Here is a 72089-nt window from a genome sequence, read left to right on the forward strand (position 1 = left end):
TTTTCTACACCAGTATTACATCTTTTGGACCACTACTATTCCTAACTTTTTAACATTTAAATAATACTGTATATGGATCAATAATTCCTTATTCAAATTTTGTGATCTTGTACAGTATCTGCATTGAAGTTTATCTGCTACACTCAAACTGTTTCTCTTTAAAAGTTTATCTTCCTGTCTAACTACCTACTGTGCCCATAATCTCTGGTAAACTTGGATGAATTGTTTTCTTGGTGAGACAGTAAGTGGGGAAGTGAATAAACAGTTGACATTTCAGGCCGAGACAATCTCAGTCTGAAACATCGACTGTTTATTCATTTACATAGATGCTGCCTGACCTGTTGAGTTCCTCTAATATTTGGGTTTGTTGCTTTGGATTTCCAGCACCTGCAGAGTCTCATGTATTTATATATTGCTCTCTATAGTGTAGTCCAAGTATTTAATAAATGCAATGAATACTTGTCTATGCACTATACATGAAAAAAATATGCTTATGGGAGGACACATTTAGCATCTTCCTTCCAATTTAAGTATATAACCATTATCCAACTTCTTTGTCTTTCTTCATGTGGATCAATAATTTGCTTTGAATTCTATGTGCTATCCTTAGTGAATGATCTTATATATGGAATCTTTTCAAATGACTTCTTTATGCTCATATAAACTACATCCATTTATATTTCCATGGACATCTCTCTACTTTAATGCTTCCTCAAAGAAAAAGCAATTAGGTAACATCAATCCTTAATAAATTTATATTGTCCTAGTCTGTAATTCTTACATCAGCTGTTCCTTTGCCTGATATTGTAGATTTCAATAATTATCCACCATACATTAGATATCAGCCAGTTTATTATTTTCTGCTTCTCTCTCACAGATTTCAATAGACAACTGTAATAGTATAATAATCTATTTTAACTTTTACACTCTGAGAGGACAATTCCTAAAGCTAAGGATTTTAAAAGTAGTGGTGCAGGTATTTATAATTTATTACCCATTGACAAAGGTCCATTAATATGCTGGGAAATGAATGGTGCTACCTAAATGCATGTCACTGTGAAGCCCAAATCCTTGTAGGTCTGGTGCAGCAGTACTGTAAAATGTATGAATTTCTTACAGTAATCACCTACAAGTCTGATGCTTTATGCATAATGAGCAGGGCTGTGTTGTCATTATTAACACATGTGTGTTGCTGCAGTCCATTCAGAACCAATCCATACAGATCAGCTTTTGGTGCATTGAAAATTGATTAATGAATATTTGCTGCTGCAGGTCAATCATTGGTAATAAATGCATATCAGCAGTTCTTTCATGGTTATTACACACACTCGGTGGCCACTTTATTAGGTGTCTTCCTGTACTTAATAAGGTGAGTGTATATTCATGGTCTTCTGCTGCCGTAGAAGGTTCAACGTGTTGTGTGTTCAGAGATGCTCTTGTGCACACCACTGTTGTAATGCATGGTTATTTGAGGTACTGTCACCTTCCTATCAAATTGAACCAGTCTCACCATTCTCCTCTGATATCTCTTATTATTAAGATGTTTTCACCCACAGAACTACTGTTCAATAGATGCTTTCATGTTTTTCTCCCCATCCTCTGTAAACGCTAAAGACTGGTGCAAATCCCAGGAGCTCAGCAGTTTCTGAGAAACTCAAACCACCCCATTTGGTGCGAACAATTATTCCACAGTCAAAGTCACTTAGATCACAATTTTCCCCATTCCGATGTTTGGTCTGGACAACAACTGAACCTCCAGCCAGGTCTACATTCTTTTATGCATTGGGTTGCTGCCACGTGATTGGCTGATTAGATATTTGCATTAATGAGCAGGTGTACAGGTGTAGCTAATAAGGCAGCCGCTGAGTGTACAGCTGTTGTTACAATTTACTCAATGGCAGTAAATGCAGCCCTCTTACCAAATTAATTCAGTGCTATCACAGACAGTTGTAAATGACATTTATACAACACCACCACTGCAAGATCTTGTCAATCAATTGGCCATTTGGAGAAACCAGTGTCACGTTATCCTCCCCAAGCCAACATCAACAATAATGAGGCTTCAGACATTCACTTAACAGGCAAGTAGAGGGGAGGGAGCTGGTAGGGGAATCCATATCCCTGACACCAGATTCCCAAAATAACAACTCATTCTTAACTTGGTTGCAGCAAGAGGTTTTCAGAAGGACAACAAAAAAGTCTAAGGACCTCGCCAAAGTCCCCTTGCAAAAAGATCTAATTTCACCACCTTCTTGTCCTAACCCACTCAAGATGCAAAGAGTATCTGGGAGGACACTGAGCATCTCCAAGTCTTTATCAACACACAGGAGACATTCCAAACAGCAGAAGGAACACACAACGTTCCAAATAAATCACCATTCAGCTCCACCAAGGAGCCTGCACATCCCATTTCAAATACAAAAGAACCCACGGAGCAAAATGGAAGAAAGTCATCCTCGAGTGCTTATGAGAAGTCATTCAAAACCATCAAGTACTGTACAGCTCTGCAGCTGTTGATTTAATGTTGATGTGCGCATCTCCATGGCTGCAAAACTAATAAGTGCAATTGTAGCTGCAGTTAATTCAATGCAAACATGGCAGCTTCATTGCTGCAATTCACTCAATGCCATGCAGTTCCATTAAGAACATAAGTAATGCAAGATGGAGTAATTCTTTAATCCTTTGTAATTAAATAGTATCACAGCTGAACCTTAACCTCAGCATCACCTTCCTATATTAACCTTTAAGCTCTTGATTTCCCTCATGCCAAACTCTTTCAGTCTACATCTTGAGCATATTTATTGAGTGAGCCTCCACAGCCCTCTTAGGTAGAGAATTTTTAAAAAGATTCATCAGAAGAATTTTTTGTTTCATGCCATTCCTGAATTGCAGTCTGGTAAGTGTGCAAACGAGAGAAAATCTGCAGATGCTGGAAATCCAAGCAACACACACACAACACTGGAGGAACTCAGCAAGCTAGACAGCATTTATGAAGGGTCTCGGCCTGAAACGTCGACTGTATTCTTCTCAGTAGATGCTGCCTGGCCTGCTGAGTTCCTTCAGCATTTTGTGTGTGCTGCCTGTTAGAAATGCAGTCCTGTTGCCACAGCTCATCAAGCTCAGTTAATAGATGTTATTCATTGCCGATGTAGCGTCACATTAGCTGCACTTTATATGTTGTTATAAAACCAGAAGGTATAGCTCTGATTCTGCAATACATTAAATTCCATTACTTGCAAGTATAGTTCTAGTTTATCCCTTGTCGATATGTGTAAGCATAGTGGCAATATATTCTAAGCAATTTAAGCTGCTGTTTATTTAACACCAACATCTCTGTCTATGAGGCTACAATTTATTCTAGGCCATTAGGTGCAGTAGGTGCTGCAGTACATTCAGCTCCATAACACGCCAGCATATCTGTATTTCAATCAATGCCAAGGCATGCAGTGTAGTTGTGAATTACACTCAAGCTAATACACATAGGCATTGCTGGAGTGGATTCAGCGCTGGTATACAATTCTGCATTGGCAATTGATTCAAAACCAGGTTGTTCATTTCTCTTTCTGCAGTTTGTTTGCTGCATTTTAGCTGCTATAATGTTGCATTTCACTACTTGCAAACATTGCAACCCTATTTTCAAAGCCCAAAGCAAGAAGAGTTGTGACTGTTTAATCAACGGCAACAGAAGCAGCTTTATTGTTTCAGTTTATTTAGCCACAATTTATGAGTTCCTGCTGTTCTGGTTCAATCAGTTCCATTCACTGCAGCTTTGGTGCTGCAGTACAATCCGTGCCAGAAAATGCAGGTGTACCTTTGGTTTATTCAATCCAGTACATGCAGCCGTAACTGTAGTTTATTCAATACAAAAAAAATGCTGCACATTATTTAAAATAAATTCATGCAGTTTCGTTACTGTATTTCAGTCCCTCAATTTTCATAAGACAAAAGAACTGGGAACAGGAGTAAGCTATTCCATTCCCTCAAGCTTGTTCTGCAATACAATAGGTCATAACTGAACTGACATTGCTCAAATCCATTTTCCTGTCCTTTTCCCAAAGCCCATCATTCCCCATACTAATTAGAAAATGTATCATTATCAGTCTTAAAATACATCCCAGGACTCTGCCCAAATGGCCCTCTGTGGCAATGAGTTCCAAAGATTCTTAGTCTACTGGGTCAGGAAGTTCCTCCACATCTCAGTTTTAAATAGGTGCCTTCTTATTCTGAGACCATATCCTTTGGTTCTGGACTTCCCTGTAAGAAGAAATATCCTCTCAGCATTTATCCTGCATAGCTTCTGAGAAGCTTTTATGCTTCATTGAAAATCACGTTGCACTTTTCAAAACTCCAAAGAACAATGTACCATCCTATTTAACCTGTCCTTATGGGACAACCCTCCATACCTAGAAATATCCTGGTGAAACTTCTCAGAACTGTCTCCAATGCAGGAATACCTCTATAATATATTATAGTAAATAGATGGACCAAAATTGTTCACAGTAGTCTAAAAGAGATTAAGCAGTGCTTTGTACAGTTGTAGTAAGTCTCCTCTACTTTTATACTCCAGTCCCCTTAAAACGAGGACCAACATTTCATTAGGCTTCTCAATTGCCTGTTAATTTTCTCTGTTTCATTCACAGGAACCCCAAATCCCTTTGTGCTACATCTTTCTGCATTTTTTTTGCTACTTAAGTAATACTCTGTTCTTTGTTTTTTGCCCTTCTGCTACTATACATCCAGCGCCAGTACTTGCAATTGTAGCTCCAGTTTATTCACTGCTCACATGCGGGGTTACAGTCACAGTTTTTCAAAAGAAAATACATATTTCAGTTCATTCAACTCCAGCATATGTGATTCCACTGCATTAGATTGTTCAATCCCAATAAAGGCAGTTCCTTTCAGGCAGTTTATTCAATGTCAGCTTATGGAGTTGCCAGGGTTAATTCAATATCAGTATACAAAACCATTGGAATTCATTCATTGCCAATGCAAGTAGTTCTGCTGCAACAGTTCATTCAGAGTCATTATGGTTAGTGCAATGTCAGTCTATTCAGGTATTGCTGCAGTTTATCCATTGTCAGTAATGCAGCTCTGTCACTGCTATTCATTCATTGCAATTACATGCAACATTGGTGCTGCAGTTTAGTCAATTTCAGTGGGAGCAACAATTCAGTGCCAGTGCTTACAGCTCCATTGCCACAGTTCATTGAATCTTTGAAGCAACAATGCCACTCAGCAGGTAACTTTAACATAGGGCATAACCATTCTAGGCAGACCCTGCCTCTGACTTTTCCAATCATGGCCAAATTCCGAGGTGTTGAAAGTAGGAGCTAACTTTGTTGACCTCTTCTGCAACTCTGCCACAAGTGGCATGTAGGCCTGCAGCTGATCTCTCCAAAAATTATTTGCTAATTAATTCCATGATCAGTAATCAACAGGTCTAACTTTTTTTTTGATAATTGCTTCTTGGTGTACCAAAATGAAGAATGTCAGGACATTTTAAAAAGACACTCAGAGGAAATCTTCATTCTCCGGTAGTCTACATCAGAAAATGGAGACTTCAATCTAACACTGAAGAGATTGTCATTTCAGCATTCAATCTGAACAGCCTGAAAATAATTTATGAACTTAATGAGCAGTTCTGTAGCTGGGCATTCCCACAATTCAGTACCTAACTACCTCAGCAATATCCTTGATCATATATTGCCCCACAAGCAACATCTCAAGAACATCAGAAATGAGGTTAAGAGAAGAGTGCACTTTCTACAGGAACTGATGGATTCTACTTTGGGCAGTAGATCAAACAAGATCTGCACCGTTTCACTTATCCCGATCAACCCAGCAGCAAAGGACAGCTGAACAATCCGGCACAGGGACCACCACACAAATGAAGTAGCGATCCATCTCCAGGACGGTGTGAAGATCATCATTATCACTTCCTTGAGTCTCATGTACCTTATTAAGCCTCCTGGAATTCATACAGAAAAGAAGGACCCTAAAAAAGGCACCTGCTTCTGTTCATCCAATATCAATAAGTGCAGCTCCCTTAGCTGCAACACAGTCCATAACAATACATTCACTTCTGATGCCACAGTTTATTACATTTCATTACCTGGATCTCTGCTGGACAATTCGTACAATGTAATCACAATCAGGCATTGCATTAGTTCAGTTAATGCACAGCTATATTGTGTTCATTTGATGTTTGCACATTCAAGCATTGCTGCAGTTCATGCAATATCAGTGCAGGACAGGCACATGTTATTCAGTGCTAATACAGCCAAGTAGTGCTTAAGGTCAAAGTTCAAAGCAAAGTTATCATCAAAGTACATATATGTCACATGTACAACTCTGAGATTCATTTTCTAGTGGGCATACTCAATAATGCAACAGAATGTGATCAATGTCTGTTCATCTAGTTCTGCCGCTACAGCTCAAGGGTCATTCAATGCCAGACCAGGAAGACATTACCGCTGTTCACAATGATATCAACACATATAGCTTTGTTACTGCTATTCACTCTACTGCCCAGTTTTGTGCTGCAGCTCCTTCAATGTCAGGAGATGGAAGCATACTCAATCACTCTTCTTATAGGTGTTACTGTAGTTCATACCATACCAATGCAAGATGAGCAAACATTGACTTGATTCAGTTAAAGGAAGTATAGGCAGGCCATTCAATATCAGTGCAGTACAAGCAAGCATACACTTCATTCAATGCCACATATGCAGTTCTGCAATCACAATTCATTTCATGCTAGCGCATGTAGTAAAGCTGCTGTTGTTCATTAACTGCCAATAGTGCAGCTCTCTTGCTAAACTAAAGAAAACTTGAGGCAATCAGGAGATTTCACAGGGTAGATGTTGGGATAATGCTCCTCTCGACTGGTGTATCTGGAAACAGAGGTCCAAGTCTCAAAATAGGGTGCCTTCTATATGGGAGATATGAAAGGAAAATGAAGTGAATCTTTGGAGACCTGGTCACTGAATATATTCAAGGCAAAGAACAATAGATTTCTAGATATTAGGTGTATTAAGACATATGGAAGAAATGGTGTGGAGATAAAAAATTATTGAATGATGGAGCTAATTTGAAGAGTCAACTGGTCATCTATTTTTATTTCTCATGTTCTAGTGTCTAGTTTCATTGCTGCAATTCACTGAATGCCATCATGTGCCTTGCTCTTGTTGAAATTCAATTGCGTCTAATATGTACAGCTCTCACTGCAGTTCATCAATGTCGTATGATACTAGTTTTCTCAAGTGTTGCTGCAATTTGTGTAATGTCAGTGCAGGGTGAGCAGGCAGTTAATTCTATGTGAGTGCACATGTACTAGTGCTGTTGATTAGCTGCAATTTATTCAATGGCAAGAAATGCAATGTAGTTGCAGTTTATCAAATGCTAATAATTTCAATTGTGCTTGCAGATTATTCAATGTCCCTCAGAAATGAAGCAAACAGAAATTTCTTCATTCAAATGCTACATCATAGGACAATATAGCACAGGAACAGCCTTTCAGTCCTACACTAATGATTATACTGAATCATCAGACCTGATTGTGTGTCTCACCCCAAAACATTGACTGTTTAAAGGTTAATTTATTATCTAAGTATGATGCAGTATACAACTCTGAGATTCATCTTCTTCAGATAGCCACGAAACAAAGAAAACCATGGAAGTCAGTTCAAGGAGAAACAGCAAGCCACTCCCCACACAAAAAAAGAACAGCAACATGATTATCAAACCTCCAAACCCCCCGCCCCTGCACAAAATTGCAATATTGGCCCAAAATCCACCTCCCCCCACACAAATGCAACGAGAACATCCACCCCCAAACACCCACTCCCTCGCACAAAAAAACTAACAAAAACATCACAAGAACATCAACCCCCCCCCCCGCCACTCCCAACCCAACTGCCCCCCCAAACAAAAAGGCATGTAGAAAGAACAGGGAACCCACATGGAATATAAAAACCATACAACTGAAAAAGTCCATAGTCCTTCATCCAAATCCGTAAACACAGAACCTCAGAAACATCCTCTGACATTATTGAAAGAGAGAGACACCACTCAAACACAGAAGCCTACCCATTTCTCTCCATAGATGCTGCCTGGCATTTTGTGTGTGTTGTCCTGATATAAACTGAATCTCTTCTGCGTGCATGACCCATATCCCTCCATTCATCATACAGTCATGTGTCTAACAACCTCTTAAACTCGCCCTCATATCATATTGGTGATCTTTCAAATTCTTAACCCCAAAGGGGCACTCGTTACTCAAAACAGAAATTGATAGATTTTCTGGTTTATCAGGGATATGGGGACAGGACAAGAAAATGGGGTTGAAGTGGAAGATCTGCCATGGTCTTGTAATGGTAGGGCAAAAGCATGCTGCAATTTATTCTACGTCATTGTGTGCAGCTCTGTTGTTTGGGTTAATCTGAAGCACACAGATGCTGCTGCAGTTTCTTCAGTTCCAGGAGAGAGAGGGTCATTCAGTTTCAGTTCATCTAGCCATTGTTGTAGCCATCCAGGACTGAAGCCTAATCTCTTCATCTTTAATAAACCAAATCCATTTCCAATTAAAAATTTACTGGAGCAAATATCAGATTTTAATCAAACAGTTATTGGAGGAACTCAATGGGTCAGGCAGCATCTATGGAAGGAAATGAATAGCTGATATTTTGGCTTGATCCAAAATTCAATGGTCCACTTGCCTCCCCAGGTACTGCGTGACCTTCTCAGTTCCTCCAATGCTTTGTGTTTCTCCACATTTGAGCATCTGCAGCCTCTTGTGTCTCCATTTTGAAGCAAATCATACTGAAGTTCTATCCCTGATTTAGTTGCATGATAATAAATCAGAATTCTAAAAATAATAGATCTTGGCATCTAATAGTAGACATTGGAGAGGATCCAGAGGAGGATCATGAGAATAATTCCAGGAATGAAAATATTGATGGCTCGGGGCCTATACTCAGTGGAGTTTAGAAGAATGAGAGGGATCTCATTGAAGCCTATCAACAATTGAAAGACCAAGATAGCATGGATGTGGATAGAATGTTTCCTCTAGTCTAGGACCAGAGGGCACAGCCTCAGAATAGAGGGATGTCCATTTAGAGCAGACAAAAGGTGGAATTTCTTCAGCCAGAGGCCAGTGAATCTGTGGAATTCATTGCCGCAGACAGCTGTGGAGGCCTAGTCATTGAGTATATTTAAAGAGAAGGTTGATAGGTTCTTGATTAGTAAGAGGTTATGCGGAGAAGCAGGAGAGGGATAACAAATTAGCCATGATGGAATGGCAGAGCAGTCTCAGTGGGCCAAATGGCCAAATTCTGCTCCTGTAGAGAGCAGGCAAACAGGAACACAATCTTTAATGCAGTTTATTCAATATCTCTACTGTCTTTCACTCTTTACTAGGCATACAGTAATGTTGCTGCAATTCATTCCAAGTAGTTATCTGCACCTCTGTTACCGCAGTTCATGCAGTGCCAGCGTATCTATTGAGTATGTACCCTCTAGAGTTCAAAGGGTGACCTCACTGAAGCTTATAAATTCCTTCTGGGACTTCTCAGAGTAGGTGTGGGGAAAAGGCTTCATTTGGCTGGGGTGTGGTGGATCGAGGCTCAGTATCAAAATAACATATCAACCACTCAGGACTGAAATGAGAAGAAATTTCTATGCAGAAAGGGCAGTGCAGTTTTGAAATTATCTACCCAAGATTGGAGCAGAGGCTCTGTCGTTAAATATATTCAATACAGAAATCAACAAATAACTATATAACTAAGGCATCAAGGTATATGGAATTAGTGCAGGACAGCACTGCTGAAGTAAAAGATTACTGACCACTCTAAGCTCCTCTTCGGATGATATAGGGGTAGTTGATGACAATGTGGAGAAGTTACCGGAGAAAATTAGTGGGGGGAACGGGATTGCCCTGTGAATTGGCAATGGGAGGTATGGGACAAGCAGCCTCCTTCTGTGCTGTAAATCATTTAGAAATATTGATCTTGGCAGAGCAGATGCAAGAGGCAAATGCTCTTCTACTTTGTAGATAGTGTAGAAATTTTCCAAAGAATACAGCAGGATATTGATCAGTTGCAGAAAAATGTCAGGTGGAGTTCAATATTCCAATTGTGAGATGTTGCAGTTGGGAGATCAAATGTAAAGGAAGAGTACAAAGTTAATGGCAGGACCCTTAACAGTGTTGTTGTATAGAGAGATCTTCAGGTCTAAGTCCCCAGCTCTCTGAAAGTAGCTGCAGAGTTTGATGGGGTGGTAAAGAAGCTATTCGGCATGCTTGCATTTATTAATTGAGACACTGAGTTCAAGAGTCAGGACGTTATGTCACAGCTTTACAAAACTCTAATTAGGGCATATCTGGAATATCTGGTTGCCCTGTTATAGGAAGGGTGCTCAAAGTTCGAAGTAAATTTATTAACAAAGTATGCATTGAGGCCCTTTGTTGGTTGCGATCAACCATGGATATTGCATCTTAGTTGTCTACCTGATATGCAAGCCAGGCAGTACAATATGGAGAGCAGCCTAAACCTCTCCACACAGCTAATGAGTCCAAAGGAGATGGTAGAGGTCAATACAATTTGGCACCAGTGGCATTGCAGGAGTTGCCAGTCAGCATTGGACTGCCTTAGGTAGTCCAGCTATAGATTTTTTCTCTGTGTTTATTCCCGAAGCCTTCCCCATGAGCAGGTATAGCCACAGTGCAGCAGAGGTTTGAGATCAGAGTTTCTACATTACAAGGTATGTGTATGTCACAATATACTGTACTACCCTGAGATTCATTTTCTTGCAGGCCTTCACAGTAGAACAAAGAAATACAACAGAATCAATGAAATATCACACAAAATGATGGACAATCAATATGCAAAAGACAAATTATGCAAATACAAAAAATATATAAATAAGAAAATAAATAATACTGAGAACCTGAGTTGTAGAGTCCTTGAGTTTGAGTCCATAGGTTGTGGAATCAGTTCGGTGTCGAGGTGAGTGAAGTTATCAATGCTGGTTCAGAAGACTGATGGTTGAAGAATAATAACGGTCCCTGAACCTGATGGTGTGGGAACTAAGGCTCCTGTAACCTCCTTCTTGATGGCAGTAGCGAGAAGAGAGCATGCCCTCGATGATGGATGCTGCTTTCTTGTGGTAGTGCTCCTTGTAGATGTGTTTGTTTTTGGAGAGGGCTTTTCCTGTGATGGACGGGATTCTATCCTTTACCTTCTGTAGACTGTTCCATTCTTGGGCATTGGTGTTTCCAACCATAACAGGCCATGATGCAACCAGTCAGGATACTATCTACTGTGTAACTATAGAAGTTTGTCAACATTTGTGATGACAGGCCGAATCAGTACAAATTTGTAAGAAAGCAGAGGTGCTGCCATGCCTTCTCTGTAATGGCACTAACACACTGACCCTCTGAAATGGTAATGCCAAGGAATTTAAAATTATTGACCTCTGAACACCCCAATGAACCCCCAATTTCTTCTTCCTGTAGTCGATAATCGGCGTTTTGGTTTTGTTGGCATTGAGTAAGAAGTTGTTGTTGTGGCACCATTTGACCAGACTTTCATTCTCCCTCCTCTGTGATGATTTCTCACCAACTTTGAATCTGCCAGCAGCAGCGGTGTCATCAGCAAACCTGAGTGTGTTGGAACTATACAACCTCACAGTGATAAGCAGAGCAGGGGCTGAGCACACAACCTTGTGCTGCACTTGTGTTGATGGTGATTGTGGGGGAAGTGTTGTCGGCAATCCAAGCTGACTGGGGTCAGCAAGTGAGCAAATCCAGGATCCTGTTGCACAAGCAAAATATGGTGGCCTAGGTCTTGGAGCTTAGTAATCAGTTTTGAGGGGATGATAGTTTTCATGCTGAGCTATAGGCAATGAAGAGCATCCTGATATAAGTGGAGACTTTGGAGTGGGTGCAGAACAGGTTTACCTGGATTATAGAGCAGGTGCTATAAGAAGAGAAAGGACAAAATTGGGTTGTCGTCTCAGAGAAGTGAGGAGGAGACATGATAGATGTTTTTAAGGTTATGTGAAGCAAAGACAGCCAGTCACTTTTCCCCAAGATCGAAATGTCCAATACTAGAAGACGTGCATTAAAGGTGAGAGGGGGAAAGTTCCAAGGAGATGTGCGGCACAGAAAGTGGTGAGTGTCAAGAATCCACTGCCACGGGTGATAGTGAAGGCAAATATGTTTAAATTTTTTAATGTTTGAAATGTTCTTAGATTCTTAGGAGCGAAGTGATGATGGTGCTAAGTGTGACTCTGTTGCTTGCATCTTCAGAAACGCTCAATTTCTATCTTTGATATCTGCTTTTTCCCTTTTCAAGTTTCTTTTGCAGATCCTGACCTGGAGTTACACTCTGCAGGAATGAGACCCATTCTCAGGGCCTCATGACCGGCCACTTTTCAATACCCCGAGGATGCGGCCTGGAAGACTAGTGCACCTTCAGGGTGCCGGATTTTCGTAGCTCTGGAGACGGACTGATTCAAGGCCAGTGCCCCGGAGGCGTCGTGGGACAACACGGAACATTGGGAGCGCCGGGTTAGCTGCCGTGGGCTGTGTGTCCAGGGACCTGAGCCCTGGGGCTGACTCTCTGGGTGCAGAGCTCGGATAAAACTTTTAACATCATATATCAGCACGTTGTTTGTTATGTCTCCCCTCTCGCTGTGAAATGGGGACATCTCTTTTTCCCTTATTAGGGAGAGAGAGAATCTGTGGTATGTTGAATTACCAGGTGAACGAGTAGTCTTTGGGATGTCTGTGTCTTTTGCTGCACACTTGAGCACTCAGTGGGGGACTCCTATACTTTTTTGCTGGTGGGGGTGGGGGATCGTTGCTTGCTGCTGCTTGTGCATGGGAAGGGGGGGAACTTTGGGGTTCTAACTTTAACTATCACTCATTCTTTGGGACACTCTTGTTTTCATGGATGTTTGCGAAGAGAACAAATTTCAGGATTGTTCTCTGTTCTGTTTCTTTAGTCCAAATCCGTTTGCTGTCGTTCGTTCAATGTAGAACAGGCAAACATTGTCGCAGTCGATTTAACGCCGCAGGTGCTGTTCTGTTGTTGCTTTGTTGCTGCGATTCATTCAATGCCAAGACAGCAACCAGGCATTGTAGCAGTTCATTTAGTGCTCGTGTCAGAGCGTGTGGGTGACTCGGTGGCTGCAGCACATTCAATGTCAGCGCGGGCGGATGATTGACAGGTGAGGCACCGCCCCAGTCCCGCGAGACGCGCCGGCTGGAAGATGGCGGTGTAGCTTTGCACCCGGGGACCAAACCCCGAGCCCGGCCGCCGATCGCAAACATGCCGGCTCACTCTCCGAAGTCCAGGAGTCGTGAGCGGGAGACGCGCGGAGGCGGGAGGCTGGAGTTCTTAGTGCAGAGTCGGCCGCCGGGCTTTCTGCAGAGACCGGGCTTGGAGCCGCCATCACCACGGCACCGGGCGATGCAGCTGGAAGGCCACGGCCTGCGCCGGGACTCGGGTTCCTCCTCCTCCTCCTGCCTCGCCACCACCGCACAGTCACAGCTGCCCGAAGAAGACTGCATGAAGTTAAACCCGTCGCTGCTCGGTATCGCCCTGCGGTCGTTGCTGGCCGTTGACCTGTGGCTGTCCAAGCGCCTGGGTGTGTGCGCCACCGAGGACTCACCTTGGGGCAGCGCCCGGCCCATCATGAAGCTTATCGAGGTGACGGGCCACGGCATCCCTTGGATAGCAGGCACCTTGTATTGTCTGTGGAAGAGCGACAGTGCCGCCGGGCAGGAAGTGCTGCTCAACCTGCTGTTGGGTAAGAGCCATGATTAAATCAGCACAGACCACCGAGTCCTCATTTATTCACCAATCCTATTTGTTGATATTTGGTCCATTTGGAGATCCTTTTCAAATGCTGTGAGTCTCTTGTTACACCACCCTCTTATGCAATGCATTTGAAATTCCAGCTAGTCTCTAGATATGGAAAAATTTCACCTTCAGATTCCCTGAAAGAAGTTTAGGTTCTTATCCTGAACTTCTGTCTGGTTTTATACAGTTCCACTGAGGGGAAAAGTTCCTCACTGTCCACCTTACATATGCCCCTCATAATTTATTGCACCTCTATCAAATTTGCCCTCAGCATCTACATTTCACCAAGGAAAACAAGCCTGAAATGTTCAGTTTCTCATCATGGGTGAAAGGTTCCATCCCCAACAGTATCCTTTGCAATGTTTGTACCACAGTCACATCCTGCCAACAGTGGGGTAACCAGAACAATGCGCAAGAGTGGCCTAACTAATGTTTTATAACATTGTTCCATATCTCCCTTTTTTTATATTCTATGCCCTGGCTAATTAAAGCAAGAATCTGTTATGCTTTCTTGGTTTATCTACCTGTGATGTCAATTTCAGGAATCCTTGGATGTATATCAGAGTCTCTCTGTACCCTAGGGCTCTACTAGCTTTATTAGTCATGACAAAATATCACTCCTCACATATATCAGGATTAAATTCCATCTGCAGTGTTTCTGTCTACCTTACCATCTCATTAACAGCATCCTGTAGCTGGAGATTACTGTCCTCACTATCAACAATGTCAGCAATCTTTCTCGGTGGGCTGCAATCATTGAGAGCAGTTGCATGATTGTTTGAGGTGGCACGAGGTTTCAATAGAACTCAGGGCCTTTTGGAGCTTTTTGATGGGCTGCAATTTTAATGATCTAGGCACTTTGGCAAAGGCCAATGAAAAGAGTCAAGGTGTGAGTGAGCAGTGGTCAGGCTTTGGCTCAACAGGTTTATGCATGCACAGACAGACTCTAAATAAGTTTCTAGTGAGTTTTTTTCCTCTTTGTCTGTTAGCTGAGAATGGGTTCACAGTCGGTCTTATGTTCTTTTTATGGGATTTGGGTACTCAGAGAGATCTTTAATCTCCCTGATAACTACATCTGCACAAAGTGCATGGAGCTGCGGCCGGATGACCTTTGGTTCATCTAGGAGAATGAGGAAGTGATAGATAGGAACTGCAGGGAGGTAGTCACTCCTAACTTGCAGGAGGCTGATACCTGGGTGAGTGTCAGGAGAGGAAAAGGGAATAAATAGCCACTGCAGTGTACCCCTAGGGCCATTCCCCTTAATAATAAGTATGCTACTTTGGAAACTGGGGGAAGAGAAACTACCTACCGGGGGAAGCTGCAGTGACTGGATTTCAGGCACTGAGTCTGGCTCTGTGGCTCAGCAGGAAAAGGGAGTGAAGGGTGCAGTAGTGGTTGGAGATTCCATAGGTAGAATAGACAGGAGATTCTGTGGATGTAAACGAGACGCTCGGATGGTATGTTGCCTCCCGGGTGCCAGGGTCAGAGATATCCTGGATCGGGTCCACAGCATTCTCAAGGGGGAAGGTGAGCATCCAGAAATCGTACCAACGACAGAGGGAGGAGGTCTTGAAGAGAGAATACTGGGTGTTGGGTAGGAAGCTAAAAAGAGGGTAGTCATTTCTGGATTGCTGCCCGTGCTATGTGCCAGTGAGGATAAGAATAAGATGATTTAGCAGATGAATGTGTGGTTGAGGATATGGGGCAGGGTTTCAGATTTCTGGATCATTGTGATCTCTTCTGGGGAAGGTGTGACCTGTGTTATACCTGAACCTGAAGGGGCCAATATCCTTGGGAGCAGGATTGTTAGAGTTATTGGAGAAGATTTAAACTAATTTGTCAGGGGTTTGGGAGCTGGATTGATGGAGCTGAAAATGGGGCACCTGGTATACAAGTAGATGTAGCGTGTAATGAGACTGAGGAAGAAAAAGCAAAATTACAGTCAGTGGGATGATTTGAAGTGCAACATGGCAGATGGAACATAGTGTAGGGAAAGTATGGTCATGCACTTTGGTAGAAGGAATAAAGCTGTAGATCATTTTCTAAATGGGAAGAAAATTTAAAAATCAGAGGCATAAATGGACTTGGACTCCTCATGCAGGCTTTGCTAAAGGTTAACATGCATGTTGAGTCAGTGGTAAGGAAGGCAAATGCAATGCTAACATTCATTTCGAGAGGACTAGAATATAAAAGCAAGGTTGTAATGCTGAGGCATAATAAAGGCCCTGGACAGACCACAGTTAGAATATTGTGAGCAGTTTTGGACCACTTACCTTAGAAAAGGTGTGCAGCCATTGGAAAGGATTCAAAGAGGGTTCACAAGAATGATTCTGGGAATGAAAGGGTTAACATATGAGGAGAGTTTGTTTGCTCTGGGCGTGTACCAGCTGGAGTTTAGAAGAATGAGGGTGATCTTATTGAAACGTATCAAATATTGAAAGATCTAGAGTGGATGTGGAGGGGATATTTCCTATAGTGGGGGAGTCTAGAACCAGAGGGCACAGCCTCTATTTAGAACAGAGGTGAGGATGACTTTCTTTAGCCAGAGGGTAATGAATCTGTGGAATTCATTGCCACTGATGGCTGTGGAGGCCAAGTCATTGGGTATATTTAAAGCAGGGGTTGATTGAAATCCATACTAATCAAGAAGCAAAGGTTATAGGGAGAAGGCAAGAGAATGAAGTTGAGCAGGATAATAAATCAGCCCTGATGGAATGGCGGAGTAGACACAATGAGCCAATTGGCCTAATTCTGCTCCTATGTCTTGCATCTCTGTGTAAGCCATGCAAGAGGTAGAGTTTAAACAGTTTCTTTCACATCCACCCTCATACCAGTCATTAGAAATGGCAATGCAGGGAATGGGATCATAACCAAGAGGTTTTGTTGATTGGAATTTGCAGTGATATGGAATGTATTGCCTGAAAGAGTGTTGAGTTTAATGATATCAATCATAATAGCATTCAATGTATAGTCAAAATGTAGTAACTGCAGAAGGAAGTGATTAATTGGGTAACTCTTTCAGAGCCACAAGTGGAATGAATTGGAAAATGTTCAAAGTTATGGCATAATTTTTGGAAGGCGTAGATTAATAAAAGATAAATCTTCAGGGATACTTCTCTCTCCTAATTGATCAAACTCGTTGAGGAACTGACGGTCAAAAGGATGTTTACATGGGTTTTATTGGGCACTTGATGGAGTTTCCTCGTGGAATAATCAGAGTAAAAAGAGGATGTGGAAGAGGATCTAAAAATGGAACAGTGGCTGAGAGCAAATGATAATGGTCTGCAACTGCTTTAGTGTCTGGAAGAAAAGAATAGTTGAAAAGAGCGTAGCGGTTAGCATGATGCTGTTACAGCTCGGGGAATCAGAGCTCAGAGTTCAATTTTGGCATCCGCTGTAAGGAGATTGTATGTCCTCCCTGTGGAATGCATGGGATTCATCTGGGAGCACCAGTTCCCTCCCATGGTCCGAAGGTGTACTGTTTGGTAGGTGAATTGGTTTCATTGTAAATTGTCCTGTGATTAGGCTGGGGTTGCTGGGGCAGTGCGGCTGGAAGGGCCAGGGGGCCTATTCTGCACTACACTTCAAAGAAAATGAAAAAAATCAATGCCTGTGCTGCATGTGTTTTTGGATATTATTGATTATTTAGAAATGGAGGAGCCTTCTGTGTAAATGATTCAAAGCCTGGCAGTAAGCAAGAGCAAGAAGATAGTTAGAAATGCGATAATTGGAATTCAGTTTTGGTGTTTTTGGGGAAGTCAAGCGAGGTAAAGGCATATATGATTGAACTGATTCCTTTTTCTCCACAAAATTCAGAATATTTTAAAGTGTACATTCACTCAGCCAATGACAGCAGGAATAGCAGTTTATGTGAATGTGAAGGAGTGCAGGATATTTCCCTTCATTGGCAGAGCACAGAATGTAAATGGTCATGCTCAAGATGTTTAGTACTGCAGTAAGGCTACAGTTCGAATGCTGCATTAAGAAGAAAGACGTGGTAATGTTGAAGAGGTTACAGATGTTTTACAAGGATGTTGTCAGAGCTGGTGTACCTCGGTTATGAAAAGGGCTTAGCTAGACCTGGAGGGAAATTTAATCATCTGGTTGAATAGAATGAACAGCAAGGATTTATTTCCTTTAATAAAAATGTCTGTAACTCCAAGCATAGATTTACAGAAAAAAGTAGGTTTAGCTTAATGCTGATGGTACTGGAAAAATATAGAGTTGGTTATCTATAAACTATTCAAATTTAAAATATATACAGTAGAAATATAGTGATTCGATGTTCCACCATTCAGTAAGATCATTACTGACCTCTTGCCTCTGCCATTTTCCTAACTCTCTAATGCCGAAAAACTCCACTAATGTCAATCCTCAGATATTCAGGACTGAGTTTGCACTGCTGTCTAGAATGGTAAATGGTAAATTGGGTTATTATTGTGTTGTTTTATACAGTGAAAAACTTGCCTTGCATACTGTTCATGCAGTATTCATTACAACAGTGCATAACGTTGCAGAATAAAATGTTTCAGTTGTCGAGAAAATGCAGTACTGGTAGACAGTGAAGCACAAGGTCATAACGAGTTAGATTGTGAGGTCAAGGCTCCATTTTATTGTATTAGGGAACCATTCATTTCTCTTCTAGCAGCAGGACGGAAGCTGTCCTTGAATCTGGTGGTATGTGCTTTCAGACTCTTGTATCTCCTGCCTGGTGGCACCGTGAGAAAAAGAGAAAATGTCTGGGTTGGGTAGGGTCTTTATTAAGGCAGTGAGAACTATATACAGAATCCATGGAGGATAGGCTGGTTTAATGCTGTTTGAGCTGTATCCTGCACTCTGTATATCTCCTTGTGGTCACAGACAGAGCACTTGCCATACCAAGCTATGAAGCATCAGGATAGAATGCTTTCTATGGTAAAATGGTAAGAATCAATGGGGACATGACAGATTTCTAACCACTCCCCCCCCCCCCCCCCCCCCCCAGGAAGTAGAGGTGCCAGGGAGTTTTCTTTGCCATGGTGTCAATGTGGTTGGATCAGGACAGGACTAGGAACTTGAAGCTGTCAAAACCCCTGTTGACCTCAGTACCATTGATTCAAACAGGAACACGTGCATCAGCCCATCTTCTGACGTCAATGGCCATCTCTTTCATTTTACTGACGTTGACGGAAAGGGTGTTGCCATGACACCATGTCACTAAGCTCCCTATCTCCCTCCCGTACTCTAATTCATTGTTATTTGAGATATGACCCACTAGGGTGGTATCATCTGCAAACTTTGTAGCTAGAGTTAAAGAAGAATTTGGCCACTCAGTCGTGAGTGTATAGAGAGTAGAGGGCTGAGGATGCAACCTTATGAGACAGCAATGTTGAGACTTATCTTGGTGGAGGTGTTGTAGCCAAACCTTACTGATTGCAGTCTGTTGTCAAGGATTCGGTCGCAAAAGGAGGTGAGTCATAGGTCATGAAGTTTGGAGATGTGCTTATTTGGAATTATAGTATTGAAGGTTGAGCTGTAGTCAATATACAATAGATTGTTGTTGGTATCTTTGTCTTGATACTCAAGGAGGTGGTGTTTGTATTAGCCTTGTTTTGGCAGGACGCAAATTGCAGTAGGTCAAGGTTATTTTGGAGGCTAGGTATGTGTGCCATGACCCGCATTTCATGATGAATCCAACAGGTGAACTGAAAAGCCCTCAGATTGTGTGGTGTAGTTGGGTGAAGAGGGTGTAAACCATGTTTTGGTGAGATGTAGCACACAGCAGCCTCTCAGTTCCCTTTCAAAGGCCAGTCTCCCTCTTAGTTCATCAACTTTGTACTCAACGGTCTGGATGTTAGCTGGTAGGATGTTTGGGAAGGGAGATTTGAACCCATGTTGCTTCAGTGCACCTGCGGTCCAGCCTGCTTACCTTGCTTCTGGGGTAAGTGGTTGGGTCAAGTTAGTCCTGGGGGTGGAGCCATGTGGACGGGAAGGTAATTAATTTATTCTGGCCAGACCTGGAAGACCTGGAGTGGTTTCTTCTGACCATTTCTTGTTCCTGTGTAAGTCTGAAAGTTCTGAGGGGGAATGGGCTGTCCAACAGGTAAGTGGGGCATCTGGGTTAGCTTTGTCATTGGGACAACCTTGGGTTCTTTGTAGGTTTGGGCTTCTGATCTGGACAGGCCTTAGCATCGGGGGTTCAGTTGAGTCAGGCATCACGATAGCTCCCTTTCACTCTATGGTTCACGCCTGGGCCTCGTCCCCTGCTGCTTCTGTTGTGTTGGTTTTTGCCTTGTGGTCAGCATTGTCAGGTCTCCTTCACTCTGGTAGGTTCTTGGCATTGGGTTTCTGTGTCAGGTGCTCTCGTGGAGTCCAGGAGTTGGGTCTTGATAGTGTGGGCTCAGTGAAATCAGCTCTTCACCCTGTGCGCGCTTCCAAATGGACTGGCTCGTCGAAGGTCTGCTGGTCTGGGTGCAGAGATTGGGTTGGTAGATCCTGGAAGCTGGAACATCATCAACCTGTGTGCAGATTTTTTAAGGAAGTATTATTAATCATTCTTAGACGCAGAATTTAGATTTAAAAGAGTAAAACAATTGTAATAGAAGTAATGACTGGATCTGTATGTGTTCTGTAAGTATTATAACACGCACAGGTCAATGGAAGGCAAATAGAACCAGCCTCGTGCTGCACTCACTGACTGGCCTCACTGCAGACTGCCACTCGCCATCTGCAGTTTGTGATTTGGGGTTGGATGTGGAGCGTGGCAGGCTGGTTTGTGATTTTGGGTTGGATGTGGAGCGTGGCAGGCTGGTTTGTGATTTGGGGTTGGATGTGGAGCGTGGCAGGCTGGTTTGTGATTTGGGGTTGGATGTGGAGCGTGGCAGGCTGGTTTGTGATTTGGGGTTGGATGTGGAGCGTGGCAGGCAAGGCACACAAAAGTCAGGTTGTTTTGCTTCCTCATTTGCACCATCTAGCGTATTTTCCCATTCATTTTATTCAGGATTCCAATTTAATTACATATATTGATTTTTTTTGATTTATGTATTTTAGCAATATTTAATTAAAACTGTAAATTTATCATGAGCCATTCAGAGACTCCTGTGGCCCCCAGTTTCTTGTTTTTTTTTACTTATGACCGCTACAAAACCCAACATGGCTGCTGGGACGGTGGGGGTGGGGGGGATGCACATATGGTCCACATGGAGAACTATTGTTATAGATTGTGAATAACTGGGTTGGAACAGCAATCCCTGAAACTCCCCGCATGTCACAGCATACAAACCCAAAAATGTTCGATCCATCTCTAATGTTTTCTATTTGTTTCTCAGTCTTAAATCCATTTCCCAATACTGAATGCTTTACTTTTGTTCAATAGCATCTTGTGACATCTTTTTGAAGGCCTGAAATTCCAAAAACAGCACATCCGTGATTTTTTTTTTGCCTCCTGTCTTTTTGGGTTAAAATCTGTAAAAATCTTTGGTCTGTCTTTGTAACTGGTTTCATTCTAATCTCTTCTGAACTCGCTCTAAGGCCTTGACATTTCTCAAAGTGTAAAATGTTAAGTTAATGGTAGAATGAGGCTTGACCAGAGATTTATAAGTGTTTAGCATTAGTTGGTGCATTTTTTTAAAACCTGGTTCCTCCTTTCATAAGGTATGAGTGTTAAACGTCTTAGCAAATTGTCTGGGGCACCTTTTAAAATTTTTGGAGGTTCATCCCTAGGTCCCTTTGCACAGTCTTACTTTTTATTATTGTGACTTTCATTTTATTTTGCAACTATGTAAGGAAAATAATCTGACAAGACAGTTTTAGTTGAGTTTTGTTCAACCCTTTAAGCTTTACATAGCAATTCCCAAAATCTGAAGTTTTGATTTGGACACACTGATGCTTTCAGTATGAACCTCATACACAAAGCCCTGAATTAATGATAGATTGCAGGACAAAATGATCATGCACTTAGATTGATTTCAAGAGGGATAGAATTGAAATGCAACCACAACAACTTAGGTCAGAGCACAATTAGAGCTTTGTGACCCGTACTGGTCTCCAAAAGTAAAGCTAATAATGGAATCACTGGTGAAGGTGCTAAATGATTTACTAGATTCGTCCTAGAACTGTGGTTAATCCAAATAAAGAAATATTAAATGAAATGGGCGCTTCTGTTCTGGGAGAAAAGACTGAGAGATATCTGATAAAAGGTCTTTAAGGATTGTGAAACTGTTTGATAAATTTAGAGAAAACCTTACAGTTTGTGGGGGAGGCCTGAAAATTATGTAAATCAGTCACTAATAAATACAAAAGGTGCTTTTGAAGAAATTCTACCAAGAGATTTTTGTAAAGTTGAAGTCTGCTTTAAGGATGAGATGCGAGTTAAAGTGAAATGTAAATGAGATGGGGCTGAGAGGAAAATTGGATTGGCCATGATGAGGTGGCAGTGTAGACTCAATGGGCCAAATAGCCTAATCCTGCTCCTATATCTTATGGTCTAAAAGTTAATTGGGTTCGATGAAGAAGGAAGCTAAAATGGTTCACATTGATCATCAACAGTCATGATCATCAGCTTGTTGTCTGACAGGCCTGTCTCTTTGTTCATGTATTTGATCAGTACATTATACATCTATACAGCTCTGCCCATGCCATACAAACAACAAATGGAAGGACTGTACCCTCAGATCAGTTGAATGAATGAGCAGCTATATGGTAGACACAAAGAAATGGATACGCGTGAGGTGATCTACTTTGGTGAGAAAAACAAAAATGCATTAAGTAGCACTCAATCCCTTTGTACATTAATATTTCCAAATTTAGTAGTCCTTGTACATTGGCCACTAATAGTAAACATGTAGTAGCAGCAAAGAGTTGAGAAGGCACATGATGGCCATCATTTCAAGAGGTTTTGACTGCAGAAGCAAGAATTTTTTTTTTACCAGTATTATAGCATCATTGTGAGTATTTTTGAGCAAGTTTGGTTTCTTGACCTAAGGAGTGATGTACTTGCCTTCATTATTAAGGCAATTCTTCTTACTCTTGAGTGTTGATGAAGAGACTGATGAGAAGGAGAGAAGGGCTGTCACCTCCACCCTTAGTCAATAGCTCACACACAGAAGTCAGCTCAGTAAGAACCTATATCAGGAGGTTTAATAAAGTCCTCAATGTATTCAAGGCCTGAACTTCCTTGATGGATTTTTAAAAGAAATTACATTGCAGCAGTAGCTTCTAGCTGTTATATTGTCATAGAGTCATACATCATGGAAACAGGTCCTTCAGGCCAACTAATTCATGCCAACCAGACTCCCATCTAAGCTAATCTCCTTTTACCTATATTTGGCCTATATCCCTCTAAATATTCCTTATTCATGCAGTGGCATGCAAAAGTTTGGGCACCCCTGGTCAAAATTTCTGTTACTGTGAATAGCTAAGCGAGTAAATGACCTGATTTCCAAAAGGCATAAGGTTAAAGATGACATATTTCTTTAATATTTTAAGCAAGATTACTTTTTTATTTCCATCTTTTACAGTTTCAAAATAACAAAAAAGGAAAAGGGCCTGAAGCAAAAGTTTGGGCACCCTGCATGGTCAGTACTTAGTAACATTCTCTTTGGCAAGTATCACAGCTTGTAAATGCTTTCTGTAGCCAGCTAAGAGTCTTTCAATTCTTGTTTGGGGGATTTTCGCCCATTCTTCCTTGCAAAAGGCTTCTAGTTCTGTGAGATTCTTGGGCCATCGTGCATGTACTGCTCTTTTGAGGTCTGTCTACAGATTTTGGATGATGTTTAGGTCGGGGGACTGTGAGGGCCATGGCAAAACCTTCAGCTTGCGCCTCTTGAGGTAGCCCATTGTGGATTTTGAGGTGTGTTTAGGATCATTATCCTGTTGTAGAAGCCATCCTCTTTTCATCTTCAGCTTTTTTATAGATGGTGTGATGTTTGCTTTCAGAATTTGCTGGTATTTAATTGAATTCATTTTTCCCTCTACCAGTAAATGTTCCCCGTGCCACTGGCTGCAACACAAGCCCAAAGCATGATCAATCCACCCTCGTGCTTAACAGTTGGAGAGGGGTTCTTTTCATGAAATTCTGTACCCTTTTTTCTCCAAACATACCTTTGCTCATTGTGGCCAAAAAGTTTTATTTTAACTTCATCGGTCCACAGGACTTATTTCCAAAATGCATTAGGCCTGTTTAGATGTTCCTTTGCAAACTTCTGATGCTGAATTTTGTGGTGAGGATGCAGGAAAGGTTTTCTTCTGATGACTCTTCCATGAAGGTCATATTTGTGCAGGTGTCGCTGGACAGTAGAACAGAGCACCACCACTCCAGAGTCTGCTAAATCTTCCTGAAGGTCTTTTGCAGTCAAACGGGGGCTTTGATTTGCCTTTCTAGCAATCCTACGAGCAGTTCTCTCGGAAAGTTTTCTTGGTCTTCTAGACCTCAACTTGACCGCCACCATTCCTATTAACTGCCATTTCTTAATTACATTACCAACTGATGAAATGGCTACCTGAAAACGCTTTGCTATCTTCTTATAGCCTTTTCCTGCTTTGTGGGCATAATTTATTTTAATTTTCGGAGTGCTGGGCAGCTGTTTTAGAGGAGCCCGTGGCTGTTGATTGTTGGGACAAGGTTTGAGGGAGTCAGGGTATTTATAACGCTTTGAAATTTGCATCACCTGGCCTTTCCTAACAATGATTGTGAACAAGCTATAGCCCTAACAAGCTAATTAAGGTCTGAGACCTTGGTAAAAGTTATCTGAGAGCTCAAATCTCTTGGGGTGGCCAATACTTTTGCATGGTGTTCCTTTGTTTTTTTCCACTCCAAAATTGTACAAAACAAAAATAATACACTAATCTTGCTTAAAATGTTGAAAAGAATGTTTCATCTTTAACTTTGACTTTTGGAGATCAGTTCATCTTCTACTCACTTAACTATTCACAGTAACAGAAATTCTGACCGGGGTGCCCAAACTTTTGTATGCCACTGTATACCTGCCTAAGTATCTTTTGTAGATTGTTTATGTACCTGCCTCAACCACTTCCTCTGGCAGTTCATTCTGTACACTGCCCACCTCCTGGGTCGAAAAAGTTGTTCCTCAGGTTCCAATTAACTTTCTACCCCTTCACCTTAAACCTCTGTTTTCTAGCTCTTAATTTCCCAACATTGGGAAAAAGACTGTGTGTTAACCCTATCTATGCCACTCTAAAAGGGCACACCTCATTCACCTACGCTCCAATGAAAAGAGCCCCAACCTGCCCAGCCTCTCTGTAACTCAGTCTTTTGAGTTCTGGTAACATCTCAGGAAATATCCTTTGCACTCTTTAAAGCTTAATGGAATCTTTACTGCATTGGAAATATTTGCCAAGACCGATCATGGTCATGGGACCATGATCGCTCACATCATACAACACAGCGCATGATGATGATGACTTTAGCAGGGTGACCAAAACTGAACACAGTATTCCAAGCACCACACACAAAATGCTGGTGGAACACAGCAGGCCAGGCAGCACCTACAGGAAGAGGTACAGTCGACATTTTGAGTCTCGGACCGAAATGTCGACTGTACCTCTTCCTATAGATGCTGCCTGCCCTGCTGCGTTCCACCAGCATTTTGTGTGTGTTGCTTGAATTTCCAGCATCTGCAGATTTCCTCGTGTTTACAATATTCCAAACGTAGCTTCACCGACCTTTTGGACAATTGCATCATAAGATCCCAACTTCTATACTCATTGCCCTGACTGCTAAAGGCCAGCATACCTACGTCTTCCCCACCAGCCTGTCTACTTGTGATATCGCTTTCCATGAGCCATGTACTTGTACTCCTAGACCCTTTGGTTTTACAATAGTCCCCATGGTCATGCTCTTCACTGCGAAAGTTACTTGTCTTCATAAATTGCAATAGCTAACACTTACTGTATTAAGTACCAGAGGAGGTAAAAGAGCAGAATTATCTTTTTTTTTAATAAATGTTCTCTGTTTCTATATTTCTCATCAATTTTTCTGGATTTTGATTATTATGGTGTGATTTTCAACAAAAGAGAATCTCAGTTTAAAGCAAGATGCTGTAGTCAGGGAAAATTGTGTTGCCTTAATTGCTGGAATAATATTGACAATACCAGATCAAAGCAACGCACAAGCTGCTGGAGGAACTCAGCAGGTCAGGCAGCATATATGGAAATGAATAAACAGTCGATACTTCAGGCCAAGACTTCTTCAAGACTAGAGATGGCAGAAGTTGCGGAGGATGTGTTGGATGCAGAGGCTCATGGGATGGTAGGTAAGGACAAGAGGAACTCCATCACTGATAAGGCAGTGAAAAGATGGGATGAGTGCTGACGTTTGGGAAATAGAGGAAATGTAGGTGAGGGAATGATGGAAGGGAAACCACATTCTTTGAAGGAGGAAATATCCCTGATATCCTGGAAAGGAAGGCTGCATCCTGGGAACAGATGCAATGGAGACAAAGGAAATGAGAAAAGAGAATAGCATTTTTACAGAAGACAGGGTGGAAAGAGGTATAGTCAAGATGATCATGGAATCAGTTAGGTTTATAAAAGATGTTGGTTGACAGTTCGTCTCCAGAGATGGAGACTGAGTGACAGAAGGAGATGGAGGTGTCAGAAATGATACCAGATCAAATGCTACCATAGTTCTTTAAAAATCTAGAGCTAAATTAATATATACAGTTATTTTAAATATGAAAATAAAAATGTATTTGTCATAAATACAACCGCTAGTTTACTAAAGAGGAAAATTTGTCGTCTTTAACTTCTCTAGTTTGTGTGTGATTTCAATTCTACGCTCACAAGTATGCAGATTGGCTGCCCTCTAAAATGTCCTAGCAAGTTTTCTCAGTTAAGGACAACCTAGATGTCAGCCTAGGAAATGGAAGTCCTCATTCCAGGAATTAATTTTGGAAAAGACTAGGTAAATCAGTAATCCAATAAAATCCATTTAACTAATTAATTCTGTCTGTAGCATATGCTTACCTAACATTAAGATATCCATATCTGAATATGCACGCACTGGAAATGCTTCATTAAAAGTTATAGTTCCTTTGGTCATTCCAAATGGATATTAATTCTAGAGCTAATGCGTGCTGATAATCACTGCCCTTCAAGGATTTATGGGACCATAACCCAGTCTACTCCTAGCTGATTCTGTGAGGGTAAATTATTTCATCCTAGGCCATTAGCAGCATGATCTCTACTGCCTTCACTATACATACTGTATGTACAGAGCCATGCAGTGAGTTAAACAACTTCCCAAAAATCACTCAAGGCAGAAAGTGAAACTGCAGAAAGTTAAGTAAAAGACATAGTTAAATTCAATATAGAATCATCACCTGCCTGAATATACTAATACTGTTGATTATTCTTACATCCGGTGTTAACCAAGTTAATACACATAGAAAACACTCCATAACTATGCAGTGTGAACAAGAGTAAACTCGTGGCGCAACTCTAAACTTAAGACATAATACGTCCTTTAAAATATATCTACTGATTGTGTACCAATATTAACAAACACTTAAAGGCTCACAGATATTGCTGTTTCAAGGGTGGATAAGGAGTAGCTGGTGATGTGTGTCTTCCACCGTGCACTTCAAATAGAATAAAAACTAACCTACGCAAGAAATGATATTAAGAAAACAGCTTATGTACAGGAAGGGATGTTCATATAAAACAAACCACGCCTCCAGTGGCGGGAACACCCCCCACCTGGCATCCATAGGATGTCAAACTTAACTACTGAAACTGAAAGTCAAATAATCATTATGTCTTTGGCAAAAGAAAGACAGTGTCGGATTGGTCTTGAAAACAGTCTTACTACAGAGTCTTTAACCGTTCTCATTTCGAAAATGCCGTTCTTGATGACATACTTGCTCATGGCAATGTCTAATGAGTAGACAAATGGCAAGGAGTTTACCCAGAATAATGATTGAATGAGTTATGAAGTGAATCATGCCTTTATCCATTCTCCAACTTGCTATATCCCCTCAGAGTCCAGAAAGGGGCAGAATTTACTAAGGGGACTTGTTTTGGGAGAGACACATGCTTTGTGATTCACTGCACATCTCTGCATAAATCTGTCTTTGAACAAGAAGGATTGTAACTTTTGCCCAATTCAGTTGCTTTGTGCTGAAAGGTTGCTTATAAATGTGCCAACCACCACAGAGGCTGTTTGGCTACTCCTTTAAAGGAATGAGCAATGTGTGAGAGCCGGACAATTGCTCTGGTAGGCGAAAAACAGCTTGAAAAACACGAAGTGTGCACTGCCAAGTTGGAGCAGTGATAATTGAGTGATTTTGATCGACACTTGAGGACATATTTTGACATTACTTCAGGGTCATCTAAGTCGAAAGTTTCCTGCTGACGCTGTTCCTGTTAGGGATCAGCAAGAAATGCTGGGCCAGTTAACCATGAGGAGAGGGTGAACTGGTTAGTTTGAAGCCATCTTGTGGCATGATCAGCTGGGTTGAAATCAGTAGGATATTGGCTGTTCTGAGCTGGTTGCCTGATATGTTGAATCATATTTTGTACATAAAAATAGAATTTCTTTGTTTCATTAAATAAATAACTAAACATGACCTTGCTCTATGTAAAGAACTTGATATCATCTAGTTCTATGTCCACCTCTTTAGTTATCATTTCTGCCATCTCAACTGCTAGAACAGAAGCACCGAGTTCGAGTCTTGGTGTGGTGAGATCTGGTTTGGGAACAAGCTTTGCCTTACCCAGGATAAATCCAACTTCACTATATCCAGCAGCATCTCGACCTTCAGGTATGCAACAACAGTAATTGCTTTAGTTGATGCATCACTGAAGGTGCAGATCTCTTTTTCTTTTGGGCTGTAAATACTGAAATTGTTCTGTAGGTTCTTGGAATTTTCAAGCCTACAAGATCCAGAAGGGAAGGACACAACTCATGCTTCTCATTAGGAAGTGGGACATTTCCATCCACAAATGTCCGAGGTCAATCTTTAACACAAAATGTCTGTGAATACTGACTGGAGGGGCAAATCCAAGAGGGTCAAATAGACTGTTGATATTCAATAGCATGCTACGACATGTAAAAGGTCTTTTGATATCAGCAACCCAGAAAGTAAGGGGATTGGTAATGAGGTCCCATCCAAGGCCCAGACTGCACTGCAGAGCAGGGAGGTCCTGTCCAATATCAAGATTATTTGGCCAGATCTTCAGATGGGAAACATTGCATGACCTCAGCACTGTTGGATGCAATCTTATGAGATCTGCCTCCAAAAGAACCACAACCTGGTGGTTTGGAGGCTTGTGTGCCTCAGTGACCTGGAGAGCTACGTAGGCTTGAGTCAGGGCTTTATGCTTTGGCTCTTGGTAGGGTCACACATGCTAAACAGGTCAAAGAGTAGAGGCCAGACTAAGAGTGGTTCACCGGTCCTCCAGGTTCAGGAGTTTAGCTCAGAGCTATTAACCTTGAGTGGTAAAACAGAATTGTTACGGAAACATCAATGAAGAGTCTTTCTACTTTTTAGTGTGACGGTATTCCTGAGAGCCACCCAGGATTTGCATGACTGATGGTAGTGAAAACCTGAGAAAGCTACTGGCACGATGGAAGAAGTCCTGAACACCATCAGAGGTGGAGGACCTTCATTGCTGTCCTAGACACCAGTGGTGTAATGGACCGTAAGTAAAAATCATGAGGTCTGAAATTAAACTGTGCCAACGTGTCTTGTGCTCCTTTCAGCACGCGGATTGCTTCTTCTGCACTAGAAAATGATTTAAGACGGTCCCTATATAGATCCTTTCTATGTACCTCCGTGCTTCAGTCCCAAGTTCCTTCTCTCCCTCTCTAGCTCTCCTCACTAGATTGCCACAGCTGATATGGGACAGTTACCAAATAAAAGAACTCTCATTTTGTATTCCAGAGTCTTATTGTCCATTTGGTGGTCATGAAACCACAAGAGTCTGAGGTAGTCTCAGTGATCCTATCTCACAAGGAAACTGTGGGATATTTGTCTGAAGTCAGCCATCATTGCGACAGACTCAGTTCAGAAGTGCATGAGGACCCTGAGCAGGCTGTTATTAAGGTCCAGACCTTGCAAGAGGACATTGTTTCATGATATGACTTTGAACTTCACACTTCAATCAAAGATAGTTCATATTTCTGCATGTTTCTGGGGGTGGTAAATTTATTGGTATCTGGTGGAGGAGCTGGCTCAGCATGATTGTTCCTGAAGAATCTCTCCATGAACTCCGTGTGACGATTTTTCATTTCTAGTTTTCTTTTCAATATGCGATTGAGGGACATGGACCAACTAGGGGCCTGCTCTTTGTTGTTTGGTAAGAGTTGTTGTGGAGAGCAGAAAGGAAAGGAAGCTACCCAAGTGTTTGATGACTTTGTTCATGATTCAAAGGAAGACATCATCTTCAATGGAAGGTGCCACCTTATAATCATCTTCCGAGTGACAGAAGACCAGCTTGCCTAAATCTGATTGAGCAGAGGTAAGTATGTCAGGGCGCGTGTTTTGTTTACCTACAATCTTCTCTTTCATACAGAGTTTACTCTCTCAGGGTCTGAAATTACTTGGGCACCTCTTCTCTGGGATATTAGTGCTGTCAGTGGGCTGCGGAGCACCATTGAGGAAGACTTCACCTGCTATGACCTAACCCAGGTCCAGTCATTGAGCATAAAGTGCATTGTGCTGACCATCGCACTGTTCATTCACCTTCTGTACATGGATGGCGTCCCCGCCAAGCAACGGGAGAATCTCAGATCTTGTCAGCTATGGCCTTAAGATATGAATGACAGCGTGCAGTTTTTGGTTGGTATTTCATCCCTGTTGTTGGGAATATGGTTGCACTCAATGAGGGTTAGCAAAGGTAAGCAGATCTCCCCTTCTATTGACCCATGTCAAATCAACTGTCTCCTCTTCCAGCGTGTTCCAGAACATGTCTTCAGAGTGTGTGGGGAAACAAAACTTTAAATACTGAATATGTCAACAAATGGTGATTTTTGCCAATGACACATTACTCTGATCATCTAATATCACGTATGCCTTTATTTTTTGCTCAGGATGTTGGCTAGGCATATTCTAGAGTAGGATTTGTCTTGGAAGCCTTTCCCACGTACCTCTGTGTACGAAGATGTAGCTACATCTGAGGGATGCTCAGTTGGCTCCCCACTGCTCTGCTATAGGTGTGCCAGCACAAATGGTAGCCCAAAGTGCTGGCCCTGAATGAAGTGCTGATATGTGCTGGTCACTGTGATACTCAGTGCAGTGTATGATAGCTTCACAATCTTTTGCTTGGTGCTCTGTTGAAGCACAACATTTGATATATTGAGTGCTCCTTTAGAAAATGTCTCCGATCCGCCTGCAGTTTTTCTCCGAGTCCTCTGCACTTCCTTAAGAGGTGGGGTTTCTTAAGGGCAGGACATTGTCTTTTGGGGTTCAATTTTGCAGATGTGATTGGTATTTTGTTTTTCCATGGTTCTGCTGGAGACCTTTCTTTGAATGAGGTGTTACCGGAAGTTGAGAGCATAAAACTATGGTCATTTCACATGATGCTTCATTTTATATCTGAAACCTTCAGTTATCCACTGTTTCTGGATATTGTTCAGTAGTTTCTCCACTGTAGGTAACCCTCGTTTTTTTTTTTCGGCTTGCAGTTTTGACAACAGGTCTGCAAACTCCTCTAGCTTTGAAAAATGTTCAAGTCTACTGAAGAGAGATTCTTCTATTGCCTCTGGAGAACCATAACATTTGTCAAGCCTCTAAAGCAGCATTTGTAAACCTGTAGCTGGATTATTAATGTGAATTGCTTTAACCTTTCTTGTTTCATTGCTTTGAAAGAAGTTGGGTGACTGCAGGGGAACTGCGATGCACTGAATATGATGTTGGAAAGGCAGTATAGAACAACTTGACCTTTTTTTCACAGTGCAGGGATTCAGAGATTTCTTTCTGCAACCAAAAGTCTGAATTTTTTTTTTGCACCTCTGCTTTAACTCAATATCATTTTGTAGCAAGATCAGTTCTTCCTCAATCGATCCAATTAATTCCTCATTACACGTGTTCAGAGATGGTTTTATTACCCAATCTGGAATTTGGATCAAGGGAAGTTCCTGAAATTTCTCTGACGTGTCTTTATGCAGCTCACCCGGTATACTTAAAGATCATCATCTGGTATTCTTTATTTCTCTTTCAATTCAGAGGCTCAGGAATTGGAAAAGGTCATGACGGTCAGTGTTGCACTTAAATAGAGTTAACTTTTAGATTATGAAGACACGTAGTCCTCTTTATTGTCATTTAGTAATGCATGCATTAAGAAATGATACAATATTTCCTCCGGTGTGATATCACAAAACACAGGACAGACCAAGACTGAAAAAAATGACAAAACCACATAATTATAACAAATAGTTACAACAGTGCAACAATACCATAACTTAATGAAGAAGTCCATGAGCACAGTAAAAGTTCAAAGTCTCTCAAATGTCCCACATCTCACGCAGACGGGAGAAGGAAGAATTCACCCTGCCATGCCGACAACAGTCCGACTCTGAGTCATCCGAAAACTTCGAGCTCTGATCAACTCTCCGACACCGAGTACTGAGCGCCATCTCTGTCCGAACGATTCGACCTCAACCTCGGTCGCCAACAGCAGGCAAAGCCGGGGATTTTGAGGCCTACCCTCCGAAAGATCCCTGACCACGCAGTAAAGACAGCAGCGAATGAGCGTTTCAGAAATTTCTCCAGATGTTCCTCTGTGCTTTCACATCCCTCTCCATCAAATCAGAATTGTCCACGGCCCCTATTTAACGGATACGATATCATTTTTCACCGGAGGGCTGCGCACACACACGGTGCGCTGCTCTCTCTCCCGCCTTGGACAGATATGTAGAGGCGACTGATTAGATCTTGATAAGATTCATATAATCTCGCAATTGGAGATTGTTTCATTAAACTTTGATAACAATTCTGACAAATAAGCAATGTCAGGCCCAATATTCTTGAGTTGATTACTGAATGAAGTATTAAAGTCTTCAAAGAATTTTAACCCAGTTTCAAAAAGTGCATAAAAGTGTCAGTTTCCTTCTGAGAGCCATCTAACATTTGTTTGCAACAGCAAGCATTCAAACTGTTCATCATTCTCAATACAAAGCTCTTGAAATAGTCCAGAATTGAGAGCATGGGACTTGATTTTGTTTACTGCTGTGATAATAGTATTTAATAATTGGTGCAGCCAATCACTGGTTTTTATTTTGCAGCAGGATATCTGTGAATTACACAGTGAGTAGTAAGTATGTTAGGTACAGTTGTTCTTTTCAAGAAATTAATAACCCCACTGTGACGTCCTGTCATTGATGGTGCCCCAGCTGTTGCACAAGCAAGAATGCTGGTGACCTGAATGTCCTTGCCTTTGAAATATTGCTCCACAACCCGAAATATTGACTCCTCCCTTCATAATATGCGTTTAGTCTCCTTACAGCAACTCTTGAACCATGCTTCTTTCTTTTATAGAAGGGGCCATAACCAAGAAGCAAAGGTTTGTTGCCTGGCAATGCTGACTCATCCAACTGCAGAGCAAATTCTTGTGTCCTAAATATGTTGCACAATGTGTCTTCCACATTCTCAGACATTTCATGTATTCATCTTTGAATAGAGTTGTCACTGAGCGGAATCGTTTTAAGTATTTGGTCTGGTGATGTGCAGAACTGCACTCAGAACCTCCATTTCTCCAGTTCTCCTCCAAATTGTATGGGGCTTTCCAGTTTTAGCAATGAGCAATGAAATGTTGTATGAAACACGCATGTTTTATTGTGAAGTGTTGGCAAACTTGTTTTCAGTTTCAGAATGTTACTAACACTGTACTACAGTAGTGAATGACAATAATGTGCAGGACAGGCCCAGAAATAACATGATTTTTTCAATCCAGATTCCTCATGATATGCTAAGTACAGAAGTGTCACATAGCTTTTCAACAATTATTAAGTGCTTCGAGCAAAGTCTTAAGTCTTAGCTATCAGGCATTGTAAGAGGACAGATTTGAATTTGTAAAGGAGCTTCCACAGCTTTAGGTTATTCTAAAGCATTACATATTCCTTGCAATAACAATTGCTTCTCCATTTAACACGTTTGTCGCAAAACACTATTGGCAACAGATTCATTATCAGATTTAAAGCAAAATCACAAGCGTACTTATCAAGGGGCAACCTAATTAAATGCTTAAAGAACTTAATGCACTTTAAAATAGCACTGAACCAAGAGGATGTCCTTTAATTCGTTGCCAGCCCGAGGACAGCAGCAACAACTAGAGTGCTCTCTTTTCTTTTCCAGCCTTCAAAGGTCCCGGGTCATTTCTCAGTGTGCAGACTGAAATTGCTTCTGGGATCGCAGTGCATGCTCAAGTATTGCTCTAAGAGAACAGTGAGTTAGCAAGAGATGAGGTGATTACGTGATCATTATAATCAATTATGAGGCACTGAGGATCAAATGTGTATAATAAATAATTCATTTCTTAAATTATAATCCCTATCCCTCAGCTGCTCTCCCTTACTACTGAGTGCCCCTGACTGTCTCCTTTATCACTCCTTTAGAAAGCCCCACTAACCCGGGGGGGGGGGGGGGGGGGTGAGGGAGGAGTGTTCAATATTGCTACTTTGGGAACCATTGGCCTAGCTCTTCACTAGGTTTGAGACCTAGTCCTTCCATGGCATTGCAATATCTTGATTTTCACTACAGGTAACTGGCAGACTGGTTATTGAACACTTTCAGTACAGCTGTGACTAGGTCTCGACGAGCCAGTTACCAAGCCAAATCTAATGCACCTGCAGCTCCTGAATGAGAACATTGTGGAGACTGGTGCACAAAATGTGTTTCCTGGAATAGGTGGGAGTTCAGTCTGCCCATGTCCATGCAGATGAGTTTGGCATCAGTAGCAACTTTTTGACAAAGGTGTTTGCTCTGGTTGAACGAAGGAAGGGGGTGTTGTGGATCTTTGCTGCTGTAGACCTTGACCATCAATACTTGGACAGTGAAATTCAGGCTGGTTGAGTGGTGAGGACAGCTGCTTCTTGTAGAGCTGGAGCACTTTTTTTATAGTTGGACACATTCTTTAGTAAGATGCTTTGGCTTTTGTGATGGCAATATGAGTAGTTTCAGATATAGATTCACAATTACCTAAGTCAGTTGCTGCTTCACTCATTTTTGCCTCTGCTGAGGAAGCCTTGGCTTCATGGTCTTCCTTGAGCACACTTAATGCTCTCTCCATGTCTATGTGCCTTCTCCATATTTATACGTACTTTCTCTATTTGCAACTCAACTTCACGCTGAGCATAAGGTTGAACAAGTTAGGTCTTTATTCTTTGGAGCATAGAAGGTTGAGAGGGGACTTGATAGAGGTGTTTAAAATTATGAGGGGGATTGATAGAGTTTCCATTGAGAGTGGGGGAGTTTCAAACAAGAGGACATGAGTTGAGAGTTAAAGGGCAAAAGTTTAGGGGTAACATGAGGGGGAACTTCTTTACTCAGAGAGTGGTGGCTGTGTGGAACGAGCTTCCAGCAGAAGTGATTGAGACTGGTTCAATGTTGTTTAAAGTTAAATTGGATAGATATATGGACAGGAAGGGAATGGAGGGTTATGGACCGATTGATGTTGCTCGGGTTGGAAGCTGAAATTATCATCTACAGCTTTCAGACACTTCTCCAGTCTGTGGACGATGCCTTTGAAGATGAGCTTTCTTTTCACTCTCTTGCTTTCACTGTGCATATGTACACAGTGAGCTAAGCAACTTTTGGAAAATCGCCTGAGGTGGAAGCTTTCCTTAGTGTTTTTAATGAGATCTCTTTTCTGTGAAACTGCAAAGTTAAGTAAAATATGTATTTAATTCAATACAGAACCATCAAGTGCCTGAATATTCTAATACTGTTGAATATTCTCACATCCAGTGTTAACGAAGATAATACACATACACAACACTCCATAACTATGCGGTGTGAACAAGAGTAAACTCATGGCACAACGATAAACATACTTTTTTCAAAATATATCTACTAAGTGTTTAGTAACAAATAGCTAAGACTCACAGATACTGCACTTTCAAAGGAGATAAAGAGTAGGTGGAGATGTGTCTTCCACCTTGTGCTTCAAATAGAATAAAGTCTAACCTACGCAAGAAATAATACAAAAGCAGCTTACTTATAGAAAGTGATGTTTGTACAAAATGAACTGCACCTCTAGAGGCCAGAACGTGATCCCCATTAATTCTGAGAACAGATGTTATACGTTTATCTCACTTGGGAAAAGTTGATACTCTCTAACAGAGCAGAAATTAGCATCATAGTCCTTGGGTGGGGTGCATGAAAAGAAACAATAAAAGAACACTTTTTTATAATGGGAACCACCAAATTATAGATTGAAGACTTTTTTTTTCTAGTTTTTAAAACTGTGAAAGAGTTCTGATGAAAAATGTTTGATCTGAAGCATTAATTCAGTTTCTTTTTCCACAGATGCTGCCAGACCTGCTGAGCATTCCCAGTTTTTTTTTAAAGTCAGATTTTCAGAATCTGCATAATTTTAAATTTTTTGAGTTATTATTAGTCTGAAATTAAAGTAAAATGTTTATTAATATCCTATGAAAGGAGAAGAGAATGTTAGTTTATTGTTCACATTTTAGACCATAAGATTCAGGAGCAGAATTAGGCCATTCAGCCCCCGAGTCCACTCCACAATTTCATCATGGCTGATCCCGGATCCCACTCAATCTCATACACCTACCCTCTCACCATATCCCTTGATGCCGTGACCAATCAGGAATCCATCAACTTCTGCTTTAAATATACCCATGGACTTGGCCTCCACCGCAGTCTGTGGCAGAGCATTCCACAGATTCACCACACTTCAGCTAAAAACTTCCTCTTTCCTTCTGTTCTAAAAGGTCACCCCTCAATTTTGAGGCTGTACACTGTAGTTCTGGATACCCCCACCAAAGGAAACATCCTCTCCACATCCACCCTATCTAGTCCTTCAACATTCGGTAGGTTTCAGTGAGATCCCCACGCATTCTTCTAAATTCCAGTGAGCACAGGGCCAAAGTTGCCAAACGTCTTCATATGTTAACCCTTTCATTCCTGGAATTATCATCATGAACCTCCTCCGGACTCTCTCCAATGACAATACATCCTTTCTGAGATAAGGAGCCCTTAACTGTTGACAAAACTCCAATTGCGGCCTGACTAGTGTCTTATAAAGCCTCAGCATTATCTCCCTGCTTTTATATTCTCTTCCCCTTGAAATAAATGCCAACATCACATTTGCCTTCTTTACTACAGACTCAACCTGTGAATTAACTTTCTGGGAGTTTTGCGCGAGGGCTCCTAAGTTCCCTTGCACCTCTGCTGTTTGAATTTTCTCCCTGTTTAGATAATAGTCCACACTATTGTTCCTTTTACCAAAATACATTTTCATACATTTCCCAACACTGTATTCCGCTTGTCACTTTTTTGCCCATTCTTCCTATTTGTCCAAGTCCTGCTGCAATTGCATTGCTTTCTCAGCACTACCTAACCCTCCACCTATCTTCGTATCATCCACTTAGTACATAAGTTTTCAAGGAGAGAAGCAAGATTCTGCTTTGGGAAATCGTTGTCATTTGGCTACATGAATAAGTTACTACCCACTTTATCTAGCAGTTTTGCCTAAAGGATCAGTTCAGGTTACAGCAATACCTTCTATTAAATCCTAGGATTAGAAGGTTACAAATTGGAACTTGGTTAGTAAAGGCATGCTAAAATGTACGTAGTATACTTTACTAGCTCGTAAGACTTACCAAGCACTGTTGTACTTAAAAGCATTTGAACGTGCAAGGCCAATATTTTCCTCACATTGCAGTGATTTTTCTTTCGGTTACATTTTTTCTATACATTTTGAGACAAGTAATTGACTCAGCAGTTCAGCTCCAAATTCTTAGTATAACCATGCGTTTCATTCTAATGCCAATCAATGAGTATTTCAAACAAGTGACAAATACTTTGCTGTTCCTAGCATTTTATTCTCTATTAGTTTTTACCTATAAAATTTTTATGCATTAAAATAAACGTGGTATTAATTGGAAGGACAAATTAGCCATGTGGCAGTTTCGAATCCATGTTCCCAAGGCATTTTGTGTTTAAAATTTGAAAGTTGGCTAGGCTGATATTTATTCATTCTTGGCCAAACAAATGCAGGACAGTCACTTTTAGTTTGATTTCTGTAGTCTCATTTTCCCTACCCAAGGACAGTTCCTGTTCTTGCATCTTCCATCCATAAAAATGAGTTTCCTCCTGAATAACCGCTCGAAAAAGGCTGAGTGAAGAGAAACAGGTTTGTTTTGCTTGTGGCAGATGGGAAGTGAAAGAATGCCAGTATACTAAGTCAGCAGTACTTTAATGACAAGTTTCAGGTATTCAGACTCTTCATACTCTACCTTTGGCCAGTTTGTGGTAAACAGAATTTCTGTGGATGTTCTGACCCAAGGTGAAGTAATTTTGCATTTGGCTTCCCTTCATTAGATAGACACAAATTCATTACTTGTGTGTTGCTTCATCATTCATTAACAGAAAGTGAATGCAGGTTCCAAAACCTCGATGTGATCAGATCATTTGAATGTTAATTGAGAGAGAAGTTGGCATATTGACAGATCCTTGTAAATTTCTGGTTCTAGTTTGGAAGAAGGTAATGTGAATTGACTGCTTTTCTGAACACACTTTTTCCTGAAATGAATTCAAGCAATTAATATATTGGACTTAAAATGTTTAACTTTTGATGGAGACTGTAAATATTTTTCTGTGTCATTTTCCTCTGTCTGATGGTCTGTCTCTCTCTCCTCATCCCAGCTTTGTTTCTTTTTTGTGGAAGTTTTCTAATATCAAATTAAGTACATTATTTTACATTTCCTGATAAAGATTCTAAGACAGAATTCTTGAATATTATGTATTTAGGAGAAGCACAGTTGCTTCACACTGTCCCAGACATTTTCTCTTTTCCTTCTTCCCATCAGGCAAAAGATAGAGCTCAAGGACAGCTTCTGTCTCACTGTTATAAGACTATTGAGTGGTTCCCTAGTACAATAAGTTTGACTCTTGACCTTATCCACCTCATTGTAACCTTGCACCTGAATGTCTATCTGCGTTGCACTTTCTCTGTACTGTAATACTTAATTCTGTGTTCTGCTATTGTTTTACCTTGTAATACCTCAATGCGCCATTGTAATGAATTGATCTGTATGGATGGTATGCAAAAGACAAATATTTCCTCTGTATTTCAGTGCATATGATAATAATAAACCAATTTGTCAATTGTATCACCTCCAGCAGCTACTTCATTGTTCTGATTCTTTAATCACAGAATGCAGTTACATATTAAAATAAGCAAGAATAAGAAATGATAATCATGTTAAATTAACACTAACTCTGTGCTCCATATAGTTTTCTCCAGTTTAAGATGGGCATTGCAGCAGCTAATCAGCTGATATGTATGTAAAATATGACGTACATTCCTTTTCAGTCTTACAAGAGAGATGTAGGTTTGAGCAGCTCTCCAACTAAGTGAAGTTACATGCTTGTAACCCTAATGCATGAAATGAGTTTAATATATTCTTACAACTGTACCAACACTTCATAAATGATTTGGTCTATACTTTCATATTTTCAGAATGCTTTTGTTGGTACAGACTCATCCCAAACATGATTTTAAAAATTTATTAAAAGCAAATTTTGTGTACAGCTTGTACTAATAATTATGGCTTTACCACTCTCAGAGTGAAGACTTCATATTGATAGATTCCCAGAGTTCCTTGCCTATCCATATACTAAGCCTTCATGCCTTTGCAGAAGACATTCCTGCTATGAATGGGTTCTAAAATAAATAGTTTTACTTAAAATGAATGGGAATTGAGAATTCTGGTTCTGCACATTCATAGAATGGGTTTGGGGGAGGGTGTTGTCTGTGCTTGAGGAATAATTTCACACGTGCATCTCCTTAAGAAAGTGCAGGAGACTAGCTCCATCTATAGAGGGAAGTGAAGTGGTGACTGAATTACTAATGGCCTTTCTTACAAATGGAATCAAATCCTAATCAAAATTGCTTGTAAAATGATTCAAGTTTTCTTACTATATTCCGAGGTTAGGAATTCACTGAGCGGTTAGTAAAGAAATAATGGCGGTTAAATGATATTAATACTGATCCATGTCATGTTGTGATATCTCTCCACTGGATTTCACAGTAACACTGGGTTGTGTTGGATGGTCTTGCAGTGAAGATCTGGCTACTTGATCAATTGCATTTACTTTATTCGTTATCATCTGCTAATGTGAGCTTCTTTTGTTACAGTGGTTACCCTCTTAAATTGCAGATCCATTCAAACAAATAGAGGGTGCAATAGTTCAATCTGAAACCAGTGTATTATGCCTAAACAATGGAGACTACAATGGGATAAGGGAGGATTTGGCTAGTGTAGACTGGGAACACAGGCTATAGGGTGGGACAGTTGAGGAACAGTAGAAGACTTTCAAAGGGATTTTTCACTGTGCTCAACAAAAGTATATTCCAGTTAAAAGCAAGGACAGTAAGGGAGGGAAGTGTCAGCCTTGGATAACTAAGGAAATAAAAGAATTCAAACTAAAAGCTCGTGAGTACAAAGTCATCAAGAGTAGTGGGATACTGGAAGATTGGGTAAACTTTAAAAAGCAACTAAGTACCACTAAGCAAGCAATAAAGAAAGGGAAGCTAGGTTATGAAAATAAATTAGCACAAAATATAAAATGGACAGTAAAAGTTTTTATTATATAATGCAGAAAAAAGTGGCTAAAGTGAATGTTGGTCCCTCGGGGGACGAGAGGGGGGAATTGATATTGGGTAATAAGGAAATGGCCAAGGCTTTGAATGACTATTTTGTGTTGGTCTTCATGGTGGAGGACACATCTAACATGCTAAAGAGAGATGTTATAGTGCGATGGAAGGTGAGGACCTCAATAGATGGACATTATTTACTTGGATTTCCAGAAGGCATTCGATAAGGTGCCACATAAAAGACTTATCACAAGATAAGGATGCATAGATTTGAGGGTGATGTAATGGCATGGATAGAGGATTGGTTAACTAATAGAAAGCAGAGAGTTGGGATACATGGGTATTACTCTGGTTGGCACTCAGTGGTGAGCAGTGTGCCACAGGGGTCAGTCTGTTTACAATATCCATTAATGATCTGGAAGAGGGGACTAAGCGTAGTGTATCTAAGTTTGTTGATGATACTAAATTGAGTGGAAAAGCAAATTGTGCAGAAGATACGGAGAGTCTGCAGAGAGATATAGATGGTTAAGTGAGTGGGCAAGGGTCTGGCAGATGGAGTACAATGTTGGCAAATGTGAGGTCATCCACTTGGAAGGAAAAATAAAAGAGCAGATTATTACTTAAATGGTTAAAAAAAAAATTGCAGCATGCTGCTGTGCAGAGGGACTTGGGAGTGCTCGTGCACGAATCACAAAAGTTGGTTTGCAGGTGCAGCAGGCTGTCAAGGCAAATGGAATGTCGGCTAGAGGAATTGAACTTAAGAGCAGGGAGGTTATGCTGCAACTGTAGCCGCACCTTGAGTACTGCGTGCAGTTCTAGTTCCCTTACTTGAGGAAGAATATACTGGCTTTGGAGGCAGTGCAGAGCAGGTTCACTAGGTTGATTCGGAGTTGACAGGGTTATACTATGAGGAGAGATTGAGTCAACTGGGACTGTACTAGCTGGAATTCAGAAGAGTGAGAAGAGGTCTTACAGAAACATAACATTATGAAAGGGATAGATAAGATAGAGACAGAAAAGTTGTTTCCACTAGTAGGTGAGACTAGAACTAGGGACATAGTCTCATGATTCAGGGGAGTAGATTTAGAACAGAGATGAGGAGGAACTGCTTTTCCCAGAGAGTGGTGAATCTGTGGAATTCTCTGCCCGATGAAGCAGTGGAGGTTACCTCAGTAAATATATTTTAGACTAGGTTGGATAGAGTTTTGCATAGTAGGGGAATTAAGGGTTATGGAGAAAAGGCAGGTAGGTGGAGATAAGTCCATGGCCAGATCAGCCATGATCTATTGAATGGCAGAGCAGGCTCGATGGGACAGATAGCCGACTCCTGCTCCTATTTCTTGTGTCTTACTCTGGCCAGCTCTGCTTTTGAATGCCTTGTTTCACAATGGGAGTGTGACTCGCTCACTTACCACTCTAGCTGATGTAATTTACCATCATTGCACTAGTAACATTTGATTTATTGGGAAATTTCTATCAATAATTTGCGTGATCTAATCTGGATTCATGAATATTAAATGATTATAAATCAATAGGAAACTATCACATTTGTACTACTTGAACGACTTGACTTTTTAAGTTGCACCAGCTTGGTTTTATTATTGCAACCTTTTGATTAGCAGCTTTCATTTATCTCAGCACCTTGACCTTAGTATGTTGGAATCGGCAGTCTACATTCACCTATAGAGTTATGATTTTTAAATCTATTTTTCCTTTCCTCTTTAAGTACCTAAAGATGAGGTTTAATTATAGCTAGCATCTAAGCACAGCTGTATAATTTAGCCTTGCCTGTATTTTAGCTGCTGCTCAAGACTTGAGATTTGTACTTCTATTTCTCATTTTCCTCTTAATGTATCTGATACCAAAAAGGGAAATGGTTCCTTGTCCTTCTTCCTCACATCCCTTAATCCTCCAAATACCACATACTCACTCTGGAAAATCTCGATTATTTTGATTATCTCACCACTGATTTTATTGAGTTCCCAACTATTTCTATGTCTAGCCCATTATCCATCATGCAGACATTGATTTGCTGAATCATTGCCCCTCTGATACTTTTGATGCCATCTGAATGATGTTCATCTTCATCATCCTCTGTATTAGACTCTTATCAGCTCTTAAGAGTTCAAGTGGGCTTGTACATCATTGGCAGAATGTTAGTCTCATCAAACATTAGCAAATTTGACTGCAATGCATTAAGGATTATTATTTCAATTATTGATAATTAATCAGAATTACTGGAAATGCAATGATAAAACACAATTTTTTCTGTCACATACTAGCAAACTATCCTCTCCATTCTCCAATAGATATAAAGAGGCAGTAGTTTTTCATTGGGTTACTCTGTTGAGATGCCAGTTGCCATTTCCCTCCTTTCACTTTACCTAATGGCTCAAACCTCTCCAAATTTTCTCTGCTGCCCTAGAACTAAGATTGCATTTATCGCTCTTGCATTTATCTATCCTGCCAAGCACATTCTCCCCAAACTCAAATCATTCCCTTTCTTTTCTACTTAATTCTATTCTGATGCACAGTTGACCCCAACTTCTCCTCTTGTGTCTAACATTACTGATGTTGTTAAGTGGTATGCTTTCTTAGATACTGCCTTCCATTCTGTATGCCCTCCCCATACCCACCAATCAGATTTCAAATTTTCTACAATTAATTCTCCTTTCACAATAAAAGTGTGCAGTCTTCACTGTCCTTGTAAGTTATTGCCTCTCTCATAGTCCCCTTCTCTTTCAATGAAAATTACCTGAATAAGGATGTTGCTTCCTAAATCCTTCCAGTCATATTACTGAACCTATCTAAAAACCACCTTTTTAAAATCACAAAAGTTGCTGTTTGCAACTTTGGCTGTGGTGATCAGTCCATCCTGAGGAACTGTGATATATTTAACCATTTCATCCTTGTTCAACTTTCCTCTTTTGTTATACACTTCCTTTTGCTTGGTGCAATTCTTGTATTATAGTGTAGACGGGCGTACTTATTGTTTAGCTTCCTGTGTTTTTTTTTCCCTTTTCAGTCCACTAAAGATCTTTCTATTGTTCCCTTCATATTTATAATTTACATAGTAGATGCTGCTCTTCAGCAAAATCATTAGAAGACAAAACATCATTCATGCTGGTACTTCCAATTCTGGCTCATCAGCACTCCTGTGGACCATTCCAGGGCCTCATATCACACTTCCTTACCGTCACCCTTCCTCAGTTTATCGTCTGCTGAAACCTGCATCCCTATTTTGCCTCCAGGCTTAGGTATTCCAATCAACTTTTGGCATCTCATTTCTTTTCCCCATATAATTGTGCTTGTCCAAGTTTCTGCCGGCAGTGCCTGTGGTTACTGGTCTTCAGTGATTTCTACTCCTGCAATTTTCAATGTTACAATGCTCATTCTTCATTTGCAAGATTCTTCATAGCTTTACTACTGACCATGTCAACACTTATCTTCAGCTACAATGGTGCTAGAAAGTTTATCAACCCTGTAGAATTTTCTGCATAAATGGGACCTAAAATGTGATCAGATCTTCACGAGTCCTAAAACTAGATAGAGAACCCAGTTAAATAAATAGCACAAAAACATAATACTTGTTCATTTATTTATTGAGAAAAATGATCCAGTGATACATGTATAACTGTTGATCAGTCCTGTAAATCAGCTTGGAGGAATTTTAAGCCATTCCTCCTTAGAAAACTGCTTCAACTCTGGGATATTGCTGGGCTTCCTTGCATGAACTGCTTGCTTCAGGTCCTTCCACAACATTTCTACAGGATTAAAGTCAGCACTTTGACTCGGCCATTTCAAAACACAAATTTTCTTCTTTTTAAGCCATTCTGTTGTTAATTTACTCTTGTCTTTCTGATGATCATTGTCTTGTTGCATTATCCAACGTCTATTAAGCTTCAGGTGACGGACTGCTACCCTGACATTCTCCTGTAAAATGTCCTAATACAATTTTGAATTCATTGTTCCCTCAGCGATTGCAAGCTGCCCAGGCCCTGAAGCAGCATAAGCGGCTCCAAACCATGATGCTCCTTTCACCGTGCTTCACAGTTGGGATGAGTTGTTGGTGTGCAGTGCCCTTTTTCCTCCAAACAAAGCAATGTGCATTTCTGCCAAAAAGTTCACCTTGTGTCTCATCTGTTCACAGAACATTGTCCCAGAAGCGTTGTACAATATCCAGGTGGTCTTTTGCAAACTCGAGACACGCAGCAATGTTTTATTTTTGGAGAGCAGTGGATGTCCTTTCATGAGCACCATTCTTGTTTGGTGTTTTTTTATATATAGTGAGCACACAAAAAACAGAGACTTTAGCAAGTTCTAGAGATTTCTGCCAGGTCTTTTGCTGTTACCCTTGGGTTCTTTTTCACGTCCTTCAGCATTGCACGTTGTGCTCTTGGTGTGACCTTTCCAGGATGCCCACTCATAGGGAGAGTAGCAACAGTACTGAACTTCCTCCATTTGTAGACAATTTCTTTTGCTGTGGACTGTTGAACACTCAGGTCTTTAGAAATGCTTTTGTAGCCTTTTCCAGCTTCATGCATCTCTACAATTCTTCTTCTAAGGTCTTCTGAAAGTTTTTTTGTTTGAGGCACATAAACAGATTTTTCTTGAGAAGAACAGCCTCTGTCAGTAACCTGACTTGGAGTCTGTTTTTTTCTATAGGACAGGGCACCTCTGCAACCCACACCTCAGATCTCATCTCGTTGATTGGAACACCTGACTGCAAATAGCTTTTGTAGAAGGTTCACATTACTGTGTATAGTTTGGTCACCGAATTATAGGAAAGATGTCAACAAAATAGAGAGAGTACAGAGAAGATTTACTAGAATGTTACCTGGGTTTCATCACCTAAGTTACAGAGAAAGGTTGAACAAGTTGGGCCTTTATTCTTTGGAACGTAGAAGGTTGAGGGGGGACTTGATAGAGGTATTTAAAATTATGAGGGGGATATATAGAGTTGACATGGATAGGCTTTTTCCATTGAGAGTGGGGGAGATTCAAACAAGAGGACATGAGTTGAGAGTTAAAGGGCAAAAGTTTAGAGGTAACATGAGGGGGAACTTCTTTGCTCAGAGAGAAGTCAGTTAGTCCTGATGAAGGGTCTCGGCCTGAAACGTCGACTGCACCTCTTCCTACAGATGCTGCCTGGCCTGCTGCGTTCACCAGCAACTTTGATGTGTGTTACTCAGAGAGTGGTAGCTGTGTGGAACGAGCTTCCAGCAGAAGTGGTTGAGGCAGGTTTGATGTTGTCGTTTAAAGTTAAATTGGACAGCTATATGGACAGGAAAGGAATGAAGGGTTATGGGCTAAGTGTAGGTCGGTGGGACTAGGTGAGAGTAGGAGTTTGGCACGGACTAGAAGGGCTGAGATGGCCTGTTTCCATGCTGTAATTGTTATATGGTTATATGGTAAATACATGTAATATTGGATTATTTTTCTCAATAACTAACAAGTATAATGTTTTTTGTGTTATTTATTTAATTGGATTCTCTTTATTTAGTTTTAGGACTTCTGTGAAGTCTGATCACATTTTAGGTCATGTTTATGAAGAAATAGAGAAAATTATACAGGATTCACAAACTTTCTAGCACCACAGTATTTCTTGCAGTTTTTGAAACCTATTCTCTGCAGTGCTTCATTAGACTCTTTGCCCAGTCCTAATTATTTCAATAGTAATGTTCAGCCTTTCTACTCCCTTGGACCTGCGTTCTGTAATATCCTCTCTAAAACTTCATCTCTCTGCCTTTCATCTTTTATGATGCTCATCAAAACATACTTTTTCAACCAAATCTTGGTCAGTTGTCCTAATCTGCTTCTGTCTCAAATCGATTCACTAGTTCAAGGTGTTTTGTTGCTTTAGAAATGCTTTATTTGCACACTTCGTGGTAGTCCTGCATGTAATAGTAACAATAGTTTGTTTCCTTGTTTAGCTCTAATCTTAGACCTGGTCCTGGTTGGAATTGTCAAGTCATTGGTCCGCAGGCGGCGCCCCACACACAACAGGATGGATATGTTTGCTACATTTTCTGTGGACAGATACTCCTTCCCATCAGGACATGCAACAAGAGCAGCGATGGGAGGTCGATTTTTCCTTAATCACTTGGTTTTAGCTGTTCCACTTCGCATCTTGGTCGTGCTGTGGGTGTTCATTGTGGGACTCTCAAGAGTGATGCTAGGAAGACACAATGTGACGGATGTTCTTTGTGGATTTATCATGGGGTATTTACAGTTTACCCTGGTGGAATATATGTGGCTGTCATCCAATAACCTGCAGACCTTCCTAAGATTATGGGGACTCAAATAGATAAATAGTAGTGCAAAATGTTTAATTTTTATGTATCCAACCAACAAAGGTACTATATTTTCAATCTGATATGTAGATTGACAGAGACAAAACCAGTCTTGGCTCATGGTTTTCTATGACTTCTGTACTTGTGTTTCACATAATTTCTGTTTAGCATGAAACCTAATCTGTAAATTATATATTTTTTTCAAATTCAGAAATAACAAAAATAAATTAATTTTCCATTGTTCCTTGTAATTACTTTTCAATTAAGTATGTGCAAAATATTGTGTTTTTAAATTGAGGTTTAACCAAAAATTGGGAACTATTCTGCCTGATTTTGCAATAATGTTTGTTTTTGGGTTTGTCAGTAATTCAAACCAACTTTTTTTTCTCAACAGGACGTTGTCTTGATCATATTTTTACTGCCTGTAGTGGGTTTTTTTCTGGTGCACTCCTATCTGTTCCTTTGTATACATCTACTGACTGATAACCCTCAAAAGGTAAATGGCTGTCTATCTGATGTTCGTGCAATTTTTTTTTGTAACCTGGTTTGTTTTTTCCAGATGATTTGCTTCCTTCTGTGACACCTTTTAAACTATTCCCCCTCTCTGGCTGTTTTTACTTGTGCCTTTTTATCTTTGTGTTTCAGTTTTTCTTTTTCTATCCCTCCTCTTCCAATCTGCCAACCTCTCGCTTCGTCTCTTTTTCTTAGAGTCCTGTTCAAAGGTTTGGTTTGAGGTTTGTAGGTATGACTAACCAAACTACTCTTCTCATTACTTTTCTGTCCACCCACATCTCTCCCTCTTCCTCCTCCTTCCTGCTTCCACCCCCCCCCCCTTTTCTGTTCATATTGTCTTTAAGCTTCTGTCAGGAAATGATAATGGTAGATGAGGTTGCTGCAGCGAACTCTTAAAATGTTTGAGTAGATTACTAAGAAATGGACTCATTCACATTAGAACCCCTGTAAAGTCTTGCCACTTAGTGGACCGCCACTTTAAAAACTGAAACCCAGTGAGTACTACTTTGAATCAGAACAATTTTCTCATTTGGTTGCTAGAGGTTTATTTCCGCGACTAGCGACTCATTTATTGTATAATTTACTTACAGCTTTTCCCTTAAATGGTCAAAGATTAACTATTTGGACCTTGTTCTATTTGTCATATCTTGTGTGCTAGAAGAGGGAAGCCCGCAATGTCTGGGAATTGGCCATCCTAAAATAAAGCTTTCTGTCCAGGGAATAACTAATGCACCTTGCCCAGCTATAGAGTGAAAAATCACGGTGTAAAATGTAATAGTTCATAACATTCAGGAGCCTTCCCTTTTTTATTCCTGTCCCCACATATGTCAGTAAAACAAAATTTTGTGTATGAACCCAACAATGATCTAAATGTCTCTTCATTTTGTTCATGTATTGCTTTTCTTCCTTATTCAGTGAAGTAGTTGAGCCCAGCCAGTGCCTTTATTCTTGGCAGCTATCTGTGATCTGTTATGAATGGGGAACGCTGAATTTTAATCATTATTCCTATCAGAATTTTTTTTTAAAATCCTATTAAAATGTCTGTCCCAAAACTGCCTCTGACCAGGTAGTTTCAAAACATATGACACAAATGCAGGAAACATTTAGGTATAACTATAGTGCAAAATATATCTTCCTTGCAGAACCCTTTTAGTTAACTGTCAACTGTAGTAGTTCCAACACTTGGTGACCATCTTTGACTTTACAGAACCTCAAGTCCTCCATGTTAATAGAGATTCAAGATCAGCTTCTTACTTTGAGCATGTACAATGTAAAATGGTTGTTTACCTGTGGCAGTACTGATTTTTGTGTTTGTACAACTGCTGCATCTGTCGTTTTTCTCTGCTGAATTACAATTTAGAGTAAATTGATCTTGTTTTATTATATAACAGTTATGTATATTTCTGCAAGACAAGCACGGCTGACAGAAAAGCCGTGGCTCTTGTCCATTAGATGAGGCAGCAGGTAATTGATTTACCCCATATTCACCAGCACATCCTGCTGTGGTCAAAAATATTAGTTTATATTTTGAGAGGTTTACAGATTTCCCAAAATATACCGCGGATGTGCCAAATAGATAGCAAGGAAGTTGTTGCCTTCAAATCAGTGCACAGAATGTATTACAAATTATGAAGTTAAAACCTTTTTAATAACATGCCAAGTTAAACCTGATGAGTTAAAAATATGGACTGTACCAGCAATATACAGATGTAGTTACGCTCAGTGTAAGCTGCTGTGGTTTCTGTTCATACCACTTGAGTAGGCTTGTTTTACGCTCAGCTGAAATACCAATGATCTTATTGTGTTTGAGACTAGCTTTTGACTTTTTTTCAAGAGTAAATGAAAAATGTTATGTTGACATTGTTTTTATAATTATGATCTTCGGTATGGCAGCTAAAGTGTTCAATAAACATTTTAATATGAATTATGAAGTCGACAACTGAGGGGAAAAATGGTTCTGGTATGTATGAAATAAACCTTTGGTTTTCCATAACACAAAGCTACACTATTGCGAACCTAGTATTTGTGGTGTGTAGTTGTACTTGTATACCTGTTCTGAAATATAGTCATATATCTAAAGTATATTTGTGCTGTGTAATTTAGGAAATAAGATGAAAGTTTTTATGGAGCAGTTAATTACAGTAATAATGCTTATATTAAGAAAATAATGTTATGTGAAAAGTTACACCTGTGTTGTAATGCAAGATTATTTGAAGCTTACTAAACAAACTCTGTTTGTAGTGCTATTGCAAATCTCAGGATTAGCATTCCATTCAAAAATCAACCATCCTAATCCAATTATTATTCAGCCATTCTTTTGCAGGCTGTATGACTCTGTGAATGTATTTGTTGCTTTTCCAAAAATAAACTAATGGAAACACAACATTTCCTTTTTGAATTCTGACTGAAGCTGCTATTTTACTTAGTGCCTGCAGGAATAGATTTGACTACTACATTTTCCCATCACAGTTTGGCCAAACTCCAAATAGCTTTGAATAGTCATAAATTCCAGAATATTTTAGACTTGGTGAACAGGCCAGTCACTATTCTCTCAATCTTGAAAGAATTTCAAATATAACTATCAAAATGATAATAAGTATCAGTGCTGTAGTAACTTTTTTGTACAAAAATGCATCATTTATTTATTTAATAATTGATAATTGCCCCATCTCACGGTATCTTGTCTTGCCTGCCCCATTTTTGTTGTCCAATTTTTTAGTTAGTTTTTGATTCTACTCTGAGCTTGCTTATTGATTTAAAACATTCCTGTTTGCCTTCTCTTGGGTATGATAATTTTTTGAAAGTGGGAATTATCAAATGGATGGCTGATAGTCCAAAAGGGGCTTTGTAAAGAAGTTCCGCAACACAACTTTGCTTTGACTCATTCCAAACTGAAGGGTTTATAATCCAAGTATGATGCTTTATGAAGTTACAGGCAGGTTTTCTGGACTGGTGAAATAGGGCCAGTCTCCTGACTTGCATTAATTGATTTTCTTATGTAGTTCCCTGATTAGAAAAAAAAATCCTCAGTGATATTAAGTGAGGTCATATTGGAGAGAGATTTCTTAAATAAATCCGCAGTGATATGAAATAATGCAATGCACTGAGCAAATTGTTAATATGCAACAGCAAGGGGTTCTATCCATCTGCAAGTCTTTTCTGGGATTGTTCTGAATTTGGGAAGTCCTTTTTTTGTAGACTGTGGCATCAGAAGTGATCTATCAAATAAATGTCTGCTAATTGGTACCTCTGATTGCAATGTCTCAGTTAATCAGGAGGTTATCACTTTTTGTGGTGAAATCAGAAGGAAAGATTTTTTTATATTTACTTGTAACATTGTTTTCCTAGTTCTTGTTAGTTATAAATGATTCCTGATTTTGAGAAACCCCTATTTATCTTCTAAAAATAGAGTATATTATGGTAATCTTTTTAATTGTTAATCATTGTTGCAACTATGTAAATGTATTTACATTTAATTCCTAAATTATTTTCTACAATAAAAAAAATGTGAACTTCCTTTGTTTTGTGTATTCCCTGTTGAATGCTTAAAAAATCTTTCAGACAATATGCTCAGATTTAAAGATCCCACTTCACTTAATTACAGTATTGAAAAGTGCTACCGCACTGTAATTGAGGGCCTTGGACCTACTGTAGAATGCAGTTGCCTGGTGCAGTTTCTTCTGAACTTTTTAGGACTAAACTCAGTTATTTTCTACTGGACCTAATTTCACAGGCAGCACACAAACATGTATAGTTTTAAGGGATATGCAATGTTGATCACTCTTGGAATATCAGGTTTATAGCACTGTTAGGCTAACAGCAGTGATGTTTAAAAGGGTCCTGCCGAGGACAGTATTGGGAATCCAGGGGAGGAAGGTTCACTTTGATTGGTTAAAGCGTGCATATTTACTCCTACTCGCCGCAAGTTCTTGCACAGCACCAATTGACACCCTGTTTTCAAACCTCCAAATGAAGAGTATTTTAAATGTTTATGAAACTAACATGTAAGAAGGGCAACACACATCAAAGTTGCTGGTGAACGCAGCAGGTCAGGCAGCATCTCTTGGAAGAGGTACAGTCGACGTTTCAGGCCGGGACCCTTCAAGGGCAGTTGATTATACTTTGTTCAGTGTTAACAACTATACAAATCTAGTTTATAAATAAAAGAAAAATATGTGCAACCAAGTGAGGCAGATAAAGTTGGTATCATGCAATAAAAAGCAAATTCATTAACTTTATTTTTGACACCTAATGCTGAGTTTAACCAAGGAAAGTTTTAGTTGTAGTTGTAGAATTCAAGGAGATTGCAATAATAAACTTTAACCTATCTAAACTATAATCTACTTATTAATCTTTCTCTATCTCTATCCATGCTACATTACTGTGCAAAATTCTTCAGCGCTTTTATATAGCTAGGGTGCCTAAGACTTCTGGACAGTACTTGTCAAAGTGAAGCAGAGAGCAAGTGTGCAAATCTGATGGATACAAAGGAAGCTGGGAGTGGTGAGGGTGGGATGCTGCAGGAGGGATGTAGCAGAGGAGGAGTGCCAGGGTGGGGGTGGAGTGTGTGCACTCACACCTAGCACCCAGCACTGAGAAACCAGGCAAGGTCATTTGATTCAAAACGATTGAATTATTGATCATTACAAAATGTCTCTCTGGTTCTCCCTACTACTTTCCCTCTCTTCCTTTTCCCAACCATGATTCCCCTCTCCCTGTCCCCTTCCCATCATCCGTCCCCAATAGACACCCATATCAGAATCACATTTATCATCACTGTAAAGAAAAAAATTTTTTTTTGCAGCAGCAACAGTATAGTGCGATACATAAAATTACTACAGTAATGTGGAAAAGTCTTGGGCACCTGGCAATACATATGTACCTAAGGCTTTTGCATGGTGCCGTGGATCTCCAGCCACCCCTTCGAAAGCCACAGTTGAATTGTCAATCCACGTTCAAAACTTATCCCACTCCCAAACGCCAAGATTTGGTTTCTGCACTTAATAGTTCCTCACTCAGGAGGGTAAATAGCACTGGTGGTTGCACTTTTGGGTTGCTCTCCTATCATCACCAGTCTGTTTTAAATCTCTGGTGAACATTCTCAGAGCTGTAAAAAATTTGACTCAGTTCTCAATCATTTCTGAAACTACCAAGGGTCCAAGACTTAGCAACATACTCCACATGATTCCAAAAAGTCGCCTTTGATCTGATGTTGCAGTTTTGTGTGCCATTACATTGGAAAGGATAAGCTAAAACTCTGCTTCACTTGATGACCCCGTGATCTCTCTGTCTCAGAGGCCGATGTTAGGCTGTCTTCAAAGAGAGTGAACCTTCGCAAGTCAGAAGGTCCTAATGGAGTACCTGGTAAGGCTCTGAAAACCCATGCCAACCAACTAGTGGGAGTATTCAAGGACATTTTCAACCTCTCTCTGCTATGGGCGGAAGTTCCCACTTACTTCAAGAAGGCAACAATTATACCGGTGCCTAAGAAGAAGAATGTGGGCTGCCTTAATGTGATTACCTGGTATCACTCACATCAACAGTGATGAAATGCTTTGAAAGGTTGGTCATGACTAGACTGAACTCCTGCCTCAGCAAGGACCTGGACCCATTGCAATTTACCTATCACCACATTAGGTCAATGGCAGACGCAATCTCAATGGCTCTCCACACAGCTTTAGACTACCTGGACAACACAAACACCTACGTCAGGATGCTGTTTATCGACTATAGCTCGGCATTTAATACCATCATTCCCACAATCCTGATTGAGAAGTTGCAGAACCTGGACCTCTGTACCTCCCTCTGCAATTGGATGCTTAACTTCCTAACCAGAAGACCACAATCTATGCGGATTGGTGATAACATAACCTCCTCGCTGATGATCAACACTGGTGCACCTCGGGTGTGTGTTTAGCCCACAGCTCTACTCTATATACACATGATTGTGTGGCTAGGCATAGCTCAAAAAAACATCTATAAATTTGCTGATGATACAAACATTGTTGGTAGAATCTCAGGTGGTGATGAGAGGGCATACATGAGTGAGATATGCCAACTAGTGGAGTGGTGCCACAGCAACAACTGGCGCTCAACGTCAGTAAGACAAAAGAGCTGATTGTGAACTTCAGGAACAGTAAGATGAAGGAACACATACCAATCCTCATAGAGGGATCAGAAGAGGAGAGGGTGAGCAGTTTCAAATTCCTGGGTGTCAAGATCTCTGAGGATCAAACCTGGTCCCAACGTATCGATGTGTAGTTATAAAGAAGGCAAGACAGTGGCTATACTTTATTAGGAGTTTGAAGAGATTTGGCATGTCAACAAATACACTCAAAAACTTCTATAGTTGTACTGTGGAGAGCATTCTGACAGGCTGCATCACTGTCTGTTATGGAGGGGCTACTGCACAGGACCGAAATAAGCTGCAGAAGTTGTAAGTCCAGTCAGCTCCATCTTGGGCACTAGCCTACAAAGTACCCAGTTTATCTTCAGGGAGCGGTGTCTCAGAAAGGCAGCACCCATTATTAAGGACCTCCAGCACCCAGGGCATGCCCTTTTCTCACTGTTACCCTCAGGTGGGGAGTACAGAAGCCTGAAGGCACACAGTGATTAGGAATAGCTTCTTCCCCTCTGCCATCTGATTCCTAAAAATGGACACTGAATCCTTGGACACCACCTCACTTTTTTTTTTAATTTACAGTAATTCTGTTTTTGCACATTTTTAAAAAAATCTATTCAATATATGTAATTGATTTGCTTGTTTATTTATTATTTCTATTTTTTTCTCTCTGCTAGATTATGTATTGCATTGAACTGCAGCTGCTAAGTTAACAAATTTCACATCACATGCCATTACAATAAACCTGATTCTGATACGATAGTAACACAAATCCTCTCAAGTTTATTAATATTATTTAAATCAAGCTTGTAAGTGCAATACTATGATTGACCAGAATTTTTTAACACTCATCTTTTTTACTTTATAACTATAATCTGCTCCATCTTGGAAAAGTAATCATGTTAAATATCCTATGGTTTGAGTTATGAGTTCTGTGTGCTTTACTCAATCAAGGCATTGAAAGACTATTCTGAATATTCTGCCCCACCACCGATTCCCTGGCTTACACATTACATGCACATTAACTCCAGACAACCCTGGCCCGTAGTAATTCACCTACTGCCAAAACAGATCCATGGCAGATGTCATCTCCCGGCTCTATGCTCATCTCTGGAGCATCTGGACAGTGAAATGTTTTTCATTGATTACAGCTCTGTCTTTAATACTGTAATTCCAAGTAAATGCATCTCCAAGCTCCTAGATTTATGACTCAACACCTTCTTTGACAACTGAATCCTTGACTTTCTGAGCAAAAGACTGCAGTCAGTAAGGATAGGCAGCAATACCTCCCCCATGATTATTCTCATCACTGGCTCCTACAAGACTATGACCTCAACCCCCATATACTGCTCCCTATGCACTCATGACTGCATGGCCAAATTCTGCTGTAATAATATCTGCAAGTTTGTAGATGGGCTGAATCTCAAATAAATGTTGAGTTGAAGTAAAGGAAAGAGACAGGGTGCCATGACACAACCTTTCCCTCAATTTTGGCTGCACATTGACTTCAGGTAGTGGGTAGGTGCACATACTCCTGTTCGTATTAACAGTGCTGATGTTGAGAGCTTCAATTTCCTGGGAGTAAACCTCACTAATAGCTTGTCAGGCCAAGAAAGCTCACCAGTGCTTCTCAGAAAGCAAAAAAAAAAATTGGCATGTCCCCCCTAACCCTCATCAATTTTTATTAATGCACCTATAGAAAGCATCCTCTCATGATACATCCCAGCTTGGTATGGCAACATGATCACAAGAAACTGCAGATATAGATCAGTGCGTCATGGAAACAGGCCTCCCCTCCTTGCGCCGTCTACACTTCCCACTGCCTCAGTAAAACAGCCAGAATAATCAAAGACTCCATCCACCCGAGATGTTCTCTCTTCTCCCCCTCCCATTGGGCTGAGTAAAAGCCTGAAAGCACATACAGCCAGGCTCAAAGACGTAGTCTATCCTGCTTTTATAAACTCTCTCGTGCGATCAGATGATCTCTTGGCGCACAATTTATCTCATTGTGACTTTGCACCTTACTGTTTACTTGCATTGCATTTCCACTGTACTACAACACTTTACTCTGCTTTCTACTATTATTTTACCTTGTACCTTCTACAATGCACCATTGGAATAAATTGATCTGTATGGACAGTATGCAAGACAGATTTTTCACTGTACCTCAGTACATGTGGGAGTAATAAGCAAATTTATCAATTTGGTGTCAATGCTGCATTGCTATAGTTTCTTTTCTCCTTCCAAGTGGTCAAAACCTGCTTCCATATTTGGCTGAGGTAACACAGGATTTTGGAATGTTTGAAACCAAAATGGAGTATGAAATGCCACCTTTTCTTGCAGAAGTTAGCAAACCATGCGTAGAAATTATTTATTGTAATCCCTGTCCACTTATGTACTGAAAAGGACTATATGAAAATAAATAATTTCAGGAGGTGAGGAATGAATCTGAAAAAAAAATGATTAAGTGAAAGGAGCAAAATGGCAAAAAAGTTATTCAGTTTTTCTCACTGTCATTCCTGTGAGATTCTAGCTTTGAATGCTGCAATGGTTGCTGCTGATCAGCTTACAAATAAGAATTTCCTTGTAATGTTCTGCTTTGCTGATGTCTTTCTTATCTTAACAGCTGATTCACCAAGGAGGGCTTTAACATTCGCTTAGTTTTGTGGAGGAGGCCTCATCCCAATTCACAATGTCTTCATTTGCATTCCAGTCTTAATCCTGGTTTCCATCCTCGATCTCTGGTCTGTTAGGAACTACGTAAATACTGAAGTTTCATGCATCCTGCCCATATTCATTGTGATCAAATCTCCCACATAAAAATATCTCCAAATTTCCAAATGAATTGCATCTTCTATAGCAGAGCATATCATACACGGACAGGATAACCAACGAAGAAGTTCTACAGAGAACATAAACAAATCGTACATTACTTAAAAAAATCAGAAAACAGCAATCAAAATTCTTTGGACACATCATGCGAAGAGAGACATTAGAACATTTTTTTACAACTGGAAAGCTGGAAGGAAAAAGAGGCAGAGGCTTGAACAGAGAATGAAAATGATAGATGGAATAACATCGTGGTTAGAAACAGGGGAGGCAACAACTACAATTCGGAGGGTCAGCGACCGTGATGGATGGAAAGACATGACCGCCCACGCCGAACAGCAAGGCACCTGAATGAATGAGTAGCAGTGTGTTAAAATCAGGTTTAATATCACTGGCATATGTTGTAAAATTTGTTGTTATATGACAGACTAAGAACATAAGAAATAGAACTACATTGCAACATATAATAACTAAATTACAGTAAGAAGTGTATATAAGTGTATTGTGTGTATGTGTGTATATACACACACAGGTTAAATGAGTAGTGCAAAAACAGGAAAAAAAAGTAGAGATAGTCTTCATGGGTTCAGCATCCATTCGGAAATCTGATGGCAGAGGTGAAAATGCTATTCCAGAATCATTGAGTGTGTTCCTTCAAGCTCCTGTACCTCCTTCCTGGTAGTAGCAATCAGCATCACTCTTTAAAGATGTCCTGGTTGCTAGGAGGCTAGTGCACATCATGGAGCTGACTGAGTTTACAACTTTCTGCAGCTCTTTCCAATCCTGTTCAGTGGCCCCTCCATACCTGATGGTGATGCAACAAGTTAGAATGCTCTCCACGGTACATCTGTAGAAAATTGCAAGTGCCTTTGGTGATATATCAATAGGTTTCGATAGGTACATTTAATGTCGGAGAAATGTATATAATATACATCCTGAAATTCTTTTTCTTTGCAAACATCCACAAAAACAGGGGAGTGCCCCAAAGAATGAATGACAGTTAAACATTAGATCCCCAAAGCAACCCCTCCCACCCCCACCAGCAAAAAAGTATCAGCACCCTCCACCGAGCACTCAAGCATGCAGTAAAGCATCAATAAAGACACAGACTTGCAGTACCCCCAAAGATGACTCGTTCACCCGGTAATTCGACATACCACGGGCTCTCTCTCTCCCCAGTAAGGGAAAAAGAGGTGACTCTGTTTCATAGTGAGAGGGGAGACATAACAAGCAGCTCGCTGATTTATGATGTTAAAAGTCTGTTGTGTCACTTTTTCAGAGCTCCGCGCCCAGAGAGTCGTCCTCAGACACACAGCCCATGTCAGCTAACCCACTGCTTCCGTGTTCTCCCGCAATGCCTAATTCGGGGGCATCAGCCTAGAATCAGCCCATCTCCAGAGCCATGAAAATCCGGCACCTTGAAGGCGCACTAGTCTTCCAGGCCACATCCTTGGGATATCACAAAGCGGCCAGTCGTGAGGCCCTGAGAGCAGGTCCCATTCTCGCAAAGAACCAAAGTCAGGGTGTAACCTTGAAGAGGAAAAAAAGAAATATCAATGATAGAAACAGAGCTCTTTCCAAAGATGCAAGCAGAGGGGTCACCGTTCGCTCTGCCCCTCCGATTTTCTATCAATTCTCCTCAAGCTCTGAATCAAATATAACCACTGTCATGCTTAGTGGGTTAGGCAGATATATTTAAGCTGCACCAGTATTGATTATCAGCAAGGTGGAGAAGTTATTTCTGATCCTCACTGTCACGTACCCCGTGATGGGTTAAAGAACCAGAAGAAATGGAAAACACTTGGAGTCTGGTATTGCTATTAACTAATGGTATTTATTAAATAGGCAATACAGTAATATAAAATCAGATATATCAAACAGGTTAGCAATGATTATATGTATGTGTGGAAATATATGAAAACCAAGCTTCTTCACGTCTAGGGGTAAATAGATAGTCTTACGATGATGAGTACAGTTCAGTTCGTGGTATTTAGTTGAGTAGTGATGGAGAGAGAGAGAGAGAGAGGGAGAGATTTGGGTCTTCAGGTGAGCTGACGCCATCGATCTTCCCCTTGTCCTCCAAATTCCTTTCAAAGTCACCTACTGTGACTACAACAAAGGGGACCGTTCTTCTGTGGTGGAATTATCAACCTAGGTGAGGGTTGGACACACGATTAACTCCCCACCGGTCACACCCTTTTCACACCGCGAGAGCCACTGATCGATCCTCCAAAACCCACCTTTTCTGTGGGCACAATAAAGCTCATTCAGTGTCCAAAACCATGTGCCTGTAGGTCTAACAGCTGACCTTCTATGTATCTCCCCGTGCTGAATACCAGCTGTCCATCAAGCAGCTCCTCCCTTCTCTCTCTGTAAGAACTTGGAAGCTGCTAGTGTCCTTCCAGAAAGTATAAACAAACTGTGAGCAGTCTTCGCTTCTCTCTTTCTTTCTCTCTCTTTTAGCAAGGTGTCTGTGTTGAACAACTCTCTCTCTCTCTTTTCAAAAGCACATTTCATAGGGGTAATTCAGGACCCGGTCACATCACTGACTATGGTTTTTTGGTGAGGAAGTCGAGGATCCAGTTTAAGCGCGAGCTATAGAGACCCAGGTTTTGGAGCTGTTTGATCAGAACTGTAGGAATGATTGTGTTAAACGCTGAGCTCTAGTCAATAAACGGCAGCCTGACAATTACTGTTGCCCAGATGATCCAAGGCTCCGTGAAGAGCCAATGAGATCGCATCTACTGTAGATCTATTGTGATGATATGCAAATTGCAGTGGGTCCAAGTCCTTGCTGAGGCAAGAGTTGATTCTAGCCATAGCCAAACTCTCAAAGCACTTCATCACGGAAGATATGAGTGCAACTGGACAATAGTCATTAGGACAGCCCACCCTGCTCTTCTTGGGTGCTGGTATGATTGTTGCCATTTTGAAGCAGGTGGAAACTTCTGTCCATAGCAATGAGAGATTGAAAATGTCTTTGAACATACTTGCCAGTTGGTTGGCACAGGTTTTCAGAACCTTACCAGGTGCATCATTTGGGGCCTGTCGCCTTGCAAGGGTTCTCCCTTTTCAACGACGTTCTGACATCACCCTCTGAGACAGATTACAGGGTCACTGGATGCAGCAGGGATCCTCATAGCTGTGGTTTTATTCTCTCTTTCAGTGGGTGCACAAAAGGCGTTGAGAGGGCCTTCAGTGGAAAGTAATATACAAGAATGTATCCTTTATTAAATTGAGACCCTGTGATCAAACCCCTAATGAAGAGCATTTTAAAAGTTTATGAAACTAACGAATAGGAAGGCAACTTGATTATATTATTTTTGTTTAGCATTACATTGCAAAATATATGAGGCAATAAAAAATTGATACACACAATAAAATGCAAATTCATTAGATTTGTTTTAACACCTAATGCCCAAGTTTAATAAAAAAGGAGAATTGTAGCAGCAGTTGTGGAAATTATAAACTAAAGATATTTGTTTGGAATAACAAAATGCTGGCATATATTTTTCAACTATTAAGTTCTTTTTTAAAAATAAATTGGATCTCAAAGTAATGATAGCTGTTTCTTCACCAAGAAACAGTGACATAAACTTAAACATGAAGAAAACTGTAATGGCATAACTTCAAAGAGTGCCTAATAAATGAGAATGCCAGAATTTGCTGGGGTGGAGTGAGGGAAGGAGTCTGTGAATATTAATATCAATAGTGGCATGATTCAGGCACCTCATTATTTGTGAATCATTGTGGGTTGAGTGGTTTGCCCACATCTTTGGAAGTAGCAGCTTGCCCTTAATCTGAGTTTCATGAAGTTATTGCCTTTGCACATTAATTGGTTATTCAATTTGGCATAGAAAGTTAGTAATTACCATTTAATTCATGTGATAATTTTTCTTGTCAGTTATTCATCTCTATTCTCTATAAAATAAAACATTTGGAAGGTTGGTTCTTTGGGTATGGAATTGTTGGGAGTTTTCAAAACTATAACTCTTTTTTTCTCTGTCGCTGCCTCAACCCAAACATTTTATTTCATTTAAGGAGCCCAATGGAACATAGGTAAAGGTTGTCAGTTAGGGCTCCAGATGCTTATGCTTCGCCATGGGTTCTTTGTGCTGCTCTTTGCTAAGTTGAGATGTAAAGAATTGTCCGAGGAGTGGTTTAGCCATGCCAATGATGTTGAAAGTAATCAATACCAGAAATAGGCATTCGATAGTCATTTTCCTTTTTTTGGTTCCCCTCAGAGTAAAAATCACAAGTATTGTAAAGGGTGCTGTATTAACATACAAGTCAAAAAATTTGGATTTCTCTTAACTTGGGTGCCCTAAAATGAAATTCCATTTATTACTATTACCAAATTGGGTCTCCCCATTGATCAGAATCGGGTTTAATATCATCAGCATATTTTGTGAAATTTGTTAACTTTACAGCAACAGTACAATGAAAGATATGATAAATAAATACAGAGAAACAGTACAATGAAAGATATGATAAATAAATACAGAGAAAAACTTTACAGCAACAGTACAATGAAAGATATGATAAATAAATACAGAGAAAAAACAGTAGTGAGGTCGTGTTCATGGGTTCGATGTCTGTTTAGGAATTGGATGGCAGAGGGGAAGAAGCTGTTCCTGAATTGCTGTGTGTGTGCCTTCAAGCTTCTGTACCTTCTTCCTGACAATGAGAAGGAGGCATGTCTTGGGTGGTGGGGGTCTTTAATGATGGACGCCACTTTCCTAAGGCACCGCTCCTTGAAGATGTCTTGGATCCTATGGAGGCTAGTGCCCATGATGGAGCTGACTAATCTTACAAGTTTCTTCAACTTACTTTATTCTCGTCCAGTAGCCATCCACCCCCACCCCCATACCAGTCGTCTTTTAAAATGATGCTAGAAGTCATTAATTAGTCAATCAGGTAATTTAAATCCTGAAAGAAGTGCCAAACTGGGAACAGTGTGCTATTCCCAACAGAGTCAGGCTCAAATGAACAGTTTCTCTGCAAATGGTATCTATCTTTGAAAATGTATCTTTTATTGTGTAGAGTGAAGTCACAGTGATCTACTAGTTCCTTCAACTAATAAGACTGTTGATGTCATTTATAGCCAACTAGCTTAAGGTAAACCATAGCCTCCCACCTGGGTACTACAGATCCTTCAGTTCCATGGCATAAAAATGGTTGGGAACCTGAGGTAAGCATTAATTGATGTAGCCAATAAAACTGCACTTGAAATATAACCAATGACCTCATTGCAGTGAAGCACGAGGTTGTGGATTAACATGTCTGCTCCAAATCAAATTTACTATCACTGACTTAGATGACATATTTATTGTTTTGCCGCAGCAGTAAAGTACAATGGCATGAAATTACTTTAAGTTACAAAAGTAGATAAGTATTGCAAAAAAGGAATAATAACAAGCAGCATTCATGTACCATTCATAAATCTGTAACAGAGGGAAGAAGCTGCTTCTGAATCGTTGAATTTGGGTCTTCAGCTTCTTGTACCTCCTCCCTGATGAAGGTAATGCGAAGAGTTGGTGAGGGTCCTTAGTGAAGGATGCCACCGTCATGAGGCTCCAGCTCTTCAAGGGGTCAAGCATTAGCTGTTACGTTATTCTTGCAGTTAATATGAGTACGACTGCTTGAAAGGCTGAAATCATGACTACTGTAAGAAGACATCCAGTAGGGGAAAGGGCCAGATTGTACAAGAGACTGAGGAATGTGAAGAAGGTCAGATGTTTAAATTTTCTCTGGGAGCCCCCATTTAAGTGTGAGATTGAAACACTAGGGAGAAGTGAGAGGGTGTTAGTTGAAACTGATTGCTTGTTCAGGAACGTTTGACAACTCAATGATCACATCATGTGGGTGTGAAACACACTGCTGCCACTACTGATACAGTATTTCATTATTGTTGTGCATTATTCTCAGCTGCTTTGACTACAATATTGAAAATCTCATTCATTGAAAATGACAAGGCAGGTTGAGAAAGTAAGTTTTACACAAATTTATCAACAGAGGCAAAGAGAATAAAAACAGAGAGGTTTTACTGGAACTTAATAAAATACGGTTCAGTCTCAAGTGGGGTTCTGTGTTTAGTTTTAGGAAGAACGTGGAGGCATTGAAAGAGGGTCCAGGAAGGTGGTTCTTGAGATAAGAGAATGCGGTTACCAGCTTGGATTAAAGATGCTGGAACAGTTTTTTTCGTAGAGAAGGCTGAGGGTAAATTCAGAATGACATGAGGAAAAGCTGCTTTATATAATGTATGTGGCTGGAATCTATGTGGCTGGAGTCAGTGTGGCCTTCAAGGGGGAATGGGAAAGTTATAAAGTGAGCAATAATTGTGTAGGAGTACAAAGAAAGGGCTGGCATGTGGAACTACTGAGTCGCTCTGATAGAAAATCAGCATGCATATGATGGGCAGTAGCAGAGCTACTAGGATTTGATGTTTCAATCCCTATGGTAAGTTGGCACTCACGATGTTGGCAGTGGGCTTGGAGTGGTGACAAGGAGGGAGGGTAGGTACGTCATCAAGATCATCAGGTGGGAACCCTCCTTCTTTGACGTTTCGTTGATAAGCCCACAACATCTCCAGAGGGCTCAACGGTTCTATCTGGCGTCCCAGATACACCCCCCTCAGTTCCATACCCTCCTGTCTTCATCTTGCAGCCCAGATGTTGTCTTTCCTTTTAATCCAAATCCAATTGCTGCTTTCTACTGCTGCATTTGAGAAGGACTCGATTGCTTGTTGGAGGGAGTGACCCCTCACCCCCATCTTCCTCAATAGACTGGTCGTAGAAGTAGCAACAAATTCCTCGCATCCCACTCTACAGGGAAAATCTTGGTCTTCTACCCATTCTGGGCAGCTTCAGTTGCCAGTTCAGGGTACATGGTCTTTTTCCTTTTATAAGCTTCTTCGACAGCATCTTCCCATGGTACTGTCAATTCCACAACATATGCCAGCTTGGCTGTTGTGGACCACAGGACCATGTCTGGCCGGAGTGTTGTAGCTGCAATGTCTGGGGGAAACACAAGCATTTTTTCCAAGTCCACGTCCATTTTCCAATCCCGAGCAACCTGCTGAATACTTACATCTTTTGATGTTATATGGTGTTCTGGAGGTTGGCCTACTGGTACAAATCATGTGATGTGGACATTTCTTGCCGATGTTTGTGGGAGAGCATTTGTGGTGATTCGCCTCTGTTCCAAGGTTGATGCCAGCTGTCTGAGAACTTGGTTATGCTGCCAAGTGTACCGCCCCTGGGTGAGGCTTGTGGTGCATCCTGTTAAATGTGCCTTAGTGATCCAGGTGCTTGACAAAGAAAGCAGGCGGGGTCTTCTCCCCCACCACTGGTTCAGATTCTGGGGTGTGGGTAGGAGGACAAAAGTGGCTCTGATGACAAAACTTAGCCGAGATCCCTCCATCTCCCAGATGTCACGCCAGCTAAGTTTCCTCTTTTCCAGGCTCTCCCAATTAGTCCATTGGCCCTGCTTGGCCATTGAGACGGTCTTGGCGTGTCGCTCTGCCTCCTCCTGTCTTCTCAACTCCAGAATGGTATCCTGTACTGATTTAAAGAATACATCTAATGATGCTCTGAACACATTATCAGTGATTGAACCTGAGATTGTTGTGTGTTTCGTGTCTTTCAGCATCAGACACCCTCACCCAGACAACCGAGCTGTGAGTGATCAAGCCATGACTTGTGTTCAGGTAGCAAGTGCTGCAGGTCTCCATGGACTTTCTCCCTTCATCCAAAGCCATCCCGACGCTTTCTCTGCTGCCTCGGTAATATTGCCAGTGGCTCTCTGCCCCCTTGTATCTGCTATGCTCAATGCGCTGAGGACGCTGTGAAGGACCAGTTCTGTAACTTCCATAGATGTGTAGTGGATAGCATATTGACTGGCTGCAATATGGCTTGGTATGGAAACACCAATGCCTTTGAATGGAAAATCCTACAAAAGGTTGTGAATTCAGCCCAGAACATCACTGGTAAAGTCATTGAATACATCTACATGAAATGCTGTCGCAGGAAAACTGCATCCGTCATCAGAGATCTCCACAACCCAGGCCATGCTCCTTACTCGCTGCTGCCAGCAGGTAGAAGGTAGAAAAGCCTCAGGACTTGCACCACCATGTTCAAGAACAGTTATTACCCCTCAACCATCAGGCTCTTGAACGAAAGGGGATAACTACACTCACCCATTCATTGAGATATTCCTACAACCAATGATCTCACTTTAAGGACTCTTTATCTTCTTATTTCATGTTCTCATTATTTATTGCTATTTATTTATATTTACACTTGCACAGTTTGTTGTCTTCTGCAGTCTGGTTGATCTTTCATTGATCCTGTTATCGTTACTATTCTATAGATTTGCTGGGATTTTAACCAGGCCAGTCTGAAAAAATCACTAAGCAATTACCATCAACAGATCACTTGCAATACTAGAGGAAACAACATACTGGACCATTGTTACACCACCATCAAAAATGCCTACCGTACTATTCCACGCCCTCACTTCGGGATGTCTGATCACCTGGCTGTACTTCTCCCTGAGATTAGGCAGAGACTGAGGACTGCAGCACCAATAGTGAGGACCAAGAAGGTATGGATAAGGGAAACACAGGAGCACTTACAGGACTGCTTTGAATTGGTGGACTGGACTGTATTCAGGGATTCATCTTCGAACCTCGATGAGTATGCTGCAGTTGTTACTGATTTCATTAAAACCTGTGTGGATGAGTGTGTGCTTACAAAGACTTACTGTACATTGCCAAACCAAAAGCCATGGGTGAACCAGGAGGTACGTCATCTGCGGAAGGCTAGATCTGTGGCATTCAAGTCTGGTGACCCAGGTCTGTACCAGAAAACCAGGTACGATTTACGGTGGGCTATTTCAAGGGCAAAGAGACAACTTTGAACAAGGTTGGAGGTGACTTCGGATGCACGACAACTCTGGCAGGGTTTGCAAGACATTACTTCTTACAAAGGGAAACCCTAGCAATGCTTCACTATCAGATGAACTCAACACCTTCTATGCCTGCCTTGAAAGGGAGAATATAACTACAGCTGTGAAAATCCCTGCTGCACCTGATGACCCTGTGATCTCCATCTCAGAGGCCGATGTCACACTGTCTTTAAAGAGGGTGAACCCTCGCAAGGCAGAAGGTCCCGATGGAATACCTGGTAAGGCTCTGAAAACCTGTGCCAAACAACTTGCAGGAATATTCAAGAACATTTTCAACCTCTAACTGCTACGGGCAGAAGGTCCCACTTGCTTCAAAAAGGCAACAATTATACCAGTATCTAAGAAGAACAAAGTGAGCTGTGTTGATGACTATTGCCCGGTAGTATTCATATCTACAGTGATGAAGTGCTTTGAGAGGTTGGTCATGACTAGACTGAACTCCTGCCTCAGTGAGGACTTGGACCCATTGCAATTTGCCTATCACCACAATAGGTCAACGGCAGACGCAATCTCGATGGCTCTTCACACGGCCTTAGATCACCTGGACAATGTAAACACCTATGTCAGGATGCTGCTCATCAACTCTAGCTCGGCATTTAATACCATCATTCCCACAATCCTGTAAGTTACATAACCTGGGCCTCTGTACCTCCCTCTGCAATTGGATCCTCAACATCATAACCGGAAGACCACAATCTGATGGATTATGATAGTACCTCCTCCTCGCTGGCGATCAACACTGGTGCACCTCAGGGGTGTGTGCTTAGCCCACTACTCTAATCTCTCTATGCCCATGATTGTGTGGCTAGGCATAGCTCAAGTACCATCTCAGTAGTTCCACCTGCTGATGATACAACCATTGTTGGTAGAATCTCAGATGGAGATGAGAAGGTGTACAGGAGTGAGATATGCCAGCTAGTGGAGTAGTGCCGCAGCAACAATCTTGCACAACGTCAGTAGGACGAAAGAGCTGATTGTGGACTTCAGGAAGGGTAAGACGAAGGAACACATACCAATCCTCATAGAGGGATCAGAAGTGGAGAGCAGGAGCAGTTGCAAGTTCCTGGGTGTCAAGATCTCTGAGGATCTAACCTGGTCCCAACATTTGATGCCGCTACAAAGAAGGCAAGACAGCAACTGTGCTTCATTAGGAATTTGAAGAGATTTAGTACGTCAACAAAAGCACTCAAAAACCTCTATAGATGTACCAGGAGAGCATTCTGACAAGCATCACTGTCTGGTATGGGGGAGCTACTGCACAGGACCAAAAGAAGCTGCAGACGGTTGTAAATTTAGTCGGCTCCAGCTTGGGTACTAGCCTACAAAGTACCCAGGGCATATTCAAGGAGCGGTGCCTCAGAATGGTAGCGTCCATTATTAAAGACCCCCAGCACCCAGCGCATCCCTTTTTCTCATTGTTACCATCAGGTAGGCGGTACAGAAGCCAGAAGGCACACACTCAGCGATTCAGGAACAGCTTCTTTCCCTCTGCCATCTGATTCCTAAATGGGCATTGAACCCTTGAACACCACCTCATTTTGTAAATATATATTATTTCTGTTTTTGCATGCTTTTTTATCTATACATATACTGTAATTGATTTACTTATTTATTTATTATTTTACTTTTTTTTCTTCTATATTATGTATTGTATTGAACTGCTGCTGCTAAATTAACAAACTTAACTGGCGAACCAATCGTGAGTTGGAGAGCTATGATAAAGAGGCGGTGTGCAGGGCCAGGAGTGACACTTAAAAGGATGAGTTTCGCGGGAACTCGGCCATAACCAGTGAACCAGTCGTGTGTTGGAGAGCAGGGAGGGTTCCGATGTAAAAGGAGAACACTGCCTAGCGAAGTGGCCATCAAAGGAGCGGTTATCATCAGAGTGGTCTGAGTCAGAATGGTAGGGCTTTGGCTCACTCGGGCTTCCGCGAGGTAAGTGGGTAGATGGACTTCATTTTTTTTCCCCTTGCATTTTTTTTTTTGGAGGAATAGAGAGCATGTCTGTCGGGTTAGTACTTTGCACTGGGTGTCAGATGAGGGAATCCTGGGAATCTTCCAGTCTCCCAGATGGCCACATCTGCACCAGGTGCACTGAGATGCAGCTTCTGAGAGACTGTGTTAGGGATCTGAAGCTGCGGCTTGATGACCTACAGCTTATTAGGGAAAGTGATCAGGAAATAGATAGGAGTTAGTCACCCCGAGGATGCAGGAGTTAGACAAGTTGACTGTCAGGGAAGGGATGGGAAGAGCTCAGATAGCAGAGAGTACCCCTCTGTCCATCCCCTTCAGAAATTGTTATCTCATCTTGGATGCTGTTGAGGGGGGTGATCTGACAGGACAACCTCGGCAATCGGGTCTCTGGCACTGAGCCTGGTTCTGTGGTGCAGAAGGGAGAGAAGAAGATGAGGAATGTGGTAGTCATAGGGGATTCCATAGTGAGGGGAACAGGTAGGAGGTTCTGTCAGCCTGATAGAGATACCCGCATGGTGTTTTACCTCCTAGGAGCCAGGGTACGGGATGTCTTGGATCGCGTACAGAGTATTCTGAAGGGAGAGGGTGAACAGCCAGAAGTCTTGGTACGTATTGGTACCAATGATATAGATAGAAAAAGGGAGGAGGTCCTGAAGAGAGAATTGATGGATGTAGGCAGGAAGCTGAAAGGCAGGACCTCCAGGGTAGTAATCTCAGGATTGCTGCCTGTGCCACGTGCTAACAAGCGCAAGACTAGCACGATCAGGTATATTAATGCATGGATGAGAGATCGGTGTAGGAGGCAGGGCTTCGGGTTCCTGGATCATTGGGGCCTCTTCTGGTGGAGGTACAACCTCTACAAAAAGGACCCAAAGGGGTCCAATATCCTAGCAAGCAGGTTTATTAGAGCTGTTAAGGAGGGTTTAAACTAATTTGGCAGGGGAATGGGAACCGGAGTGATAGGGCTGAGGAAGGGGAAAACAGAAATAAATCAAAGATAGCGTGCAACAGAGATGATAGAAAGGACAGGCAGACAATGAGGCATAATCACAGCCAGTGGGATGAGTTACAGGGCAATAGAGGCATGGTGCAGTTAAAACAGAAAGCAGCAAATACTGGACTGAAAGTGTTATATTTGCACACAGCCTAAGAAATAAAATGGACAATCTTGAAATTCAGCTACAGATTGGCAAGTATGACGTTGTGGCCATCTCTGAAACTTGGCTAAAGGATGGCTGCCTTTGGGAGCTGAATGTTCAAGGATATACAGTGTATCAGAAAGATAGGTTAGTAGGCAGAGGGGGTGGTGTGGCCCTGCGTGTAAGAAATAATATTAAATCATTAGAAAGGGATGACATAGGATCAGAAGGCATAGAGTCTCTATGGGTTGAGTTAAGAAATGGCAAGGGTACAGGGACCCTAATGCCAGTTGTATACCGTCCTCCAAACAGCAGCTGGGATGTGGATTACAAATTATAGCAGGAAGTAGAAAAGGCGTGTCAGAGGGCAATGTCATGATAATCATTGGGGATTTTAACATGAAAGTGGATTGGGAAAACCAGGCCACTACTGGTGGATTTTTAGAACAGCTTGTTGTTGAGCTCACTCGGGTATCGCTGTGCTGAATTGGGTGTTGTGCAATGATCGGAGGTGATAAGGTTAAGGACTCCTTAGGGAACAGTGATCACAATATGATCAGGTTCGCTTTGAAGTTTGTGAAGGAGAAACTAAATTCCAATTTGTCGGTATTTCAGTGGAATAAAGGAAATTACATTGGCATGAGAAAGGAACTAGCCAAAGTTGACTGGAAAGGGACATTAGCAGGAAGGACAGCAGAGCAGCAATGGCTGGAGTTTCTGTGAAAAATGAGGGAAGTGCAAGACAGATATATTCCAAATAAGAAGAAATTTTCACATGGAAGAAGGACACTACCATGGCTGACAAGTGAAGTCAGAGCCAAAATAAAAGCAAAAGAGAGGCATACACGGAAGCCAAAGCTAATGGGAAGACAGAGCATTGGGAAGCTTTTAAAAACTTGCAGAAGGAAACTAAGAAGGTCATTAGGAAGGAAAAGACGAATTATGAAAGGAAGCTGGTGACTAATATCAAAGCAGCTACTAAAAGCTTTTCTAAGTATATAAAGGGTAAAAGAGAGTCGAGGATAGATATAGAACCAATAGAAAGTGACGCTGGAGATATTGTAATGAGAGACGCAGAGATAGCAGAGGAACTGAATGTGTATATTACATCAGTCTTCACAGTGGAAGACATCACCAGTATACTAGACATCCAAGAGTATCAGGGAAGTGAAGTATGTACAGTGAAAATTACGACTGAGAAGGTGCTCAGGAAGCTTAATGGTCTGAGGGTGGATAAATCTCCTGGACCTGATGGAATGCACCCTCAGGTTCTGAAGAAAGTAGCTGGAGAGATTGCGGAGGCACTAACAATGATCTTTCAAGAATCGATAGATTCTGGCATTATACTGGATGACTGGAAAATTGCAAATATTACTCCACCGTTTCAGAAGGGTGGGAGGCAGCAAAAAGGAAACTATAGACCTATTAGCCTGACATCAATGGTTGGGAAGTTGTTGGAATCGACTGTTACGGATGAGATTATGGGTACCTGATGGCACATAACAAGATAGGCAAAGCCAGCATGGTTTCCTGAATGGAAAATCCTACCTGACTAACCTGCTGCAGTTTTTTAAGTAAATTACAAGCAAGGTAGACAAAGGAGATGCAGTAGATGTGGCGTACTTGGATTTTCAGAAGGACTTTGACAAGGTGCTGCACATGAGGCTGCTTAGCAAGATAAGATCCCATGGAATTACAGGGGAGTTACTAGCGTGGGTGGAGCATTGGTTAATTGGCAGAAAACAGTGAGAATAAATGGATCCTATTTGGGCTGGCTGCCGGTTACTAGTGGAGTTCCATAGGGGTCGGTGTTGGGACCACTGCTTTTTATGATGTATGTCAATGATTTGGACTATGGGATTAATGGATTTGTGGCTAAATTTGCCGATGATACAAAGGTAAGTGGAGAAGCGGGTAGTGTTGAGGAAACAGAGAGCCTGCTGAGAGACTTAGATAGTTTAGGGGAATGCGCAAAGAAGTGGCAAATGAAATACAATGTTGGAAAGTGTATGGTCATGCACTTTGGTGGAAGAAATAGACAGGTAGACTATTATTTAGATGGGGAGAGAATTCAAAATGCAGAAATGCAGAGGGACTTGGGAGTCCTTGTGCAGGATACCCTAAAGGTTAACCTCCAGTTTGAGTCGGTGATGAAGAAGGCGAATGTAATGCTGGCATTCATCTCTGGAGGTATAGAATATAAGAGCAGGGATGTGATGTTGAGGCTCTATAAGGCACTCGTGAGACCACACTTGAAGTACTGTGTGCAGTTTTGGGCTGCTTATTTTAGAAAGCATATACTGACATTGGAGACGGTTCAGAGAAGATTCAACAAAATGATTCCAGGAGTGAAAGGGTTACCGTATAAGGAATGTCTGGCAGCTCTTGAGCTGTATTCCCTGGAGTTCAGGAGAATGAGGGGGGATCTCCTAGAAACATTCTGAATGTTAAAGGGCCTGAACAGATTAGGTATGGCAAACTTATTTCCCATGGTAGGGGAGTCTAGGACAAGAGAGCATGACTTCAAGATTGAAGGACGTCCATTTAAAACAGAGATGCGGAGAAATTACTTAAGACAGAGGGTGGAACTTGTTGCCATGAGCGGCTGTGCAGGCCAAATCATTGGGTGTACTTAAGGCAGAGATAGATAGGCCGGGGCATCAAAGGGTATGGGGAGAAGGCAGGGGATTGGGGGTGACTGGAAGAATTGGATCAGCCCATGACTGAATGGCAGAGCAGACTCGATGGACCAAATGATTTACTTCTGCTCCTATATCTTATGGTCTTATGGTCTAAATTTCATGACACATGCTGGTGATAATAAACCTGATTCTGATTCAGATTCTGTGTATGCCCTCAGGAAAATGAATCTCTGTGTTGTATATGGTGACATACTGTATATGTACTTTGATAAGAAAATTTACTTTGAACCATGAACTTTGTAATTCTATAACTGTGACACTGCAAACCATCATTATTGATGTTCAACCTGAATGTCTGAACCACCCTTTATAACTGCAGCTGTAGAGAGTATATTCTGCACATAGATCAGTATTCTTTAACTGAGCTGCTGCCACTCATCAAGAAATGTAGAAATGTTGTGGTGAGCCATTTCAGTAACTGGATTAGAGCTTCATTCATTCAAGTGTGATAATCTGTGCAGATGGACCTGCAAAGCTGGATGTGAGCAAATATTATATGCCATCTGGGCTTCCCTGCCTGATTACTGGTGAGGTCTGTTGTTATTATCGATTAGAGTGCAGAGACGGTCACCTGGTTTGTATCAGGGGCTCTAATTTTGCAGGTTTCTAATCAGAATCAGAATCAGGTTTAATATCACTGGCATAGTAGAGCAAAAAGAGGAAAAAAAGTAGTGAGGTAATGTTCATGGGTTCAGTATCCATTCAGAAATCTGGTGGCAGAGGGGAAGAAGCTGCTCTTGAATCGTTGAATGTGTGCCTTCAGGCTCCTGTACCTCTTCCCTGATGGTAGCAATGGGAAGAGGGTATGTCCTGGGTGATGAGGACCTTAATGATGGATGCCGTCTTTTTGAAGCATCACTCTTTGATGATGTCCTTAATGCTACGGAGGCTAGTGCCCATGATG

At 41.1% G+C, this 72089-nt stretch overlaps 1 protein-coding gene across 1 annotated transcript; it reads left to right on the forward strand.

Moving 5' to 3' along the window:
• Positions 1-13258: 13258 nt before the first annotated feature.
• plpp6 (phospholipid phosphatase 6) lies at positions 13259-47425 on the forward strand. The gene is made up of 2 exons (XM_072274231.1): positions 13259-13812; positions 46581-47425. The coding sequence occupies exons 1-2, from the start codon at positions 13332-13334 to the stop codon at positions 46952-46954; spliced, it is 855 nt and encodes a 284-aa protein (XP_072130332.1). The 5' UTR covers positions 13259-13331; the 3' UTR covers positions 46955-47425.
• Positions 47426-72089: the final 24664 nt, after the last annotated feature.

This window comes from Mobula birostris, chromosome 12 (assembly GCF_030028105.1).
Source record: "Mobula birostris isolate sMobBir1 chromosome 12, sMobBir1.hap1, whole genome shotgun sequence".
NCBI lineage: Eukaryota > Metazoa > Chordata > Chondrichthyes > Myliobatiformes > Myliobatidae > Mobula > Mobula birostris.

Excerpts from the sequence above, each read along its gene's own strand:
- plpp6 (XM_072274231.1), top strand. The coding sequence starts at position 13,332 with ATGCCGGCTCACTCTCCGAAGTCCAGGAGTCGTGAGCGGGAGACGCGC. Across the intron at positions 13,813-46,580 it reads GCTGCTCAACCTGCTGTTGG|CTCTAATCTTAGACCTGGTC; the intron begins GTAAGAGCCATG and ends TTCCTTGTTTAG.